At 51.7% G+C, this 71,365-nt stretch overlaps 1 protein-coding gene across 1 annotated transcript; it reads right to left on the reverse strand.

Annotated features, from left to right (window-relative positions):
* Nucleotides 1–31,797: 31,797 nt before the first annotated feature.
* LOC134413921 (olfactory receptor 14J1-like) lies at nucleotides 31,798–46,572 on the reverse strand (the record flags this gene model as incomplete). Its single annotated transcript, XM_063147942.1, has 2 exons — nucleotides 31,798–32,031; nucleotides 46,111–46,572. Coding segments are annotated over 2 exons (696 nt in total), but the record flags the coding sequence as incomplete, so codon positions are not given.
* Between the last annotated feature and the right edge of the window lie 24,793 nt (nucleotides 46,573–71,365).

Below are 71,365 nucleotides of genomic sequence, written 5' to 3' on the forward strand. Positions count from 1 at the left end.
TTAGATGTGTCAGATGGTGTTGTGGGAGCCTGTGTTGGTGTGTAGGGTGTAGGTGCAGTGTCAGTGGACTCAGACTGATCAGTGGAGTTGTTAAGAAGTCTTTCTAATCTATCTATTGGGCTTAGAGCCATAACTGTTTTCTGAATAGTGATTGCTGTTGATTTCAATGTTTCTGGAAGCCCACGAATTAAAGGGGTCATAATTTCAGGCTTCACAGGCAATTGCATTGGTGATTCAAAACCAGGAATTAATTTTTTCTCATTAATCATTTGCAAACATGCAGCTTTTTGTACACTTTCTAGGATTTGGTCAGGGGTAGTGGCAATTGCTAAGGGATCACCCCTTTCCAGGGGATTTATTCCCCCGGCCCAATAGGCTGCATGTTGTGTTAGAGACCAGGAGTCACGCTTATCTCCTGTTGTTAGGAAAACACCGTGTCCCCAGTAACCACTGGCTTCTTGTTCAGTTAACTTAATCTGGTCTTCGCCAGTGAGGGACACACGGAACAAATATTCTGTTTCTGATTCGTGGGGGAGGCGACCGAATTCCTTTTTCAATTTGGCTAATTCGGTAGCGGTGAATGGTGTTTGGTTGTTATGTGAGGATCCATGTCTTCATCATTAATGTAATTATATTCAGTTTTAATAAAATGTCTCAAACGAGGACAACAATTTTCCCCACAATTTTTAGCTTTTTCAGATTCTTTTTGTTTTGCTGCCTCGAGTTCTTTATAAGGATAAATCTTTTTAATGCAAGGTGTTACTTTTTCTTCCTCCTCTGTAGAGGAGTTGTTTTTGTGAATGGCTTTGGTGTGTTCTTCCCTAAGAGCAGCTTGCAGCTTGTAAATTTCATTTCTGTCCTCATTTAACTGTTTTTGCAAAATTTCAACCAAATTTTGAAGGGAATCCATAATTACCATTTCTTCAGTTCTCCGTTTACAGCGGTTTTCTATGGCTGCAGTAAGACATGCTCCAAGAACTGAGCAAAGAATGTTTTTATTTTTACCCATTTTGAATTTTGATTCATGTTGCAGAGAACATATTCTATCAATGACATTTTCCAAATTAAACCAATTGTTCTCTGCCCAAGTTTCTCTGCCAGATGACGGTTTGCCATGGTATTTAGCAAGCAATGTCTAAAAGTCAGCTTTTGCTTTAGGATTGAGATTTTCACTCATTTTGTGCGAAGGGACTAGGACTATACCAGGGAGCTGATTTGCGAACTGAAGTTATACAATCATACAGACTTTTCTGTCTCCCTAGATAGCTGAAGAAACCAAATCTGTCTGGAAGGCACTGTTTTAATTGCTTCAGATTGTCCCTTCCTTTCCAGACAGTCCAGACACACACACTCACACACACACAAATGTTTTCTCTGTGAGGGGACCAGAAACCTAGAACAGGGAAAAAGCCACTCAGCCTTCGCTGCGCCGCCCCTCGCTCCCTGTGTAGGTGAAGGGACAATATCTGTCTAAAAGGCACTGCTTAATTACTTCAAGTCTGTCCCTTCCCTTTTAGACAGTCCAGGTACACAAAAATACAGCAGTAAAAAACAGTAACAGGTTCAAATTCAGCTCAAAAAACAACAGTAACAGGTTCAGATTCAATTCAAAAACAACAGTAACAGGTTCAGATTCAATTCAAATACAACAACAACAGCAACAACAGTATCAATATCAGTATCAATATCAGTAACAGCATCAATATCAGGATCAGGAGAAGTATCAGTGTCAGTGTCTGTGCCAGTAAAATCAGTATCAGAAATAACAGTAACGATTTCCCCTGCTTTTGCACCGAAAAATCTTTTGTGTCAATTCCAGAGCCTGTGTGCTCAATCGAGTGTGAGATTTGGCTTTGGCGTATGTAGTCTGCAAGAGGTTACAAACTATACAAAACCTACAAAATCTCATTGGCTGCTGGAATCCTGTCCATGATGCCAATTATGTGAAGGTCTGCCCAAAATAACCGGGTGACGAATGATTTTTGGGTGCAAAAATAACCAACAAAAGGCACAGGGGTTTTGCAGTAACAAATCAACAAGGTGCAATTTTATTGATTATAACCACAGCTAAATATGCGTTTGGTTAAGGGATCCGGGGAAGAGAAGGGTAAGACAAGGAAAAAAGGGAGGAAAGAAGGTCAGGGAATGGGGTATAGCTACCAAAACGTGATGTCTTCGGGGTCCCGCCACCGAAACTCGCTGCTACACATCTTGGGGAGTACTCAAAGGGCAGTCGGACCGAACCCCAATATATATACTGTTCTTGGTTGGGGGAAGGGTGGCTGAAATTAGGTTTCCATGGAGGGGAGAAGTCCATTGTTTTCATGGCCGAATGCTCACAGGTACGTTAGGTTTTTCCCCCTCCCTGAGTTGGGAGGGAGTACAGTCCCAGTCTCTGGAAGGAGGTTGCCAGGGGGGTGCCATGGGGGTGCCAAAGGGGTGCCAGAGGGGTTCTTGGTTCCTTGATGAGGGGATTCGCATCTCTGTTGGTCTGTCACGGTGGTTGAAGACAGGCAAGAGGGGTCTTCTCATGGAGCGGGGGGGAGCCACCCCAGAGCTCAGTCCAGCCAGTTCAGGAGTTTGGAAGAAAGTCCAGTTCAATTGTCCCCTTCGAGTACAGCATGGCGTGTTCTACAAACATCACTTGTGAACACACTAGATAAGCAGGAGACTTTCTTTCCCAACTGGCTCAGCAGTTTTAACCCTTCGGTAGTCTTTTCTCATGACAATTGTGAGGCAAAAAATGAAGGATTTTCGGATAGACTTCTACAGGGGTGAATATTAAATATATGTTAAGAGAAGTTTTGTAGATGTATAGTTATCTTTCCCCTCCCCCTTGAATTGTTATCACAGGATGGCCTCAGTAGTGGGGGCATTTGGGAGGGTCGGTTTGTTACTATGGCAGCACCTGACCTCCAATCAAGGTGTAAGACAGTGATCTCCACCACTAGACAGAGAAAAAGGAGTCGATTGACAAGACTTTGGGAGGGGCTAGAAGTGTAAAAGACAGAGCATCCATTTTGTAGATGAGCACATGGTGACTGAATTCTTTGCTTCCGGCACTGTATTCTTTTCTTTATTCAGTCTTCTGTTGTATTTGAAAAGATATTAAATCAAGAACCTTCTGTTGTATTTTGATAAGGACTTAATAAACCATTGAAAATATTGAAAGTGAAAATCATGTCTCACATGGGGTTGGGGAATCTGAGGCATGGCTGTCCACAATGGACTCCAGTTCCAATGTATAACTCTTCTGACATGGCCAGACCTCCTTAGGAGCAGCACTACATCAATATCAGGAATGGAATGCTGCAATCACCTCTTCTCAAAAGAGAAAAGTAATAAAATACAGTCTTTAAAATAGGATTACATATTTCTTAGAAGCTCATTGAAACATTTCTCTGTAACTGTAAAAGGAAATCTTCCTGATGAACTGCTCCAAACCAGAGGGAAATCAAGGCAGAGCCATGGTTTGGCAGGACTTGCCTGATCCTAATGAGTTCTGAGGTGCATTTGAAGCTGAGCCCTTGAACCTCAGGGCCTGAGAGGAGATTGCACAAACCTTTCCAGGAGTCAAAGTCAGAGGAAAGACCCAAAGTGTCTCAAAGCATGAATGGGTCCCACTGAGGTCCCTCTCCAACACAGGCTCCTCATGGACTCCTTGCAGGAGAGAATTGGAGGCCAGGATGGCACAAAAACCTCTCAGAGATGGAGAGTGGAGAAAGAAAATCCAAAGTACCTTAAAACCTTGAGTACCTCAAAGCATTAATGAGCCCCACTGAATGTCAGTACAAAGCTCTCAAGGGACTCAAAGAAATAGATAATTTGGGCCATGATTGCACAAACCTCTCACTGAGTCTGTATCCAAAGGGCAACACCAAGTACCTTAAAATAACTGAAGTACCTTGAAGCATTAATGAGCCCCACTGAGTGTTGTTACTGACAAAGCCTCTCCAGGGACTTTAGTAGATAATTGGAGGCCATGAGTGCACAAACCTCTCAGAGACTCCAAGGCAAAAGCCAAACCCAAAGTCCTTTGAAAAACCTGCAGTACCTGCAGGGAGCATTCAGGAGCCCCCAGGGCCATTCCTGGCCAAGGCTCCTCAGGGACTCCTTCCAGCAGATCCTTGAGGCCACTGGGATGTGGGCTAGGGGGGATGCTGAGGGCAGGACAAGGGGGTGACAGCGCCCAGCCTGGCTGGGGCTGTGCCAGGAGGCCCCAGTGCTTCAGGACAAGGTGTCTCTTCCCAGCCCTTGATGGCACGGACCCTGCTGTGCCCCAGGGCACCGAGGCTTGGCTTCTCTTTGTCCCCATCTGTCATCACTGCCTCCAGTTCTCTGCTCTGCCTGGGGCCTGGGGACACTTTCTCAGTCATGTCCCTCACTGGGACCCATTAAAAGTCTAAGAAACTTTGGAGTTGGATTCTGACTTGGAGTTCTGGAGAGGTTTCTTCAGCTCCCTCTAAGGGACTGATGTTCAGGGCCTCAGCACAAAGCCCCAGAGGCTCATTAAAGCCCTTGTGCTGTGTCTGTGCTGCTGAGCTGGGCTGGGCTCCTGGTAACCAAGCAAAGCTTCAAAAGCACATTTCTCTTAATGAGCAGCTCTTCTGCCAGCCCAGCAGGACTGGGGCACTGCCTGCAACCACCCCAAGCACAGCACAGAGGCACAGAGAGCTTCAATCAGTCAGGGCTGGGAAGGTGCTGAGAAGTGCCTGGGGCAGAATCACTGCCAGCCCTTGGCACAGGAACCTCTGGCTGCAGGACAATGCAGCTGCAGCTCCTGGAATGATCTCCTCAAGCTGGAACATCGCAATGACTACAGACCCTGTGAGTACATTCTCTGATTGTCTCTTGTGCAGAGCAGCCAGGGGTGCCTAGGGCTGTTGTGCAGAGTAGGGTCCTGCAGCCTAGGGTGCTGTGCTGGGGCAGGGACTCTGCTGCTGCCAGGGAACGCTCTCAGCCAGCCCTGGCAACTGCTGCCAGCACTGGGGGACAAGATCTGGGTGGGAGGAGACAGCTGGTAAGGCTTGGAAGTGTTCGGCTTGTGTGGTGAGGATGCTGCATTGTTCAGGGCTGCTCTTAGCATGGCATTTAACTGCAGCACATTTCCAAGTACATTATACAGGGAGCATAGCAAGGCAGGGGCTGCATAAAAGCGAAAATCCTACTTTTTTAATATACTGCTCTGGGTTGCCTGGATGGAGCCTATAGATTTTCATCTCTCAGTTCAGAATGGAATAATAAAAACATTTTGTCTCAGATCTGAATAAAGCAGTCAGTTACAGAAATCTGCACAGGGCCCCTTTGAGGCAGCATCAGTGTCGCTTTTCCAGCCTCCTCAGGGTTGCTCTGACATTCCTATCAGAGCCTGCAGAGTCAGAGCATCCCCTGGGAAGTGCCAGATCTGGGAGGGGTCTTCAGGGCAGAGCTGAGCCCCCAGGGCTGGGCTGGCCTCTGGCAGCACTGGCAGGGCCCAGCCCTGGGCACAGGGAAGCAGCTGCTGGCAGGGACAGCTCCAGACAGCAGAGCCCTGGGCCGGCAGGGGGGGGAAACTGCCCCCAAGATGTGCTGGGATATTTAAAGTCCTCTCCAAACCCAACTATTCCATGATTACTTTTCTTACAGATCCCCATGCCAAGACAGCTCAAATGTCTAACAGCAGCTCCATCAGGCACTTCCTCCTGCTGGCATTGGCAGACACGCGGCAGCTGCAGCTCCTGCACTTCTGCCTCTTCCTGGGCATCTCCCTGGTTGCCCTCCTGGGCAACGGCCTCATCATCAGCGCCGTAGCCTGCAGCCACCACCTGCACACGCCCATGTTCTTCTTCCTGCTCAACCTGGCCCTCAGTGACCTGGGCTCCATCTGCACCACTGTCCCCAAAGCCATGCACAATTCCCTTTGGGACACCAGGGACATCTCCTACAAAGGATGTGCTGCACAGCTCTTTTTCTTTCTCTTCTTTATTGGGGCAGAGTTTTTTCTTCTGACCATCATGTGCTACGACCGCTACGTGTCCATCTGCAAACCCCTGCACTACGGGACCCTCCTGGGCAGCAGAGCTTGTGCCCACATGGCAGCAGCTGCCTGGGCCAGTGCCTTTCTCTATTCGCTGCTGCACACAGCCAATACATTTTCCCTGTCCCTGTGCCATGGCAATGTCCTGGGCCAGTTCTTCTGTGAAATCCCACAGATCCTCAAGCTCTCCTGCTCAAATTCCTCACTGAGGGAACTGGGGCTCATTGCTGTTAGTGCCTGCTTGCTATTTGGTTGTTTTGTTTTCATTGTTTTCTCCTATGTGCAGATCTTCAGGGTCGTGCTGAGGATCCCCTCTGAGCAGGGACGGCACAAAGCCTTTTCCACCTGCCTACCTCACCTGGCTGTGGTCTCCCTGTTCATCAGCAGTGCCATATTTGCTCACCTGAAGCCTCCCTCCCTCTCCTCCCCATCTCTGGATCTGGCTGTGTCAGTTCCGTACTCAGTGGTGCCTCCAGCCCTGAACCCCCTCATCTACAGCCTGAGGAACCAGGAGGTCAAGGCTGCTGTGAGGAGACTGATGACTGGATGCTTTCAGGAACATTGAACTGCTGGTCAATTTCTGCAAATCACTTGTAATAAAACTAGTTTTTGATACTTCTTGTTGGTTTCATTTTGGAGATTTCTTTCCTTTGTTTTAGTTTTTTCCATTCTGTCCACAAAGAAACATCATTGCTTGTGCCATTTCTCATTTTGTTTCTCGCCACGTTCCCTGTGGCCACAGACTGTGTCAATGGGGGACTGCACTCTTGGTGTATTTAAAGGAAGTAAAGGATGTCCCAGCAAAGTTTTCTGCAGAGATGCCCTTTGTTGCCTTCTCTGGAGCTGCAGCAGCAATGTCTGTGCGCAGAGCTGGGTGCAGATCAGTGCTGGCACATCAGCCCTGCTCCTGCTGGCCACACCATTCCTGAGCCAGGCCAGGAGCCATTGGCCTTCTTGGCCACCTGGTCACACTGATGGCTCATGTCCAGCCTGCTGTTCATCAGTCCCTGCAGGTCCCTTTCTGCCTGGCTGCTGTTCAGCCACTCCATCCCCAGCCTATAGCACTGGGGCCAAATTGCAGGGCCTGGTACTTGGATATTTTTAACCTGAAATTGCTGGATTCAGCCCCTCAATCCAGCCTGTCCAGGTCTCTCTGCAAAGCCCTTCTATGCTCCCACAGATCAACACTCACATCCAGCTTGGTGTCATCTGCAAAGATGTCCTAGGTTCTAGGGGGCCCCTCAGTGTCACAATGGCCTCTTGGTTACACAAGGCCCTGCACTGTCACACTGTTCTCCTTGGGTCCATGAGACCATGCAGAGCAACAATGGTCTCCTTGGTTCCATGGGGCCCCAAAATGTGACAATGGACTCCTTGGTTCCATGGGGCTTCACATGTTCTTGTTGGTGCTGCAGTTTCACAGTGGCCCCTTGGTTCCATGAGGCCCCAGAGTGTCACAATGGCCCCTTGGTGACACAGGATCCTGCACTTTCACAATGTCCCCTTAGTTCCATGAGGCCCCGCAGTGTCAGAATGGCCCCTTGGTTCCACTGGGCCCTGGAGTCTCCCAATGGTCTCCTTGGCGTTCTAGTGTCAAAATGGTGAAACCCCTTGGTTACATAGGGCCCTGCAGTGTCACAATGGCCTCTGTGTTTCCACAAGGACCCAGAGTGTCATGGTGCACTGCCTGGTTCCATTTGGCCCCAGTGGACCCCTGGTTCTGTGGGGCTGCATGGTGTCACCATGGTCCTCTAAGTTCCATGAGGCCTTGCAGTGTCACAATGGCCCCAGAGTGTCCCAATTATCACAGAATGACAGAATCAAATAGTCTGGAAAAGACCTTTGGGATCATCAAGTCCAACCAATGCCCTAATACTGCCTTGTCACACAGACCATGGCGCTAAGTGCCACTGGAGAGGGACTGGGACTCTGCCACCTCCCCCTGGCCAGCCATTCCAATTCTCACTCACCCTTTCTGTGAAGAACTTCTTCCTATTGTCCAGCCTGAACCTCCCCTGGTGCAGCTTAAGGCTGTGTCTTCTTGTCCTGCCCTCCAGCAGATCCACACTCACACCCAGCTTGGTGCCATCTGCAAGTTGTGAATGGTGGACTCGATCCCCTCACCCAGATCACCAGTGAAGACATTAAACAGGACTGGGCCCAACACAGATCCCTGGGGGACACCACCATTGCCTGGACACCAGCTGGGTGCAGCACCATCCCCACCACTCTCTGGGCCCAGCCTCCAGCCAGCTCTTAAATCTCCCAGTGAGGAGAGAACCTGCCCAAGCCACGGGCTGCAGCTTTTCCAGGGAATGCTGTCAGAGACAGTGTCAAAGGCTTTGCTGAATGCCAGGCACACAACATCCACAGCCTTTCCTGCATCCACAGGTGGGTCACCTGGTCATTGTCAAAGGCTTTGCTGAATTCCAGGCACACAACATCCACAGCCTTTCCTGCATCCACAGGTGGGTCACCTGGTCATAAAAGGAGATCAGATCATTCAGGCAGGACCTTCCACTCCTAAATCCATGCTAGTTGGCTCTGACCCCTTGGCCATCCTGTGGGTGCCCTGGGATGGCACTCAGGGTGATCTGTTCCATAACCTCACTGGGCACCCAGGTCAGGCTGACAGGCCTGGAGGTCCCCAGATCCTCCTTCCAGCCCTTCTTGGGGATGGGCTCACACTGGCACCTCCAGTCCTCTGGGACCTCCCTGCTGAGCCAGCACTGATGGTAAATGATGGAGCGCAGCCTGGGGAGCTCATCCACAGCTCCCTCATTGCCCTGGGATGGATCCTGTCTGATCCCATACACTTGTGAGCATCTGAGTGGCTCAGCAGGTCACCCACTGCTTCCTCCTGGATTCCAGGGGCTGTTCTGCTGCCTGTGCCCATCTACCAGCTCAGGAGAACATTTGTCCTGAGGGCAACCTGTCTTAATATTGAAAATTGAGACAAACAAGGTGTTAAGTAGTGTAGCCTTTTCCTTATCTTTTGTTACTATATTCTCCACTGCATCCAATAAAGAGTAGAGGTTCACCTTATCCCATGTTTTGCTATTAGTTTATTTATAGAAACATTTCCTATTATTTTTCACAGAAGTGGTCAGGTTAAACTCTAATTGAGCTTTCACATCTCAGCTTTTCATTCTGCATGACCTAACAACACCCTTAAACACTTCCTAAGTTGCCTGAGTTTCTATCCAATGTTGATGCTTCCTGCTTAACATTGCTTTCTTGAAATGTGTCCATCCTTCCTGGGCCCCATTTGTTTTTAAGGGCTGTTTCCCTTAAAACAATCAGTACCTGATTTGGTATTCCCCAAATCTGCTTCCTAAACTAGCCAAAGTCTGCCCTTCCTAATTCCAGTGTAGAAGATTTGTTACTGCCCCTCCTTCTTTCACAGAATATTGAAAACTTGATTATTTCATGGTCACTCTGCCCCAGGCAGACTCTGAGCCCCACATCTGCCACCAGCCCTTCTCTGTTTGTGAACAGCAGCAGACAGAGCTTTCCTTGGCAGTGGGAGTGTTACCAAAAATTCAGTAAAACAGAAAACTCCTTAACCCCAGTGTAGCATTAAGAAGCTGCATTCTTTATTCAGCAGGATGCACGGGGGAGAGCTCCTCCCAAGGCTGTGCATGTTGAGTACAGGAGAGTTTCTGTTTATTTTCTGTATTTTGCATACATATTCATTGATTGTCCTGGACTAAAAACACATGTGACAATCGTTTCCCGAATATCATTAACATATTTCCCCTCCACTTCACCCATGTCCTGGGGGCTCTCTGGTGGCCCCTGGTGGTCGTGGACCCCAATGTTCCCGTGGGCCTGGCTGAGCTGGCAGGACACTGAGGCTGCTGAACTTCCAGTTCCCCTTCTGACACAATGAGCGTCGTGTAGTTTCCATAGGCCTGGGGTTGTGGAGAACAAGCTCCAGGTGTGAGCTCACCTGGTGAAGACAATTTATCATCTGGTACCATGTGGTCACAGAGTGGGTTGTGACATCACAGAGTGGATTATGTGAGGTCATTGAGAGCTATGACATCATACACTGCCTCTGTGACATAACAGAGCCAGCTGTGATGTCACAGGGCAGAGGTCTGACATCACAGTGCAGACTACGGCATCACAGACTCTGGTGTGACATCAGAGACCAGCTGTGTGACATTGGAGAATGGTCTGTGACATCCCAGAGCAGGCTGTGACATCCCAGAGGGGCTGTGTGACACCCCGGGGGGGCTGTGTGACATCCCAGCAGGGCTGTGTCAGGTCACTGGGTTGGTCACTCTGCCCCAGCTCCCCCTCACAGTTTCTCCCAACAACTCCAATGCTGTCCATGCCCAGCAGGGTTCCTGTCCCCCAGGTTCCCCTCGGCCCACCTAGAGCCACAGCCTCCACCAAAGGGTGTTCCACAGGATCCACCCCAGAGCCTGACAGGGGACAAGGGGCCAGGGCTGTGTGACCAGGACATCAAGGACTGGGATTATCCAGGTCACTGTGGCCTGATCTGGGTTCCCCAGGGCAGGAAAGATGTCTGGCAGCTGGAGCAGGGTCTGGGAAGGGCCTCCAAGGTGGGGCTGGAGCCCTTGGGCTGTGAGCAGAGGCTGAGGGAGCTGGGCTTGTCCAGCCTGGAGCAGGGAAGGCTGAGGGGCTCCTCATGCCAGCCTGGCAGTGCCAGGGAGGAGGGGATGGAGAACACAGAGCCAGGCTCTTCACCAGGGGGCTGGGGGGAGACAAAAGCCAATGGGTGGAAGGGGAAAGAGGGGAGATCAGCCAGGGCATGAGAAGATGAAATGAGTCAGGCTGCTTTCAGCATTTCCTCAACACCAAGAGCAGCCTGACCTCCCTTCTCCATCCACCACTGTTAGATTTGCAAATCAGGAATTGTTTGTGCTGTTCTGTCCTCAGTCCAGGACAAGAGTCCTGATACAAGAACTCAGTTGTGTTTATATCTATCACAGAACTACACTAGTCAAAAATAATTTTAGTATGCAAATCAGTTGTGAACAGTGGACTCATCAGACATGCTGGGACATTGCACATAGCTCAGGGGAGAATTTGTAATTGTGTGATTGCTATTTTAATGGTGTAATTTTTATTAAGTTATATCCTGTTCAACTGTGGTCTGTTGGCTAGGTCCAGTGTGGGCTGGAGGGAGCTCAGATTTGCACAAGGCTGCTCTGAGTGCCAGCCTTGGATGGGGAAAATGGTGGGGTGGGGGTAGGGACAGATTCCGATTGATTGTCAGCCATGAAAGGTCTTGATTTTCATACCCAGTCAAACTGCATGAGGAGGTACTTGGATTCAGTGTCAACTGGAAATTACATATATCAATTTATGAACAGGAAAAAAAAATTAAACAGGACCTAAAAAATGTTTCCTCACTGTCTTTTAAAATAGAACATATTCAGTTGAATGCACTTCTGAAATCTCTCTTATTAACCACACAAGATTTGGAAACTGAAATCAAATTATCCCCAGAGATTTGGCTTGTTAAGGTGTTCTGACTGTTAATGAGCCCTGGGACACTGAATTCCTGCACTGAAGAGCTGAAGGCTGAACAAGCCTCTGGAGCAGGAAAATTCAGCAGCAGCCTCCAAGTTGCCGAGGATGTCAGCAGCCCCCACTGGACCATCCCTGCCCAGAGACCGTGGGGGAATGGGCAGACAAGGAGAGCGTCCCTGGGGCTGGGGCAGCACAACTCAGAGGCACCAGGGGCTCCAGCTGGGAAATGGAGTGTGGAATGTGGCTGGGAAAGCCCTGCCTGGGCTGGGCCAAGCAGGGCACACAAGCCCTGACTTCCATCCAGTAGAAAACTCTGTCAAGGAGATATTTAAAAGGAATTACAATTGTTTCTGTATTCTGAATTGGACTTCCTGGAGAAATACCAACAAGAGATCCTCAGGAGCTCAAAACAACAAAACAGTCTTTACTGGTAACTTTAGAAAATCAGAGAATTTTTGGCAAAAGATTTAATATGACATTCAATCAACACAGAACACTTCTTAAAGCACTGACTTGGCCCATTCAACTTCACAAACTCTAAGCTATTTGAATTTTACATTACTCAAATTTGCAAAAGGACCAAAATAGAAGAAAAGGATAGAAGGAGAGAGAGGCAAAAAGGATACAGAGGAGCATACACAGAGGTACCAACTCCTGGATTCCAGTAGCATTCAGATGGAAATTCCAAGAGGAGGTAGGGTCAAGATATGTGCTTGCCTTGTGGTCAGCCTTCAATACCCCTTGATCTTCCTGGGCCCTTCCCCCAGGTGGGACTGTGGGTCATTTGGTCCCTCAGGAGCTGGGCTGGGGCTGCAGAGGTGGCTGTGGAGCATTGCCTGTGCTGTGCCAGGGACTGGCAGACACTGCTGGGCTGGGATAGAGCCTCTGGGGGAATTGGGGTCACAGGGCAGGGCAGGGCTGGGGTTCCAGGGCAGGGGAGGGCTGGACCTGCCCCTTCCTCCCCTATTGGAATAAGATCCAATATTACCAGGTAGATTGTGCCTTGGCTCCTCTGACCCCTGCTCCTGGGCCAAAGGCGGCAAGTGTGGTGTTTCACCTCAGAGACACTTTTGACTGGCTGGATGGTGCAGCTGAGCGCCGAAACAAGTCCAGGCTTGTAGAAACTCAGTTTGCCTCAGGTAGGAAGGCTTCAGGCTAAGGTGAGGAGGAAAAGAAGACAGATTCTGCTGGAGGGTTAATATCAAGATTTTATTCCATGGTCACAGATGTCTGAATCTTAGGTAACAGCTCCAACAGAATCCCGACCGCATGGCCTGAGTGACTTTTTAAGCTCCGGGGGGAGGGGGAGGGAAGGGACAGATGAGCCACCAACCAGGGGGGAGGGGCAGGGTCTCAGGCAACGATGACACCCAGACAGACTAATGACCTCTGGGCACAGGGGCATCTTTTGAACCTCACCAACCAGACGATGGCCTTGCTGGAATGTTAAGACTGATTGACAGCCCCGCAGGGGGCAAGGGGGAAGGGGAAAGGGAAGAGAGATATTGCCACACCTGGGAAGGGGCTGGGAAGTTTAAAACAGGAAATTGCAACACACTGCAACACTCCCCACACATGAAATGTCTTGAGACAAGAAATTCCTCCACTCTGTCACAATAGGGAATACTGGAGGTGAAATCCCAATTCTGGCCATGGGCACCGAGATAAGAAGGACAGTTCTTTTCCTTAGGAATGAAAGCCCCACTTCTCAGTAAATTTCTGGTTTGATTGTTTGGATTCTGTTTGGTTTTGTTGTTGCTTTGTTTCCTTGTTGTGCCTGAAGTGTCCAGTCAGGAGCAGAGTGACTCTTGCCAAGGAACTTTGTGCTGCTGTCCCTTAATATTCAGTCTGGTTTTTGCTGCTCCCTTGCTGGGGATTTCTTCAGCGCTCTCAAGGCCTCATTCATAACAGGGTGAAGGAGCCCTGGCCCAAGCTCTGGCCCTGGGGGACATGGGGACGCTGCCGGGGGGTCCCTGTACCCCTGTGCCACCCCCAGGGCCCCGGCCCCCCGTCCCCGTGTCAGGCTCTAGGGTCAATCTCGTGGAACATCCTCTGGGGGAGGCTGTGGGGCCGGGGGCGGGGGGGACCCGGGGGGACAGGGGACCCCGCTGTGCACGAGCGGGGTTGGACTGTGAGGGGGGGAGCTGTGAGGGGGGCCGGGGCAGAGTGACCACCCCAGGGAACTCACACAGCCCCTGTGATGTCACACAGCCCCTGTGATGTCACAGTGCCCCTGTGATGTCACACTGCCCCTGTGATGTCACAATGCCCCCGTGATGTCACACAGATCCCTATGATGTCACACTGCTCCTGTGATGTCACACTGCCCCTGTGATGTGCCAGAGCCCCTGTGATGTCACACTGCCCCTGTGATGTCACAATGCCCCCGTGATGTCACACAGATCCCTATGATGTCACACAGCCCCTGTGATATCACACTGCCCCTGTGATGTCCCAGAGCCAACTCTGAGACGCCACGCTATGATGTGATACAGCTGCTCTGTGATGTCACAGAAGTCTCTGTGATGTCAGAAAGTCACTCTATGATTTCACAATCTCTACTGTGATGTCACAGCCTGTTCTATGATGTTACACAGCCACCCAGTGTTGTCACAGCCCACTCCCTGATGTCACAGAGCCATCTTCTATGATGGCAGGATCTGCTCTATGGCCTCACATCCTACCCTATGATGTCACAGCCAGCTCTGTGATGTAACAACCCACCTCAGTGATGTCACAAAACCCTCTCTGTGATGTCACACTGACACTCTGTTAGGTCACAGCACATACTTTGACCTCACTGCCAGTTCTATGATGTCATGCAGCCATGCCATGATCTCACAGCCTGTTCTGTGATGTCACAAAGTCCCCTCTATGACGCTGTAGCTGCTCAGTGACCTCACACAACAAACTCTGTGATGTCACAGCCCAATCTGTGACCTCACAGCCCACTCTGTGCTGTCACACAGCCCCTTGCTGACATCCCAGCTGCTCTGTGCCTCTATGACACAGCCACAGAGGTGCTGCTGTGACACAGCCCCCTCGGGGCCAACCCACAGCCCCTGCCAGTGCTGAGCCCCTGTGAGCTCTGTCTGTGCCCTGCTGGTGTCCCTGAGGGGCCTTGGCAGTGCCCCAGCCCTGCTGGGCTGTGCACAGGAGCTGCTCCTGGCCAGAGCTGTCTCTCTGCAGCGCTGCCCTTGCCAGGAGCTGCCTCTGGGCCAGGAGCCTGGCCCAGTTCAGCAGCACAGACACAGCACAGGGACTTTAATTAGCCTCTGGGGCTTTGCTGCTCTTTGCATCAGACTCAGTCCCTTGGAGTGTGCTCAAAAAACCTTCTCAGGGACTCAAAAAGAGGGTGAAACATTGAAGTTTCTCATACTTTAAATAGATCCATCTGAGGGACAGGACTGAGAAAGTGTCCCCAGGTTCCAGGTAGAGCACAACACTGGTGGCAGTGATGACAGCTGGGGACAAGCAAGGGAAAGGTGTCTCTGCTGCTGAGCAAACCTTCGCCTCTGTCCCTGCAGGCTGTCGGCATCCCCGGCTGCCCCACGTGGCTGGGCCCTTCCTTTGCTGACAGCTCTGCCTCCTGCCTGCCTCTGCCTGCCCACACAGAGCCTTGGGCTGCTCCAGGCTCCTGCTGGGGACGTGCTGCACCACAGCCCTGCCCTGACAGGGAAATTCCCTTCTCCTGGTGTTCAGTCTGGACCTCTCAAGCTGCACTTGGTGCTATTAGGTCTTCTTCAGGCTTATTCCTACTATGAAGAAAAGCTCCAGCCTCTCTGAAACCACCCATCCATCCCTCCCAGGCTATTCCCTTTCAGTCCTCAGTCTCTACACCACTGACCACAGAGGCCGCAGACTCTCCCTGCTGGTTTTGTGATGAGGCCTCCAAACCCCATTCTGGGAGATTTTTGAGTCCTCTCCAAGGTCTGTGAAAAAGGGAAAAATAGCATTCGAAGTTATTTTCTCCTAAATCCTACAGTGACAGAAAACAGGTCAGTATCTTTAAACTGAATGGGGACAAATTAACATTTGTTAGAAGGAGGAAATATTTTAAACTTAAGAAAGTGGCAGGAAACTGCAACCGTTTTTCCAGAGAAGTGGATTCCCCATCCCTGGAATTGTCCAATAGCAGGAGCTTTGTGCAGCATTGCCAATTGAAACCCTCTCATCTCCAGTGACAGAATTCCTGCATTGTGGGTTCTCTTATGTGCTGGGGGCCCTCACAACGCTTCTGGCCAGAATGTCTGCTGAGGGCAGCCAGGCTGCTGCTGGGGCAGTGACCTCACAGCCATCACCATGGCAGCCCTGTCCCCTGGGCCTGGCTCTGCCCTTTCCTCTGCCCCTGCCTTGGCTCTGCTGCCATGAAGAGTTTTGTCATCAATATCTTGTCCCCAAGGTGCTGGGGCCAATGGCTTCCCAGTCAGGCTCCTGGGGCAGAAGTGGCTTTTCAGAGCCCAGCCAGGAATGAGCCCTGAGGCAGCAGCTCTGCAGTGGTGGCCACCAGGCCGGGCTGCCAAGGGAGGCTTCTGGCCATGGCCTGCAAGCAGCTGCTGCTGCCAAGGTGCCTTTGGTGCCTCAGGCTCTCCCTGGCACAGCTCCCAGCACGGCACTCTGCCCTTGTGCCCGAGCCCTTCTCTGTGCTGGGGCTGGCCTGCAGTGGGACCTGCCCTGCTGATGGCACAGGAAAGGCAGTTCCTGCTGGAGCAGGAGGCTTTGCCTGCCATGGGCTCCAACAACTCCAGCAAGGCCCTGTTGACTTCAACATTTCTTCCTAGGAAAGAATATTCTAATTGTTAGAGCTCCAATGCTGTGGAGGAAATAACTCTGATCAAGATCTTTCTGTCTAAACATGATCAGAATTTCTAGAAATCTGTCTGGTATACCATCATTAATCCTGTGGGAAAAGTTCAATTCCCCCTGTCTAATCTTTTGCACCTTTGTCAATGTCTGGGGCTGGGATTGGATCCAGCCACTCCCAGTCTCCTCTCTGAGATGGAATTTTAGAAGTCATGGGGTTCTGGAGGGTTTTATGGGTTCTATGGTGGCTGCTGTGTGCCATTTCTCCACCCCATGACTCAGCAGGAATTTCTCCAAGGAAGAAACAAAGCTTTTGCGTGAATCTCCCACTCGGCCCATGACAGGAACCCTGTGAGTGTCTGGGACATCCTGGGTCTTTGGCAGCCTGGGGACTCCTGGGATGTCACCCTGGAGCCCCCGTGAGTGCCTGTGACAGATCGGTGCCTTTGCAGCCCAAGGTCCCCTGGGATGTCACCATGGAATGGCTGTGACTGCCTCTGAGCACAGGGCTCTTTACCATCCCCAGAAAGCTCTGGGAGGTCTCCATGGAGCCCCTGTCTCTGTGTGTGACATTCCAGCTCTGGAAAAGGCTGGAGACTCTTGGAATGTCCCCATGTGTTGCTATAGGACACAAAAGAACACAAGCGCACACCGCTGTTCTCATGGTGAAAAAAAAATGAAGTTTAGTTTCTGACTCCAACATTTATAGTTTCCCAAGAGTAACAGTGGATTGGAGGGTGACAGTGCCACCTCTCCAATGACACTGGACAAACTAAGAATCCATCAACTTTCTCCTCCTCCATAAAGGAATGCAAAACAATGAGTTATTTACAGCAAGTGTGTGAGAAAGTTTGCTACCAGAATGTCAATATCTTAGAAAATCTTAAAAAATCAGGGCACCTCCAATGGAACCCCTCTGAGTACCTGTGGCAACTCAGTTCTTAGCAGGCACCCATCACCAGAACCCATTGCTCTGGACAGTTTCCATGACAACCCTCCCCAGCCCCCTGTTGCTCTGGACAGTTTCTATGGCAACCCTCCCCAGGCCCTGTTGCTATGGTCAGTTTCCATGGCAACCATCACCAGCCCCCTGTTCCCATGGTCAGTTTCCATGGCAACCATCACCAGCCCCCTGTTCCTATGGTCCATCCCTTGGCAGCTCCATGGAGACCCCATGCCAGGGGTGGTTGCCATGGACACCAGCTCAGGCCTGCAGCCATAGCCCGTTGCCATGGCAACGATTGGCAGCCCCATCCCCAGGCTCATGGGATCCCAGAACCACAGAATTGGCTGAGCTGGGATGGACCCATCAGGATCCTCCAGTCCAACTGCTGGCCCTGCACAGGACACCCCAACAATGCCAGCCTGGGCCTGGCAGCGCTGTCCAAACGCTGCTGCAGCTCAGAGAGCCCTGGAGCTGGGACCCTTCCCTGGGGAGCCTGGGCAGGGCCCCAGCAGCCTCTGGGCAAAAACCTTTTCCTGACATCCAACCTGAGCCTGCCCCGACTCAGCTGCAGCCGTTCCCTCCACTCCTGTCCCTGGGCACCAGAGGGAAGAGGTTCCCACAGCCCCAGCCAGGGACCCGCTCCCAAGGCTGTTGCCATGGCCACCAGGGCTGGCACCAGCTGGGATGCTCGGTTTCCATGGGCGGGGGTTCAGGAATGGGATTCCCCGATTTCCTGCCCCTGCTAAAACCGCGCTGCCCTCGCTGCCCTCCCGCCTCCCATGGAAAGCACAAAAGGCAAAGATCCCAGCATGGAATAAGAACAATTTATTGGGAACAGCAACCAGATAAGGAACAAACTGGAACAGCAACAACACTGGTAACAGAAAGGATCAGAAAAACTATTTACAGGGAAAACTACAACACCACTGACTGTCTCTTTCCAGCCACATATTCACTCCTGCCTGGAAAGGACGCCCTTCTCCTCAGGGGAGGGAGAGAGACAGTCCCTTTCCTGCCCCGAGCATTAACCTGATGTGGGAGTGAATATAATGACACAACATGGCCAGACCTTCATGTTCTTGGACCCATATCATGTCATTGGCAGGGACAGGAAAAGGGACAGCTGTCTTCCCAGCATTGATGACAGGGAACATGGATCACCAGGGCTCTTCCCAAAGGGGATCTTCCAATGGGGGATGAAGCTGGAGCAGTGCAAGAAGCTTTTCCTGCAGTGGGGGCATTTGCAGGGCTTCCCTTACTGGTGCCTCTGTTGGTGTTTGGTCAAATGAGAGCTCTGGGTGAAGCTCTTCCCGCACTTGGGACACTCGTAGGGCCTCTCCCTGGTTTGGATGCACCAGTGGGTAACAAGGCTGATGTTTTCTCTAACGCCCTTCTCACACTCAGGGCAGCGGAAGGGCCTCTCCTCTGTGTGAATCCGCTGGTGCCTGACGAGAGTGGAAGTGGTGTGAAACATTTTTGGACACTCGAGGTACTCGTAGGGCCGTTCCCCGGTGTGGATGTGTTGGTAGGTGACGAGTTCAGAGCTGCACCTGAAGCCCTTCCCACACTCCAAGAACTTGTAGGGCTTCTCCCCATCATGAAGCTGCTCCTGGGCCACCAGCTCTGAGCCCTGGCTGAAGCTCTGTCCACCTTCCTGGTGAGGGTGGGTCTTTCCTCCTCAGAGCAACACAGGCTGGGTTTGGTGCCCCTCGTCCTGTGGAACCTCTGGGACTTTTCCTCTCCATTGGATTCCTGCACAGTAGAGCCGCTAAAATGGCCTCTTCCATGAGGTTCTGCTGTGGGGATTTGTCCTCCCTGGTCTCCATCCTCTGCTTCTTGCCTGCAGGAGGAAGGACAAGGACAGGATGGGATTTGCCTCTGTGCCACAGGGAAGGAGAAGGAGATGTCCCCAGTGCTTCCCCGGCAGGATGGCATTGGCAGCGGCATTGTCCTGCAGCCGGGGGCCGTGCTGGGCTGGGAGATGGAGCAGGAGAGAGGGGTAAAGGGGCACTAACTTCCTCCTCACCTGCCTGGGTGTCCAGGGGCATTGTCTCAGTTTAAATAGACAGGTGTCTGCTAAGGAAGGCAAGAGCCTCCCTTGAAATGGAAAAAAGTAAACAACCTCCTTCCGAACTGTTATAATTTTGAAATTATGGGGCTCTAAGGCAACAGATATGGGACTAGGAATAACAGTTATGTAGCCGGAAAATTAAAATATAAATGCAATACTACAGAGAAAAAACACCGACAGATTCAGAATACGACCTGACACCCTGTGGGTCACAGTGGCAGTGGCAGTCCCAATAAACGGTGGCTACAGTCCGCCTGCAGTGACAGGTGTGGCTCTGTTGAAGCAGGGATCCTGTAGGAAGGTGGCGTTTTCCTCTGAAGATCCAGTGGTGGTGGTGTTTGGCCTGGTCTTCCTATGGGAATCCTGTGGAAAAGGCTGACTCTGGTCTTCCAGCCCTCTGATTATATCCAGGTAGGAATGCTTGGCTCCTCCCTCTGGGCGGAGCTTCTCACAATGGGATGATGGAATTTTATCAGTCATGCAGTGGCACTCAATGGCCCATTAACAGAAGATATCTCCTGGGAGGGAGGATGGGTTTTGAAAGAGATAAAGAAAACTGCCCAATTAACAGAAGGTAACTGCCCCATCAGATAGGAATAGAATACACGCCCCATGTTCAACTTAAGATAGCTGGGAAATGCTTTGCAGCACTCTGTGTCTGTGTCTCTGTGTTCGTGTGTATTTTACACTCAAAGTCCCCCAAATCTCCAAGAAGTTTTCCCAGGGGTGTTGTCTTCTCCCTGTGTCCATCTGCACCTCCCTATGTCACTCTGTCACTGTCACCTCCACACATCTCTGAGCCCACTGGCGCCTCCCAGGTTTGCACTGAATCCCTCCCTCCTGCCCTCCAGCACCAGCAATGACCATGGCAGGGAGCTCAGAGCAGGAGCACCCAGGCCAGGGCTAATGCCAGGATCAGGAGCACCTGGCCGAGGCAGGAGGAATCCCCCATTCCAGGGGGTGCAAGGGGAGCAACCGTGTCCCCTGCAAGCCCCAGGGCTACAGACCAGGGAGGAGATGCCTCAACTGCCTCAGCTGAATTGCTTCCCTCAACCCTTGGCCTGGGAAGTCTCTGGCTGGAGCACAATCTCTAGAGGAGAGTTCCCACAAGGAAGATAAAGAAAGGAATTGTTTCTTCCCTTTCTCTCATCCCTGCCCCATGTGCTGATTTTCTTGTCATCTCTTATCAAAACCAACAAAAGCGCATCTGCAATGAGGTGTTTCCCAGGGTCAGTTCCTAACTGGGGCCAAAGGAAGGTTTCCTGCCACAGAAAAAGTAAGCAATTTGGGATTTGTTCAGACAGTTGAAAACATGACAATTTCTAAGCACTGGAAATCCAGAGACTATAAAAACAGAGTTTGCAGTTTTAATGGTCTCTCCCTCCTCCCACTGATTTGTCACATCCCAACTCCAAAGGAGCAGATTATGGAAAGAAGACTCCAACAGCGGGTGTTGGAGGCCTAATCCCAGAGACAGGAAGAAAGAGTTAAATTGGGAAAAGATCTCCAATTGTTTTCCTATCATAATGACGACAAATAGCTCTGTAGTCCATGCGCAATATCTAGATGAAGAGGCTCGTCCCTGGTTTTTAATGCCAAATTGCAGTACTTTGGAACATCTTTCCGGATGAGAACAAACCACAGGCCAATAACTGACCCACTTTTTTTTTAATGATTTCCCAAATCAGAAATCATTCAAATTCTACCAAGATGTCTTTCTCTGCAGGTGTCCCGGATTACAAGGCAAGATGCATTCTATTTGCCATCTGTCTGGCAGTTTTCCTTATCTCTTCCACAACCACTCCTCCCTCCTGGGGGGACATCTGCTGATAACAGGCTATTGAATGTCACTGCATGACTGATAAGAACTACAGCATCCCATTGGGAGATGCTCCGCCGAAAGGGAAGAGCCAAGCATTCTAGCCAGCTAGAATCTGGAGATTCTGGAATAGCAGCACAACTTCTCCACTGGATTTCCCAGAGGAACAGCGGCTGCCTCTTCTTCCACTGGATCCTCAGAGAAAGAATACACCCTTTTCTACAGGACCCCCTGCTCCAACAGAACCTGACACTCCAGGAGGACTGCAGCCACATTTCCAATTGGATTGCTACCAACACCCTGACCAACAGGGTGTCAGGTTGTGTTCTGACTCTCTAAGTGCTGTTTTAGTTTACTGCATTGTTTATTTTATCCTTTTATTTTCTTCTCTATGAAAGAACTGTTATTTCCTGCTCCCATATTTTTTGCCTGAGAGCTCCCCTTAATTTAAAATTTCTAGCAATTCGGTGGTGGTGGGGATTTTACATTCTCCATTTCAGGGGAGGCTCCTGCCTTCCTTAGCCGGCACCTATCTTTCCAAACCAAGACAGTAGGACAGAAGGCACTTTGATTCCTTTTGTCCCAAGTTTCTCCTGAGTTCATGACTTCAGATGATCAGGAACAGCCACGACAGCACAAAAGCAGCTGCAATGAGCAGGATCCAATCTCCAGGTCAACATTAAATGCACTCGATCCACACCTTGCACAGCCAAGCAGCAATTCCTGCCTGTGCCCCCAGCTCTGGCTCAGCCTGAGGGGCATTGCTCTGGCGTGTGCAGGGCTGGCTCCTGCAGGACACAGCACTGGGAGCCGCTCTGTGTCCCGCAGCTTCAGCATCTCAGGCGCCGCTCCACAGCTGTGGGGCTGTGCCACCACTGTTCCATGGCTGTAGTTCCTGTGCCACCACTGTTCCATGGCTGGAGTTCCTGTGCCACCACTGTTCCATGGCTGGAGTTCCTGTGCCACCACTGTTCCATGGCGGCAGTTCCTGTGCCACCACTGTTCTTCCTTTTCTATGCTCACTCCACTGCTGCTCAGAAGCTGTGCTGTGCTGTTTCAGCATGGTTCCTCTGCTCTTTCATGGCTGCTCCACTGCTGCTCCAACACTGCTCATCTCCCACTGTTCCACTGCTCCTTCTCTGCTCCTCCCCTGCACCCCTGGTGTTCCACAGATGCTGCTTCTGTTCTAGTGCTGCTGCCACAGCTGCAGAGTCACAGAGTGGGGAACATTTGGGCAGCACCGCTGTGGTGTCACAGAGACCGGGAAAATGGGACTGGCACAGCTGTGGTTTCTTAGAGAGGGGAACACTGGGGCTGCCACTGCTGTGGTGCCATAGTGAGGGGATCTTTATGGCTGACACCACAGTGGTATCATACACATGGGAACGCTGGGGCTTCCAGTGCTGTCTTGTCATTGTGAGGAGAATATTGGTGCTGCCTCTGCTGTGGAGTCATAGAGAGGAGAATGTTGGGGCTGCTAAAGCTGAGGTGTCACAGACAGGGGATGCTGGAGCTCTCACCACTGTGATATCACAGACAGGGCAATGTTGGGGCTGCCAAAGCTGTGGTGTCACAGGCAGGGGATGCTGGGGCTCCGAGCACTGCTGTGGTATCATAGAGAGGGGAGTGTTTGGGCTGCCATCCTTGTGGGCTCAAAGACAGGGGAACCTTGGGGCTGCTACCCCTGTTTTGTCATATCCCTGTTTTACATAGAGAGGGTAATCTTGGGGCTGCCACCGCTGTGGTGTCATACAGAAGTCAATGTTGGGACTGCCAACTCAGTGGTATCACAGAGAAGGGAATGTTGGGGGAGTCACTGCTGTGGTGTCACAGACAGGGGAGCATTTGGGGCTGCCACCCCTGCAGTGTCATAGAGAGGAGAATGTTGGGGCTGCCACTCTGGTGCTGTCATAGAGAGGAGAATGCATTGGGTGCCACCTCTGTGGTGTCACTGTCAGGGAAACACTGGAGTTGCAATTGCTTTGCTGTCATAGACAGGGGGACATTGGTATTGCCACTGCTGTCATGTCACAAACAGGGGAAGTTTGAGGTTGCCACCACCGGGGTGTCACTGACAGGGAAACACTGGGGCTGCAAATGTTGAGGAGTCACAGAGAGGGGAATGTTGGAACTGCCGCTGTGGCGCTGCCATAGAGAGTAGAACTTTGGACGGCCATCCCTGCAGTGTCATAGAGAGGGGAACTTTGGTGCTTCCACTGCTGCGGTGCCAGTGAGAAGGGGACATTGGGACTGCCACAGCGGTGGTGTGGAGAGAGAGGGATGTGGGGCTTCCACAGCTGCAGTGTCACAGAGAGGAGGAAGTTGTGGCTTCAACTGCTGTGGTGTCACAGAGAGGGGAACGTTGGGGTTGCTACTACTGTGTTTTCATAGACAGGGCAATGTTGGGTGTGCCACCGATGTGGTGTCAGAGAGATTGGAACATTGGTGCTGCCAGCACTGTTTTCTCATAGAGAGGGGAATATTTGATCTGTCACTGTGTTGGTGTCATACAGAGGGGAACGCTGGGGGTGCCACCTCTGTGGTGTCACAGAGAGGGGGAAGAGGGGTGGCACAGCTGTGTTGTCACAGAGACAGGAACACAAGGGCTGCAACCACTGTGGTGTCATAGAGAGGAGAATATTGTGGCTCTCACTATTGTGGTGTCACAGAGAAGGAGTTTAGGGCAGCCACTGCTGTGGTGTCACAGAGAGTGGAATTTTAGAGCTACCACAGCTATGGTGTCACAGAGAGGAGAACATAGGAATTGCCACCCTTGTGGTGGGACAGAGAGGGGACCGTTGGAATTGTCACTGCTGTGGTGTCACATAGAGGGGGACATGGTCCTGCCCGAGCCGTGGTGTCACAGAGTGGGGAACACTGTGGCTGCCACCCCTGTGGTGTCACAGACAGGGCAATGCTCAGTCTTGAACCGCTGTGGTATCACAGAGAGGGGAACGTTGATGTTTCCACCACTGTTGTGTCACAGACACGGGAACACTGCCAAACCTGCCCTGGTGCTCTGCCCACTCCAGTGCTGCTCCTCTGTGACACTGCAGGGCCTCCTAGGGACATTGTCACACTGCAGTGTCTCCTGGGGACATTGTCACACTGCAAACCCTCATGGGACTGTAGCGGCCGTGTGACTCTCCAGGGTCTTGTAGAATCCAGTAACTCCTTTGGGACCATGGGCCTCCATGGAACCAAGAGGAGACTGTGAAACTCTGGGGCTTCATGGAACCATCCATTGTGATACCTCAGGGCCTCATGGTTCCCAGGAATCCTCGTGACACTACAGGACGAAATGGAACCAAAGGGACACGATGACACTGTGGGTTCTCATGGAATCCAGACGCCCTTTTGACTCAGTGAGACCAGCTGGAAACAAGGATCCTTTGGGATACCTCAGGGCCTTGTGGTATCCAGTGATCCTTGAGACATCATGGGGCCTCATGGAACCACAGGGACCCAGGAACACTGATGACAGAAGGCCTGACAATGTCACAATGGCCCCTTGGTTCCATGCAGCCCTGCAGTGTCACAAAGGCCTCTTGTTTCATGGTACCCCACAGTGTCACAATAGTCTCCTTGGTTCTGTGGTGCCCCACAGTGTCACAATGCTTTGCTTATTCCATGAGGCCTCGTAGTGTCACAATGGTCTCCAGGATTCCAAGAGTCCCCTCAGTGTCACAATGGCTCCCTGGTTCCATGAGGCTGTAAAGTGACTTAATGATCTTTCCATGGTTCCATGGTTGCATGAGGCCTTGCAATGTCACAGTGGACATTTGGTTCCATGGGGTCTCACAGTGTCACAATGGCCCCTTGTTTCCATGACACCCCAAAGTGCCATAATGGTCTCCACAGTTCCATGAGGCCCCTTGGTGTCACAATGGACCCTTGGTTTGATGGGGCCCCTCAGTGGCACAATGATCCCTACATTCCATGGAGTCACACAGTGTCAGTACTGTCCCCTTGGTTCCATGGGGCCCAGCAATGTTACCGTGGTCTCCATGGTTCCATGAGGCCCCACAGTGTTCACAATGGTCCCTTGGTCTCACAGGGCCCCACAGTGTCACACTGGTCCCTTGGTCTCACAGGGCCCCAGAGTGTCACAATGGTCCCTTGGTTCCATAGCCCTGTGCTGCTGCATTCCCCCTCCCCTTCTCAGGCCGCCCTGCCAGCTGAGAAATGCTCCTTGGGCCTCAGCCTTGGCCAACAGCCCCTGGGCTCAGCTCCTCTACAGCTCATCACAAACACTGTCTGCCCAAGGCACTGCTGCTACCCAACCAGCTCCTGGGTCCTTTAGCAGCAGCCCTGGGATCTGTTTCTGTTCCCTCGGTGGCGTAAGATCCCTGTTCTCACACTGCCAAAGAAAGCTGTTGGTGCCAAGTGTGGCCAGGATGAACCATTGCTGGAACTGAAGCCCCTCTCTTGGGGCCCTGCCAACTGTGCTCCAAAAGGAGCCCTTGGAGCTCTCCTGGGCCAGCCATTCCCTCTGAGTGGGGCCTCTCCCAGCTGGGAACTCTCGGAGCCTGGGCCAATCCCCCCACTCCTTCAGGCTCCACCCTTTGCCCTTTGCTGGTGAGATGCCAAAGAATCAGCATTGAGCATTGCCTGCCCTCAGGGGAATTGCTCACAGGCGCCTTGCACTGACTCTTGGTGTCTGTGTGCACACAGGAGTGCCTGTGCTGGGCAAATGTGGCAGAAATGCTGCTCTCTGAGGGGTCTGAGTGCCTTGGATGGCTGAGCCAGTCAGGCCTGTAGGTAAGGGTGAGTCACAAACTGTAAGCTAAGTTAAATGCTGCTAAGAGTTTTTCTTTTGCTAAGTAGTGAAGTTTAACATCAGTTATAAGCTAAGCTGAATATTGTTAAGTGTTTTTCCACTGTAAAATCATTAAGCCCTAGGTTATAAGTAAGGTTAAGTACTGTCAAGTGCTGTTATTTTGCTAAATACTGAAGTCTGAGGTATCAATCAAGGCCTGTTAAATTTGAGTTCTGTTTAGATTTTAGGCTGCATTCATTTTATCCTTGCCCTCACTGTCCTTTAGGCACACATTCAGGTGCACAAATTTCGACAGTACTTAGTTCGAATTTCTGGTTTGATTGCCTGGATTTTGATTGGTTTTGTTGTTGCTTTGTTTCCTTGGTGTGCCTGAAGTGTCCAGTCAGGACCAGAGTGACTCTTGCCACGGAACTCTTTGCTGCTGTCCCTTAATATTCAGTCTGGTTTTTGCTGCTCCCTTGCTGGGGATTTTTTCAGTGCTCACAAGGCCTCGTTGGTAGCAGGGTGAAGGAGCCCTGGCCCAGGCTCTGGCCCTGGGGGACACAGGGACACTGCCGGGGGCTCCCTGTCCCCCTGTGTCACCCCCAAGGCCCCGGCCCCCTGTCCCCGTGTCAGGCTCTGAGGTCGATCTCGTGGAACATCCTCTGGGGGAGGCTGCGGGGCCGGGGGGGGGGGGACCCGGGGGGACAGGGGACCCCGCTGTGCACGAGCAGCTTTGGACTGCTCTGGGGGGAGCTGTGAGGGGGGCCGGGGCAGAGTGACCACCCCAGGGACCTCACACTGCCCCTGTGATCTCACACTGCCCCTGTGATGTCACACAGTCCCTGTGATGTTGCAGACCTCCCCTGTGATGTCCACAGCCCACTGTGGAATGTCACAAAGCCATCCTGTGTCACAGAGCCAACACTGGCATATCCCTCTTTGATGTCATACAGCTGTGCTGTGATGTCACAGAAAGCTCTGTGATATCACAAAGGAACAAAATGATGTCACTGTCCTGGGATGTCACAGCCTGTTCTGTGATGTCACTCAGACACCCAGTGATGTGACAACCCACTCTCTGATGTCGCAGAGCCACCCTCCATGATAGTAGAGTCTGAAGTATGGCCTAATACCCTACTCTGTGATGTCATAACCGCTCAGTAATATCAGAGAACCCTCTCTGTGATGTCATACTGCCACTCTGTAATGTCTGTGGAGCCCCGCCTGGCCTGGGCATTGCTGCTGCCGTCCTCTGGCAGCCGTGCCCTGGGGCGGCAGCGTGCGGCAAGGGCCGGGCTGAGCCCTGCCGGGCCAGCAGCCCGTGTGGCCACAGCGCCGGCAGCGTCGCTGGCAGGGAGCTGTGCCGCTGGGGCCGTGACAGGCTCTGTGTTCACAGGCATGGCCGGGCGGCGCCTGAGGGGGCAGCAGCAAGAGCTGCAGCTGATCTGCACTGGTGAGTGTGTGAGGGCAGCGGGCTGACAGCGGGGGCTGCAAAGGGGAGCTGCAAGCCCTGCCCCGGCTGCAGGTGGCTCTGCTCCTTGTGCGGACATGGGGCGGCGTGGGCAGAGCACACAGAGATTTCAGGGCCACCTTGGGGTCCGTGGCCAGCAGCTTCGGCCCGGTGCCCTTGGTCCCTGCTCCCTCCTGGCCATGGCTAGAGCCAGCTGGGATGGCCCTGGCAGGTGGCTCTCCTCGGCTCCCCGCAGATCCGGGATCTGACCGTGGCTCTGTCCCTCTCTCTTGCAGCCCTTGAACTTCTGACCAAGGACATCAGCAGTGCCGTGTCGGACATGGCACTAGAAACACTGTATGGCCTCCAGGCACTGCAGAGTGAGCGATATTCCCTCTTCCAGAGGCTGCAAGATCAGCTCCGCAGGACATGGAGGACACGGCCTCGTCTGTCGGGGCTTGGCTGGCTGCGCTGCTGCAGCTCTGCAGAGAGCTGATGCCAGAGGCTCTGTCTGCTGGGGCCACCTGAGCCAGCGGGAATTTTCCATTTCTTCAAGATTGTTCTTTTCTTCTTTTTGTTTTTTTTTCTTTAGTATATGAATATAGAGTGTGTAATAATACACAGACTCCCAGGAGCTTTCTTTTGCTACCCAGGGTCTGCAGGGCATAGAGGAAAAGGGGGAGAAAGGTACCTTGGCTCAGCCAGCTGCCCAGGCGTGCAGTGGTGAAGGGAAAATGGCCAGAAGCCCCTTGTCCTGTGGTGGTTCTGCTGAAGCCTTTGTGCTGGTGACAGAGCGGGTGGGCAGGGGCCGGGGCTGCGGGGATCCCTGCCAGAGTGGTGCCTGGGAATGGCCACAAGCCCTGTGCCAGGCAGGAACCACCCTCTGTATCCTCCTGCCCGTGTGCTGCTGGCTGCCTTGCTGAGGGCTCCCAGGTGCCTCTGGATGGGGCTGCTCTGGAGCTGCTGTGGGGCTGCGGCGCTGCTGCCGGGCAGCTTGGCCGGGCTGGGGCAGCCCCTGAGGGGCTGGGGCACTGGCAAGCCCTGAGCAATGGGCTGTCAGAGGCCATAAGCAGCCCCCCAGCAGCCGCCTTGATCCTGCCAGAGCTGACTTGCAAGAGGGATCCTGGGCACTCTGGAACTAACAGCATCAGTGTTGTGGGAAACCCAAATGCAGGGAAATCTCAGACCTTTGGTCTTGTCAGCAAAGCTTAGAATTAAACACAGGATTTGATCGGAGACCTTGGAAAGGGCTTCCAAACTTAGGTGCTAGAAGCAAGAATGAAGATTTCTAGTTTATTATAGCAGAGACACGGGGAGGAAGGTTGAAGTGGAGGAAAGTTTAGAGTTTAGGGCTGAAGATCTAGAAAAAGTACAAGTAGTTACAATGGTAAACAAGAAGCTTAGGATGCAGTGCTGTAGGTTTGTGTATCATAACATGATTGGCTAAGGAAGCTTACACTGTAGCATGAGTCCCTAAGATGAAATATTGAAGGACTGGCTGCAAAACATAAATATCCTTGTTTGCAGTGTCTTCTTGGCCAAGAAATCCTTCAAAGCTCTTGTAACTACAAGTCTTGTGGCCTTGTGAGCCATGCAGTGCAGATGTGAGCCCAACTCACCCTTCCTCTCTATGTAGAAGAGAAGAAAAAGCAATGGCATCATCTAAAACACTCAGAGGTCTGCTCTCTAGCTCGTTCCAAACACCCTCAAATCCCCCAAAGGGGGATTTAGCTACAAAGAGATGACAAGGACTACTCTTAGTGCTGGCTCTTTGACTCCAGAGCAGCTGCTTTAGAATCTTTCCCATAACCCTGTGTAGTCATGTGCCAGAAATGGATCACTTGAAGAAACTTTCCCAACTGACTTGCATGGAGGTTTGTCTGAAGGGTATTTGAGGAGAAAGGCTCCCAGCAGAGGTCTGGGCTTTGGCCTAGCTGTGTCCCCTGCTGACTGTGAAGTGTGCCATCAGCTGCAGGGCTTTCTGGGCTAAAAATATCATCAAGACACTTGGACTTGCTCTTTTATGCCTCTAAAAGCTAGACCAAATTTCGGGGCACATTTGGAGACCTCATCTATGAGTGGGTGCACGACCTCGGATTTTCCCAATTTCTGGGAATGATTCCCCAGGTCCTTGGTGTAAAATCAGGCTCCCCAGCAAGTGCAGATCTGCAATATGATAAACAATTTAGGCAATTGGTGATGCATCTTTCTAACTCGCTCTCCTTTCTCTCCTTTTGTCAAATACAAAGCTGTATTTTGTGTCAGGTACATGCCGGCAACGTGTGCATTTGTGATTTTGATATGTGTGGAAACCAACCATGGGACACATATAAAGATGAATTCTAATATAACTGAGGAAAGTAAAGCATGCAAGAAGGCCTTTGAACCTATCCTTTGTTCCTAATTAGCTTTTATAAGTCTTAAGTTGATTTAGAAGCATTGGAATTAAAGCTTTGAGGATGTTGCTTTTTGACAGGAACTTTCTGCTTGTAGCTAAGCCTTAAAGAGTTTTGCAATAATAAACTTTTGAAGTATAATTTCAGAATATTGCTTGTAGTAAGGATCTTTGAAACTACAGCTTTAGAATATATAAAAAGGAAATATGCCTATCTTACACCTTGACAAAACAGTGAAAAGCAGCTTGAGAAATGAATATGAATATCAACGCAAGGACTAACAATTTTGACCAAGGGAAGCTGGACATCACTGTTGTGAGATTTATAGCCCTTGCAATCAAAAGGTAAAGCCATGTCTGGAATCTGGACCCCACCAGCTGGGAGACTTCTTTCTTCGTTCAGAAGTTGGACCCCCCCACCACCTGGGATATTCCTTTTCTGGGATACATCCTGAGAAAAAATAATCACAATGCTGTATAGAATTGTGATGTAAAAATTGGAAGGAGAAACTACTGATGAGTAAAAATTTGGACTAGAAACTGCTGAGAAAGCTTAGGAGTGCCTCTATAAATACTGGTAAGCCTCAACTATCCGTGTGCAGTTGGAGGGAAAACTTCCCCCACTGTACTCAGCGCTGTATTGCTCATACTTTACCAAAATAATTAATAAATTGATTGCTGCTTGAATAATGACCTAGTCATGCTTCTCATTTCTAACATTATAGTACTGTTTACTGTATAGTACTCTGCCCAGGGGCAGAGCCCGTGCCGAGCCTTCCCTGCCGGCGCTCCCTGCAGTGCTGCAGGATGAGAGCCGAGCGGCCGAGCACCTGCGCTGGGCCCTGCCGCACCTGCAGAGCCCACAGAGGCCCCTACGAGAGGCGGCCGTCAGGTCCATGGGTGAGCCGGCAGCCCCACGCCCCTCGCTGCCCCTGGCCCGGCTGCTGCCCCGGCTACAGCGGGAGCCGCGCCCGGGCCGCTGCAGCCCCGCCCGCCCTGGGCATTGCTGCCGCCGCCCTCCCGCAGCCGTGCCCTCTGGATGGGGCGGCAGCGTGCGGCAGGGCCCGGCAGCAGCCCTGCCCGCCAGGAGGGCGTGCGGCTGCAGGGCTGGCAGAGCCCGTGTCGGGCAGCTGTGCCGCCTGGCGCCGCCACATGCTCTGTCTTGGCAGGGGTGGCCGGAGTGCTCGTGATGGGGCAGCAGGAGGAGCTCCGGGTCCCCACTGAGGGTGAGTCAGGGCAGCCGCATGGCAGCGAGCACCGCCGGGGGCAGCTGCACATCCCGGCTCCGCAGCTACAATCCATGCCCGGGCTGCGCAGGGCTCTGCTGCCTGTGCGGACCAGGGGTGGCAGGGGCACAGCCCGGAGAACTTTTGGGGACACGGGGGGGATCCGTGGCCAGCACCTTCTGGCCGAAGCCCTTGTCTCCTGCTCCCTCCTGGCCATGGCAAGAGCCGGCTGGGATGGCCCTGGCAGGAGGCTTTCCTTGGATTCCCTCAATCTGGCCTCTGACCGTGGCTCTGTTCCTCTCTCTTCCAGCTCTTCAAGCCATCAGGGAAGACGAGAGCCCATCCTGCATGAACACATGGATTCAGATGAAATTCGAAGGAAGATCTGCAGAACTTCATTTGTCTCCTGCATCACATATACCTATACCGGCCTCCTTCGATGATTTCCATTTCCCATCGAAGATGGGAGAATCTACAGAGCAGAAGTGACCAGCTGCAGCTCCAGGCACAGCTCTGGCTGCTCAGAGCTGAGCCTGTGTGAAGCTCCAGCAGCTCCTGCCATCTCTCTCCCTGTTGGTAGCTCCTTCCCTGCAGCCCTCAGGCCCTGCCCATGCCCTATTTTACCTCCCAGCTAGCCCCTTCCCTTTACTTTCCCTTAATAAACTGTTTGGGTTTTTCACTTGACCCGCGTCTCCATGGAGCTGAAGTGACACAAAACCTGAGCCCGGGGACACGCAGGGCCCTGCTGCCCTTCTCCTGCCTGCTGTGTTCCGGGCACAGACAGAGAGGAACAAGGGCAGCTCAGGCTTCAAAGGTGCCTGTCCCGCTGCTCCAGTTGTGCAGCAGAGTGGAGTTAAAGGGCGTGCTGAGCACGCTGAAGGGGACAAGGACCCTGAGTTGTAGAAGAGCCAGCTTGAGTGTGCTCTGAACCCAGCCGTGAGGGATTCCAGTGCCGGCATCCACGGAGGGCAAAGGAGCTTGCAATGGCGGAAGTTTCCACAAAGAGCTTCCTGAAAGGACAGCAATGCTCCATCCCTACACAGGGACAGGAAGAGGGCAGTGAGACCAGAGGCAGGGGCCCCTTCCCATCCCTCTGGGGCATGGCTGCAAAACAGCCACAGCTGTGTCTTCCCGTGCCTGTGTTTGGGCTGTGCTGAGCCCAGAGCCGGCCAGCTTGTGCTCTGCTGTGCCAAGAGTGTTCTGGGCAGGCAGGCAGGCAGAAGTGCTGCGTGCACAGTGGGGAAGGGGCTCACAAGAGCTTCCTGCGGGAACAGGGCTCCGCTCCCTGCCTGGGAACAGCCTGGTTTTGCTGCTGGGAGCGCGGGCAGGAGCTCGGGCACTTGAAGGGGCAGCGGGCAGTTCTTGTTTTTAGGGGGCCCATGGCTGCATGCCACAATGGACACAAGGAAACAGGCTCGGGAGAAGGAAGATGAGCTCGAGCTGGAGTGCCTGTGCTACAAGGTGCAGAAGTAATAGAGCCTTGCCAGGGTTTCTTAAGTGTGCGTTGGTGTTCCCCGGGAAATGGACACATTTGGGGAAATGCCTTTGGAAGAGAGGGGCTTGCTTCTCAAGCAAAGTGCTTCCCCAGGAGCCCCCAGTGAGGTAGGTGCAGCTGTCTCCCTTTGGCTCCCTGCGCTCCTTTCCATCCTTGAGGCCCCTTGCACTTGGCAGAGGGGTATGGCAAGGGAGAAGGCTGTGAAGAACAGCTTTGGCATCTGCCTGGGCCTGCAGAGCCCAAGGCAAGCACCAGCAGCAGGGTGTGTCCCCCGCTTTGAGCACAGGACAGAGGGGGATCATCTCTGTCCAGCCGAGAGCCCGAAATGCCTCTCAGAGAGCTGTGAATTCAAAGGCCTTTATGCACACATTCATGCCATCTTCCCTATCTGCTGTGTTTTAACTCTTGGCAAGATGCGTTTGCCCCTTGCTTGCTGGAAGCTGCTCTGCTCCAGGGCAGCAGCGAGCTGGGCTGTGCGGGCACCGTGGAGAGTCCTTCCCCGAGCACTTGGCAGGCTGTGGTGTGTCCAGGGCTGTGTTAGACACTCGGGCCCATGGATTCCTTCCAAGCGGGGGCACCTTGGGTGGGGAGGGGGTGGCCCCGGGGCACGTGGCAGCATGTCCCTTTGTGACACAGTGCAGCAGGTTCCCTCCTCACGGCCAGAACTTGGCATTTGGTGACTCGGAGCTTTTCCGAGGCATCTCCCATCCCTGCGGCTGGTGCCCTCGTGGCCAGGCTGTAGGACTTTGTGACCTCCATCGTTCACCAGGAGTCTCCTGTCATTGTGGCAGGAGCCCTCGAGTGCAGGACTTGCTGTCCTGTAGCCTTCCTGAGGCTCCTCTGTTGCAGATGCCTTCAAGGCAAGACTGGAGCCCCTGGTTACTTGGGCCTTTGCCAAGGCATTTGAAAGGTTAGACAGCAGGATAGTGGGCAGACTGCTCAGTCTGTTCAAGGTGCTTGGGGGCAAGAAAAGCAAAGGCCCTGCAGCTGCCCCAGCGCAGAAGCCTGCAGAGCCAGAGCAGTTGCAGATGCTGCAGGATGGTGAGTGGTGGAGCTGGGCTGCTGGGCTGGTGCCTGCAGCTGGCCTGGCCCTGCCCCATCCCATCCCATCCCATCCCATCCCATCCCATCCCATCCCATCCCATCCCATCCCATCCCATCCCATCCCATCCCTGTGGACATGCCCATGGACGGGATGGGACAGGAACCGGGGCTGCTCCCCCGAATGGCCGTGCTCCATCTCCTGGGCTCCCGTGGAGCTCTCCCTGCCTGGGCAGCGCAGGGCTGGGCTGTGTTCTCCAGCCTCTCCCGCAGCCCCTTAGCTCTGGATGCGCTTGCTCTTTAACAGATGCAGCCAGGGACCCAACTCACTCACCAGTGCAGATCAGCTGCAGCTCTTGCTGCTGCCCCCTCAGGCACCGCCCGGCCATGCCTGTGAACACAGAGCCTGTCACGGCGCCAGCGGCACAGCTCCCTGCCAGCAGCGCTGCCGGCGCTGTGGCCACACGGGCTGCTGGCCCGGCAGGGTTCAGCCCGGCCCTTGCCGCACGCTGCCGCCCCAGGGCACGGCTGCCAGAGGGCGGCAGCAGCAATGCCTGGACCAGGCGGGGCTCCACAGACATTACAGAGTGGCAGTATGACATCACAGAGAGGGTTCTGTGATATTACTGAGGGGTTATGACATCACAGAGGTTGCTGTGACATCACAGAGTAGGGTATTAGGCCATACTTCAGACTCTACTATCATGGAGGGTGGCTCTGCGACATCAGAGAGTGGGTTGTGACATCACTGAGTGTCTGAGTGACATCACAGAACAGGCTGTGACATCCCAGGACAGTGACATCATTTTGTTCCTTTGTGATATCACAGAGCTTTCTGTGACATCATAGCACAGCTGTATGACATCAAAGAGGGATATGCCAGTGTTGGCTCTGTGACACAGGATGGCTTTGTGACATTACACACTGGGCTGTGGACATCACAGGAGGCTGTGTGACATCAGAGGGGCAGTGTGACATCACAGGGAAGCTCTGTGACATCACAGGGTACAATGTGATATCATAGGAGCTGTGTGACATCACAGGGTCATTGTGACATCACAGGGGCAGTGTGACATCACAGGGACTGTGTGAGGTCACTGGGGAGGTCACTCTGCCCCGGCCCCCCTCACAGTTCCCCCCAGAGCAGTCCAACCCTGCTTGTCCACAGTGGGGTCCCCTCTCCCCCCGGGTCCCCCCGCCCCCGGCACCGCAGCCTCCCCCAGAGGATGTTCCACGAGATCGACCCCAGAGCCTGACACAGGGATGGGGGCTGGGGTCCTAGGGGTGGCACAGGGGGACAGGGAGCCCCCGGCAGCGTCCCCATGTCCCCCAGCGCCAGAGCCTGGGCCAGGGCTCCTTCACCCTGCTACCAACGAGGCCTTGAGAGCACTGAAAAAATCCCCGGCAAGGGAGCAGCAAAAACCAGACTGAATATTAAGGGACAGCAGCACAGATTTCTGTGGCAAGAGTCACTCTGCTGGTGACTGGACACTTCAGGCACACCAAGGAAACAAAGCAACAACAAAACCAATCAAAATCCAGGCAATCAAACCACAAATTAACTAAGAACTGTCGAAATTTTTGCACCTGAATGTGTGCCTAAAGGACAGTGAGGGCAAGGATAAAATGAATGCAGCCTAAAAGCTAAACAGAACTCAAATTTAACAGGCCTTGATTGATACCTCAGACTTCAGTATTTAGCAAAATAACAGCACTTGACAGTACTTAACCTTACTTATAACCTAGGACTTAATGATTTTACAGTGGAAAAACACTTAACAATATTCAGCTTAGCTTATAACTGATGTTAAACTTCACTACTTAGCAAAAGAAAAACTCTTAGCAGCATTTAACTTAGCTTACAGTTTGTGACTCACCCTTACCTACAGGCCTGACTGGCTCAGCCATCCAAGGCACTCAGACCCCTCAGAGAGCAGCATTTCTGCCACATTTCCCCAGCACAGGCACTCTTGTGTGCACACAGACACAAAGAGTCAGTGCAAGGCACCTGTGAGCAATTCCCCTGAGGGCAGGCAATGCTCACTTTGGATCCTTTGGCATCTCCCCAGCAAAGGGCAAAAGGTTGAGCCTGAAGGAGTGGGGGGATCGGCCCAGGCTCCGAGAGTTCCCAGCTGGGAGAGGCCCCACTCAGAGGGAGTCGCTGGCCCAGGAGAGCTCCAAGGGCTCCTTTTGGAGCACAGTTGGCAGGGCCCCAAGAGAGGGGCTTCAGTTCCAGCAATGGTTCATCCTGGCCACACTTGGCACCAACAGCTTTCTTTGGCAGTGTGAGAACAGGGATCTTACGCCACCGAGGGAACAGAAACAGGTCCCAGGGCTGCTGCTAAAGGACCCAGGAGCTGGTTGGGCAGCAGCAGTGCCTTGGGCAGACAGTGTTTGTGATGAGCTGCAGAGGAGCTGAGCCCAGGGGCTGTTGGCCAAGGCTGAGGCCCAAGGAGCATTTCTGAGCTGGCAGGGCAGCCTGAGAAGGGGAGGGGGAATGCAGAAGTACAGGGCCATGGAACCGAGGGACCAGTGTGACACTGTGGGGCCCTGTGAGACCAAGGGACCATTGTGACACTCTGGGACCTCATGGAACCATGGAGACCACGGTGACATTGCTGGGCCCCATGGAACCAAGGGGACAGTACTGACACTGTGTGACTCCATGGAATGTAGGGATCATTGTGCCACTGAGGGGCCCCATCAAACCAAGGGTCCATTGTGACACCAAGGGGCCTCATGGAACTGTGGAGACCATTATGGCACTTTGGGGTGTCATGGAAACAAGGGGCCATTGTGACACTATGAGACCCCATGGAACCAAATGTCCTCTGTGACATTGCAAGGCCTCATGCAACCATGGAACCATGGAAAGATCATTAAGTCACTTCACAGCCTCATGGAACCAGGGAGCCATTGTGACACTGAGGGGACTCTTGGAATCCTGGAGACCATTTTGACACTACAAGGTCTCATGGAATAAGCAAAGCTTTGGGACACTGTGGGGCACCACAGAACCAAGGAGACTATTGTGACACTGTGGGGTACCATGAAACAAGAAGCCTTTGTGACACTGCAGGGCTGCGTGGAACCAAGGGGCCATTGTGACATTGTCAGGCCTTCTGTCATCAGTGTTCCTGGGTCCCTGTGGTTCCACGAGTCCCCATGATGTCTCAAGGATCACTGGATACCACAAGGCCCTGAAGTATCCCAAAGGATCCTTGTTTCCAGCTGGTCTCACTGAGTCAAAAGGGCGTCTGGATTCCATGAGAACCCACAGTGTCACAGTGTCCCTTTGGTTCCATTTCATCCTGTTGTGTCACAAGGATTCCTGGGAACCATGAGGCCCTGAGGTATCACAATGGATGGTTCCATGAAGCCCCAGAGTTTCACAGTCTCCTCTTGGTTCCATGGAGGCCCATGGCCCCAAAGGAGTTACTGGATTCTACAAGACCCTGGAGAGTCACACGGCCGCTACAGTCCCATGAGGGTTTGCAGTGTGACAATGTCCCCAGGAGACACTGCAGTGTGACAATGTCCCTAGGAGGCCCTGCAGTGTCACAGAGGAGCAGCACTGGAGTGGGCAGAGCACCAGGGGAGGTTTGGCAGTGTTCCCGTGTCTGTGACACAACAGTGGTGGCAACATCAACATTCCCCTCTCTGTGATACCACAGCGGTTCAAGACTGAGCATTGCCCTGTCTGTGACACCACAGGGGTGGCAGCCACAGTGTTCCCCACTCTGTGACACCACGGCTCGGGCAGGACCATGTCCCCCTCTATGTGACACCACAGCAGTGACAATTCCAACGGTCCCCTCTCTGTCCCACCACAAGGGTGGCAATTCCTATGTTCTCCTCTCTGTGACACCATAGCTGTGGTAGCTCTAAAATTCCACTCTCTGTGACACCACAGCAGTGGCTGCCCTAAATTTCTTCTCTGTGACACCACAATAGTGAGAGCCACAATATTCTCCTCTCTGTGACACCACAGTGGTTGCAGCCCCTGTGTTCCTGTCTCTGTGACAACACAGCTGTGCCACCCCTCTTCCCCCTCTCTGTGACACCACAGAGGTGGCACCCCCAGCGTTCCCCTCTGTATGGCACCAACACAGTGACAGATCAAATATTCCCCTCTCTATGAGAAAACAGTGCTGGCAGCACCAATGTTCCAATCTCTATGACACCACATCGGTGGCACACCCAACATTGCCCTGTCTATGAAAACACAGTAGTAGCAGCCCCAACGTTCCCCTCTCTGTAACACCACAGCAGTTGAAGCCACAACTTTCTCCTCTTTGTGACACTGCAGCTGTGGAAGCCCCACGTCCCTCTCTCTGATACCACAGCAGTGGCTGCCCCAACCTTCCCCTGTCTGTGATACCACAGTGGTGGCAGCCCCAAAGTTCTCCCAGTGACACCACCGCTGTGGCAGTCCCAATGTCCCCTTCTCTGTGGCACCGCAGCAGTGGAAGCCCCAAAGTTCCCCTCTCTATGACACTGCAGGGATGGCCGTCCAAAGTTCTACTCTCTATGGCAGCGCCACAGTGGCAGTTCCAACATTCCCCTCTCTGTGACTCCTCAACATTTGCAGCCCCAGTGTTTCCCTGTCAGTGACACCCCAGTGGTGGCAACCTCAAACTTCCCCTGTTTGTGACATGACAGCAGTGGCAATACCAATGTCCCCCAGTCTATGACAGCAAAGAAATTGCAACCCCAGTGTTTCCCTGACAGTGACACCACAGAGGTGGCACCCACAGTGTTCTCCTCTCTATGACAACACCACAGTGGCAACCCCAACATTCTCCTCTCTATGACACTGCAGGGGTGGCAGCCCCAAATGCTCCCCTGTCTGTGACACCACAGCGGTGACTCCCCCAACATTCCCCTCTCTGTGATACCACTGAGTTGGCAGTCCCAACATTGACTTCTGTATGACACCACAGCGGTGGCAGCCCCAAGATTACCCTCTCTATGTAAAACAGGGATATGACAAAACAGGGGTAGCAGCCCCAAGGTTCCCCTGTCTTTGAGCCCACAAGGATGGCAGCCCAAACACTCCCCTCTCTATGATACCACAGCAGTGCTCGGAGCCCCAGCATCCCCTGCCTGTGACACCACAGCTTTGGCAGCCCCAACATTGCCCTGTCTGTGATATCACAGTGGTGGGAGCTCCAGCATCCCCTGTCTGTGACACATCAGCTTTGGCAGCCCAAACATTCTCCTCTCTATGACTCCACAGCAGAGGCAGCACCAATATTCTCCTCTCAATGACAAGACAGCACTGGAAGCCCCAGCGTTCCCATGTGTATGATACCACTGTGGTGTCAGCCATAAAGATCCCCTCACTATGGCACCACAGCAGTGGCAGCCCCAGTGTTCCCCTCTCTAAGAAACCACAGCTGTGCCAGTCCCATTTTCCCGGTCTCTGTGACACCACAGCGGTGCTGCCCAAATGTTCCCCACTCTGTGACTCTGCAGCTGTGGCAGCAGCACTAGAACAGAAGCAGCATCTGTGGAACACCAGGGGTACAGGGGAGGAGCAGAGAAGGAGCAGTGGAACAGTGGGAGATGAGCAGTGTTGGAGCAGCAGTGGAGCAGCCGTGAAAGAGCAGAGGAACCGTGCTGAAACAGCACAGCACAGCTTCTGAGCAGCAGTGGAGTGAGCATAGAAAAGGAAGAACAGTGGTGGCACAGGAACTACAGCCATGGAACAGTGGTGGCACAGGAACTCCAGCCATGGAACAGTGGTGGCACAGGAACTCCAGCCATGCAACAGTGGTGGCACAGGAACTGCAGCTATGGAACAGTGGTGGCACAGGAACTGTAGCCATGGAACAGTGGTGTCACAGGAGCTACAGCCATGGAACAGTGGTGGCACAGGAACTACAGCCATGGAACAGTGGTGGCACAGGAGCTACAGCCATGGAACAGTGGTGGCACAGGAACTCCAGCCATGGAACAGTGGTGGCACAGGAACTACAGCCATGGAACAGTGGTGGCACAGGAACTACAGCCATGGAACAGTGGTGGCACAGCCCCACAGCTGTGGAGCGGCGCCTGAGATGCTAAAGCTGCGGGACACAGAGCGGCTCCCAGCACTGTGTCCTGCAGGAGCCGGCCCCGCACACACCAGAGCGATGCCCCTCAGGCTGAGCCAGATCTGTGGCACAGGCAGGAATTGCTGCTGGGCTGTGGAAGGTGTGGATCGAGTGCATTTAATGGTGACCTGGGGATTTGATCCTGCTCATTGCAGCTGCTTTTGGGCTGCTGTGGCTGTTCCTGATCATCTGAAGTCATGAACTCAGGAGAAACTTGGGACAAAAGGAATCAAAGGGCCTTCTGTCCTGCTGTCTTGGTTTGGAAAGACAGGAGCCTGCTAAGGAAGGCAGGAGCCTCCCCTGAAATGGAGAATGTAAAATCCCCACCACCACCGAATTGCTAGAAATTTTAAATTGAGGGGAGCTCTCAGGCAAAAAATATGGGAGCAGGAAATAACAGTTCTTTCATAGAGAAGAAAATAAAAGGATAAAATAAACAATGCAGTAAACTAAAACCGCACTTAGAGAGTCAGAACACAACCTGACACCGTGTTGGTCAGGGTGTTGGTAGCAATCCAATTGGAAATGTGGCTGCAGTCCTCCTGGAGTGTCAGGTTCTGTTGGAGCAGGGGGTCCTGTAGAAAAGGGTGTATTCTTTCTCTGAGGATCCAGTGGAAGAAGAGGCAGCCGCTGTTCCTCTGGGAAATCCAGTGGAGAAGTTGTGCTGCTATTCCAGAATCTCCAGATTCTAGCTGGCTAGAATGCTTGGCTCTTCCCTTTCGGCGGAGCATCTCCCAATGGGATGCTGTAGTTCTTATCAGTCATGCAGTGACATTCAATAGCCTGTTATCAGCAGATGTCCCCCCAGGAGGGAGGAGTGGTTGTGGAAGAGATAAGGAAAACTGCCATACAGATGGCAAATAGAATGCATCTTGCCTTGCAATCTGGGACACTTGCAGAGAAAGACATCTTGGTAGAATTTGAATGATTTCTGATTTGGGAAATCATTAAAAAAAAAGTGGGTCAGTTATTGGCCTGTGGTTTGTTCTCATCCAGAAAGATGTTCCAAAGTACTGCAATTTGGCATTAAAAACCAGGAACGTGCCTCTTCATCTAGATATTGCGCATGGACTACAGAGCTATTTGTCGTCATTATGATAGGAAAACAATTGGAGATCTTTTCCCAATTTAACTCTTTCTTCCTGTCTCTGGGATTAAGCCTCCAACACCCGCTGTTGGAGTCTTCTTTCCATAATCTGCTCCTTTGGAGTTGGGATGTGACAAATCAGTGGGAGGAGGGAGAGACCATTAAAACTGCAAACTCTGTTTTTATAGTCTCTAGATTTCCAGTGCTTAGAAATTGTCATGTTTTCAACTGTCTGAACAAATCCCAAATTGCTTACTTTTTCTGTGGCAGGAAACCTTCCTTTGGCCCCATTTAGGAACTGACCCTGGGAAACACCTCATTGCAGATGCGCTTTTGTTGGTTTTGATAAGAGATGACAAGAAAATCAGCACATGGGGCAGGGATGAGAGAAAGGGAAGAAACAATTCCTTTCTTTATCTTCCTTGTGGGAACTCTCCTCTAGAGATTGTGCTCCAGCCAGAGACTTCCCGGGCCAAGGGCTGAGGGAAGCAATTCAGCTGAGGCAGTTGAGGCATCTCCTCCCTGGTCTGTAGCCCTGGGGCTTGCAGGGGACACGGGTGCTCCCCTTGCACCCCCTGGAATGGGGGATTCCTCCTGCCTCGGCCAGGTGCTCCTGATCCTGGCATTAGCCCTGGCCTGGGTGCTCCTGCTCTGAGCTCCCTGCCATGGTCATTGCTGGTGCTGGAGGGCAGGAGGGAGGGATTCCGTGCAAACCTGGAAGGCACCAGTGGGCTCAGAAATGTGTGGAGGTGACAGTGACAGAGTGACATAGGGAGGTGCAGATGGACACAGGGAGAAGACAACACCCCTGGGAAAACTTCTTGGAAATTTGGGGGACTTTGAGTGTAAAATACACACGAACACAGAGACACAGACACAGAATTCTGCAAAGCATTTCCCAGCTATCTTAAGTTGAACATGGGGCATGTATTCCATTCCTATCTGATGGGGCAGTTACCTTCTGTTAATTCGGCAGTTTTCTTTATCTCTTCCAAAACCCATCCTCCCTCCCAGGAGATATCTTCTGTTAATGGGCCATTGAGTGCCACTGCATGACTGATAAAATTCCATCATCCCATTGTGAGAAGCTCTGCCCAGAGGGAGGAGCCAAGCATTCCTATCTGGATAAAATCAGAGGGCTGGAAGACAAGAGTCAGCCTTTTCCACAGGATTCCCATAGGAAGACCGGGCCAAACACCACCACCACTGGATCTTCAGAGGAAAACGCCACCTTCCTACAGGATCCCTGCTTCAACAGAGCCACACCTGTCACTGCAGGCAGACTGTAGCCACCGTTTATTGGGACTGTCACTGCCACTGTGACCCACAGGGTGTCAGGTCGTATTCTGAATCTGTCGGTGTTTTTTCTCTGTAGTATTGCATTTATATTTTAATTTTCCGGCTACATAACTGTTATTCCTAGTCCCATATCTGTTGCCTTAGAGCCCCATAATTTCAAAATTATAACAGTTCGGAAGGAGGTTGTTTACTTTTTTCCATTTCAAGGGAGGCTCTTGCCTTTCTTAGCAGACACCTGTCTATTTAAACTGAGACAATGCCCCAGGACACCCAGGCAGGTGAGGAAGAAGTCAGTGCCCCTTTCCCCCTCTCTCCTGCTCCATCTCCCGGCCCAGCACGGCCCCCGGCTGCAGGACAACCCTGCTGCCAATGCCATCCTGCCGGGGAAGCACTGGGGACATCTCCTTCTCCTTCCCTGTGGCACGGAGGCAAATCCCATCCTGTCCTTGTCCTTCCTCCTGCAGGCAAGAAGCAGAGGATGGAGACCAGGGAGGAAAAATCCCCACAGCAGAACCTCATGGAAGAGTCCACTTTGAGCAGCTCTATTGCGCAGGAATCCAATGGAGAGGAAAAGTCCCAGAGGTCCGACAGGACGAGGGGCACCAAACCCAGCCTGGGTTGCTCTGAGGAGGAAAGACCCACCCTCGCCAGGAAGGTGGACAGAGTTTCAGCCAGGGCTCGGAGCTGGTGGCCCAGGAGCAGCTTCATGATGGGGAGAAGCCCTACAAGTTCTTGGAGTGTGGGAAGGGCTTCAGGTGCAGCTCTGAGCTCATCACCTACCAACACATCCACACCGGGGAACGGCCCTACGAGTGCCTCGAGTGTCCAAAAATGTTTCACACCACTTCCACTCTCGTCAGGCACCAGCGGATTCACACAGAGGAGAGGCCCTTCCGCTGCCCTGAGTGTGAGAAGGGCTTTAGAGAAAACATCAGCCTTGTTACCCATTGGTGCATCCAAACCAGGGAGAGGCCCTACGAGTGTCCCAAGTGCGGGAAGAGCTTCACCCAGAGCTCTCATTTGACCAAACACCAACAGAGGCATCGGTAAGGGAAGCCCTGCAAATGCCCCCACTGCAGGAAAAGCTTCTTGCACTGCTCCAGCTTCATCCCCCATTGGAAGATCCCCTTTGGGAAGAGCCCTGGTGATCCATGTTCCCTGTCATCAATGCTGGGAAGACAGCTGTCCCTTTTCCTGTCCCTGCCAATGACATGATATGGGTCCAAGAACATGAGGGTCTGGCCATGGTTGTGTCATTATATTCACTCCCACATCAGGTTATTGCTAGGGGCAGGAAAGGGACTGTCTCCCTCCCTCCCCTGAGGAGAAGGGTGTCCTTTCCAGGCAGGAGTGAATATGTGGCTGGAAAGAGACAGTAGGTGGTGTTGTAATTTTCCCTGTAAATAGTTTTTCTGATCCTTTCTGTTATCAGTGTTGTTGCTGTTCCAGTTTGTTCCTTATCTGGTTGCTGTTCCCAATAAATTGTTCTTCTTCCATGCTGGGATCTTTGCCTTTTGTGCTTTCCATGGGAGGCGGGAGGGCAGCGAGGGCAGCGCGATTTTAGCAGGAGCAGAAAATTGGGGAATCTCATTCCTGCACCCCAGCCCCTGGAAACCGAGCATCCCAGCTGGTGCCAGCCCTGGTGGCCATGGCAACAGCCTTGGGAGCGGGTCCCTGGCTGGGGCTGTGGGAACCTCTTCCCTCTGGTGCCCAGGGACAGGAGTGGGGGGAACGGCTGCAGCTGAGTCGGGGCAGGCTCCGGTTGGATGTCAGGAAAAGGTTTTTGCCCAGAGGCTGCTGGGGCCCTGCCCAGGCTCCCCAGGGAAGGGTCCCAGCTCCAGGGCTCTCTGAGCTTCAGCAGCGTTTGGACAGCGCTGCCAGGCCCAGGCTGGCATTGTTGGGGTGTTCTGTGCAGGGCCAGCAGTTGGACTGGAGGATCCTGATGGGTCCATCCCAGCTCAGCCAATTCTGTGATTCTGGGATCCCATGAGCCTGGGGATGGGGCTGCCAATGGTTGCCATGGCAATGGGCTGTGGCTGCAGATCTGAGCTGGTGTCCATGGCAACCACCCCTGGCATGGGGTCTCCATGGAGCTGCCAAGGGACTGAGCATAGCAACAGGGGCCTGGTGATGGTTGCCTGCTTAGGATCAGATTTGTCACAGGCCCTCAGAGGGGCTCCATGGGGACCTTCCAAGAGTCTCCAGGCTGTTCCAGAGCTGGAATGTCACAGGCAGAGACAGGGGCTCCATGGAGACCTCCCAGGGCTTTCTGGGGATGCTAAAGAGCCCTCTCGTCAGAGGCAGTCTCAGCCATTCCATGGTGACATCCCAGGGGACCTTGGGCTGCAAAGGCACCGAACTCTCACAGGCACTCCCGGGGGCTCCACGGTGACATCCCAGGAGTCCCCAGGCTGCCAAAGACCCAGGATGTCTCAGACATTAACAGGGTTCCTGTCATGGGCAGATATATTTATATAAATATGTATTATCTATTATGGTAATAATTGGACACAATTGCCTTAATCAGAAATATTTATGCCAGGATGGCATTGGTTGGACTTGATGATCCCAAAGGTCTTTTCCAGTCTATTTGATTATGTCATTCTTTGATAATTGGGACACTCTGGGGCCATTGTGACACTGCAAGGCCTCATGGAACTTAGAGGACCGTGGTGACACCATGCAGCCCCACAGAACCAGGGGTTCACTGTGGTGCTCTGGGGCCAAATGGAACCAGGCAGTGCACCGTGACACTCTGGGTCCTTGTGGAACCACAGAGGCCATTGTGACACTGCAGGGCTTTGTGTAACCAAGGGGTTTCACCATTTTGACACTAGAACACCAAGGAGACCATTGGGAGACTCCAGGGCCCAGTGGAACCAAGGGACCATTCTGACACTGCGGGGCCTCATGGAACTAAGGGGACATTGTGACAGTGCAGGATCCTGTGTCACCAAGGGGCCACTGTGACACGAGGGGGCCTCAGGGGATCTGGAAGAACGTTGTGACACTGTGTGGCCTCGTGGAAACAAGGAGTCCATTGTGACACTGAGGGGACTTGTGGAACTACAGAGACCATGGTGACAGTGTGGGACCTCATGTACCCATGGGGCCATTGTGACACTCTGGGGCCTCATGGAACCAAGGGGCCACTGTGAAACTGCAGCACCAACAAGAACATGTGAAGCCCCATGGAACCAAGGAGTCCATTGTCACATTTTGGGGCCCCACGGAACCAAGGAGACCATTGTTGCTCTGCATGGTCTCATGGACCCAAGGAGAACAGTGTGACAGTGCAGGGCGTGGTGTAACCAAGAGGCCATTGTGACACTGAGGGGCCCCCTGGAACCTAGGACATCTTTGCAGATGACACCAAGCTGGATGTGAGTGTTGATCTGTGGGAGCATAGAAGGGCTTTGCAGAGAGACCTGGACAGGCTGGATTGAGGGGCTGAATCCAGCAATTTCAGGTTTAAAAATCCAAGTACCAGGCCCTGCAATTTGACCCCAGTGCTATAGGCTGGGGATGGAGTGGCTGAACAGCAGCCAGGCAGAAAGGGACCTGCAGGGACTGATGAACAGCAGGCTGGACATGAGCCATCAGTGTGACCAGGTGGCCAAGAAGGCCAATGGCTCCTGGCCTGGCTCAGGAATGGTGTGGCCAGCAGGAGCAGGGCTGATGTGCCAGCACTGATCTGCCCCCAGCTCTGCACACAGACATTGCTGCTGCAGCTCCAGAGAAGGCAACAAAAGGGCATCTCTGCAGAAAACTTTGCTGGGACATCCTTTACTTCCTTTAAATACACCAAGAGTGCAGTCCCCCATTGACACAGTCTGTGGCCACAGAGAAGGTGGAGAGAAACAAAATGAGAAATAGCACAAGCAATGATGTTTCTTTGTGGACAGAATGGAAAAACTAAAACAAAGAAATCTCCAAAATGAAACCAACAAGAAGTATCAAAAACTAGTTTTATTACAAGTGATTTGCAGAAATTGACCAGCAGTTTAATGTTCCTGAAAGCACCCAGTCATCAGTCTCCTCACAGCAGCATTGAGCTCCTGGTTCCTCAAGCTGTAGATGAGGGGGTTCAGGGCTGGAGGCACCACTGAGTACAGAACTGACACAGCCAGATCCAGGGATGAGGAGGAGAGGGAGGGAGGCTTCAGGTGAGCAAACATGACAGTGCTGATGAACAGGGAGACAACAGCCAGGTGAGGGAGGCAGGTGGAAAAGGCTTTGTGCCGTCCCTGCTCAGAGGGGATCCTGAGCACGGCCCTGAATATCTGCACATAGGAGAAAACAATGAACACAAAACAACCAAATAGCAAGCAGGCACTAACTGCAATTAGCCCCAGTTCCCTGAGTGAGGAATTTGAGCAGGAGAGCTTGAGGATCTGTGGGATTTCACAGAAGAACTGGCCCAGGACATTGCCATGGCACAGGGGCAAGGAAAATGTATTGGCTGTGTGCAGCAGGGAATAGAGAAAGGCACTGGCCCAGGCAGCTGCTGCCATGTGGGCACAAGCTCTGCTGCCCAGGAGGGTCCCGTAGTGCAGGGGTTTGCAGATGGACACGTAGCGGTCATAGCACATGATGATCAGAAGAGAAAGCTCTGTTCCAAGGAAGAAGTAAATCAGAAATAGCTGTGCAGCACATCCTTTGTAGGAGATGTCCCTGGTGTCCCAGAGGGAATTGTGCATGGCTTTGGGGACAGTGGTGCAGATGGAGCCCAGGTCGCTGAGGGCCAGGTTGAGCAGGAAGAAGAACATGGGCGTGTGCAGGTGGTGGCCACAGGCTACGGCGCTGATGATGAGGCCGTTGCCCAGGAGGGCAACCAGGGAGATGCCCAGGAAGAGGCAGAAGTGCAGGAGCTGCAGCTGCCGCGTGTCTGCCAATGCCAGCAGGAGGAAGTGGCTGTTGGAGCTGCTGTTGGACATTTGAGCTGTCTTGGCATGGGGATCAGTAAGAAAAGTAATCATGGAATAGTTGGGATTGGAGAGGACTTTAAATATCCCAGCACATCTTGGGGGCTCTTTCCCCCCACTGCCTGCCCAGGGCTCTGCTGCCTGGAGCAGTCCCTGCCAGCAGCTGCTTCCCTGTGCCCAGGGCTGGGCCCTGCCAGTGCTGCCAGAGCCCAGCCCAGCCCTGGGGGCTCAGCTCTGCCCTGAAGACCCCTCCCAGCTCAGGCACTGCCCAGGGGATGCTCTGGCTCTGCAGGCTCTGATAGGAATGTCAGAGCAACCCTGAGGAGGCTGGAAAAGAGACACTGATGCTGCCTCAAAGGGGCCCTGTGCAGATATCTGTCACTGCCTGCTTTATTCAGACCTGAGACAAAATGTTTTTATTGTTCCATTCTGAACTGAGAGATGAAAATCCATAGGCTCCATCCAGGCAATCCAGAGCAGTATATTAAAAAAGTAGGATTTTCACTTTTATGCAGCCCCTGCCTTGCTATGCTCCCTGTATAATATACTTGGAAATGTGCTGCAGTTAAATGCCATGCTAAGAGCAGCCCTGAACAATGCAGCATCCTCCCCACACAAGCAGAACACTTCCAAGCCTTACCAGCTGTCACCTCCCACCCAGATCTTATCCCCCAGTACTGGGAGCAGCTGCCTGGGCTGGCTGAGAGCTGTCCCTGGCAGGCAGCAGAGTCCCTGCCACAGCACAGCACCCTGGGCTGCAGGACCCTGCTCTGCAGGACAGCCCTGGGCACCCCTGGCTGCTCTGCACAAGAGACAATCAGAGAATGTACTCACAGAGTCTGTAGGCATTGGGATGTTCCAGCTTGAGGAGATCATTCCAGGAGCTGCAGCTGCATTGTCCTGCAGCCAGAGGTTCCTGTGCCAAGGGCTGGCAGTGATTCTGCCCCAGGCACTTCTCAGCCCCTTCCCAGCCCTGACTGATTGAAGCTCTCTGTGCCTCTGTGCTGTGCTTGGGGTGGCTGCAGGCAGTGCCCCAGTCCTGCTGGGCTGGCAGAAGAGCTGCTCATCAAGAGAAATGTGCTTTTGAATCTCTTCTTGGTTACCAGGAGCTGCCTCTGTGCCAGGAGCCCAACCCAGCTCAGCAGCACAGACACAGCACAAGGACTTTAATGAGCCTCTGGGGCTTTGTGCTGAGGCCCTGAACATCAGTGCCTGAGAGGGAGCTGAAGAAACCTCTCCAGAACTCCAAGTCAGAATCCAATTCCAAGGTTTCTTGGACTTTTAATGGGTCCCACTGAGGAACACAACAGAGAAAGTGTCCCCAGGCCCCAGGCAGATCAGAGAACTGCAGGCAGTGATGACAGGTGGGGACAAAGAGAAGCCAAGTCTTGGTGCCCTGGGGCACAGCAGGGTCTGTGCCACCAAGGGCTGGGAGGAGACACCTTTTGCTGAGGCCCTGGGGCCTCCTGGCACAGTCCCAGCCAGGCTGGGCACTGTCAGCCCCTTGTCCTGCCATCAGCATCCCCCCCTAGCCCACATCCCAGTGGCCTCAAGGATCTGCTGGAAGGAGTCTCTGGAGAGCCTTGCTCAGGAATGGCCCTGGGGGCTCCTGAATGCTCCCCGGAACTGCAGGTTTTTCAAAGGACTTTGGGTTTGGCTTTTGCCTTGGAGTCTCTGAGAGGTTTCTGCAATCATGGCCTCCAATTATCTGCTGTAATTAGTCCCTGGAGAGGCTTTGTCAGTAACAACACTCAGTGGGGCTCATTAAATGCTTCAAGGTACTTCAGTTATTTTAAGGTACTTGGTGTTTCCCTTTGGATACAGACTCTGTGAGAGGTTTGTGCAATCATTGCCCCAATTATCTATTTTAATGAGTCCCTTGAGAGCTTTGTACTGACATTCAGTGGGGCTCATTAATGCTTTGAGGTACTCAAGGTATTAAGGTACTTTGGATTTTTCTTTCTCCACTCTCCATCTCTGAGAGGTTTTTGTGCCATCCTGGCCTCCAATTCTCTCCTGCAAGGAGTCCATGAGGAGCCTGTGTTGGAGAGGGACCTCAGTGGGACCCATTCATGCTTTGAGACACTTTGGGGCTTTCCTCTGACTTTGACTCCTGGAAAGATTTGTGCAATCTCCTCTCAGGCCCTGAGGTTCAAGGGCTCAGCTTCAAATGCACTCAGAGCTCATTAGGATCAGGCAAGTCCTGCCAAACCATGGCTCTGCTTTGATTTCCCTCTGGTCTGGAGCAGTTCATCAGGAAGATTTCCTTTTACAGTTACGGAGAAATATTTCAATGAGCTTCTAAGAAATATGTAATCCTATTTTAAAGACTGTATTTTATTACTTTTCTCTTTTGAGAAGAGGTGATTGCAGCATTCTGTTCCTGATATTGCTGTAGTGCTTCTCCTAAGGGGGTCTGGCCATGTCAGAAGAGTTATACATTGGAACTGGAGTCCAGTGTGGACAGCCATGCCTCAGATTCCCCAACCCCATGTGAGACATGATTTTCACTTTCAATATTTTCAATGGTTTATTAAGTCCTTATCAAAATACAACAGAAGGGTCTTGATTTTCATGTCTTTTCAAATACAACAGAAGACTGAATAAAGAAAAGAATACAGTGCCAGAAGCAAAGAATTCAGTCACCATGTGCTCATCTACAAAATGGATGCTCTGTCTTTTATATCTCTAGCCCCTCCCAAAGTCTTGTCAATTGACTCCTTTTTCTCTGTCTAGTGGCGGAGATCACTGTCTTACACCTTGATTGGAGGTCAGGTGCTGCCATAGTAACAAGCTGACCCTCCCAAATTCCCCAACTACTGAGGCTGTCCTGTGATAACAATGAAAGGGGGAGGGGAAGGATAATTATACATCTACAAAACTTCTCTTAACATATATTTAATATTCACCCCTTAATTGTGAGAGTCAGCCATACAATCACTCATCTATAAAACTCCCCCCTTTTCTTTTTCTCTAAGTCATTTTGCTTGAACAATTAAGTAAAAAATTTTCTCTCTCTCTTGAATGAGTCACACCAGCATCTGTTGATGTGGGCAAGGACAGTGGGAACAGGTGAAAAAAAATCTCAGATTTTCCTCAGACACACTTATTTGGAATGGACAAAAGGACATCACAGAGGTCCAGTATGGCTTTGACTCCCATCTACCGTGCCTATGTGGCTGCTACCCATAGTCAGTTGTCGGTTTCTCGGCTGTTTAGGTGACCTGGAAAGGCCCAGGGTGGCCTTGGACAGCCCACGCTTCAAAGGACGAGAAGAGACTTCAGATCTTTTCTCGGTCTTGGTGTTTATTAATTGTTTGTCTAAAAGATTTTCTCTTGGCCCGACAGAAGTCTGCTCAGCAGCCAGCCTTGGGCACACTGCGAGCCCCCGGGGCGGTCACCTATCTTTATACTCAAAGTTACATATACAATATTTATAATTTCTCCCCAATACCTTTTACCTTTATTAACCAGTGCAGTTTTAGTAATAACCAATCCCAAAGTGCCAACATCACCACAGAAGATGGAGGCCAAGAAGAAGAAGAAGAAGAAGGACAGGACACACCCCAATTCCTCCATCTTACTTCCTTAGACCCCCCTGTACAGAAATCCTAAACCCTGTGTTTCACTCTAATTAACTTATCCCTTCACCATTCACCCAGTGAAATCCTCCCATCCTCATACAGGTGTCGTCTCCTGTGTAGGATCAAAGTCCAGCCACCAGACACTTCTGGCAACATTCCAGGACTCCCGAGCCCCCCAAGGGTGGTCTCGGTCACTCTGCATCTCAGTCCTGAGGTGCTGAGATCCCACAGTCAGTGTATCTTAGGGGTGAGTACAGTGGCCAACTCGGTCTTGCCCATGAGTCCCTGTTGAATTAAAAGACAATTGAGGAATTATAGAGGTCCAGTATGTCCTTTTGTCCCTACCTTACCATGCCTACGGGGTTGCTACCCGCAGCAGGGCTATGGAGCCTTCTTGGCAGCAAACAATGAGGCCAACCCAGCTTTGCCCTCCTTCCTTTGTCTTCTTTTATTAAAGAAGTTGTCCCATTACTTTTTACAGTCCCTTGTGTACTTCTCCTCAAAAAATGCTGGTAATTCTCACCCATGAAAACAGGAAAACAGGTGTCTGGTGGAAGCTGGACTCCACTTTTTGGGCATCTTGGTGTTTTTCTGGTTGTCTTTCAGTCTCAGCTTGAGAGTCAATCTTGTTTCACCTGGCCTGGATGTTACAGTCCACTCTTTGGGCTCTTCTACTGGGCCTTTGACTCTGTTGCCATGAGTCCGTCTCTGCTCTGTAGTTCACATGGCCGATTTGGTGGTGAGCAGTTCCTGAAAGGGACCTTCCCACTGGGGAGTTAGAGGCTGATCTCTCCATGACTTAATGATCACCCAATCCCCAGGATTAATATTACAGATTCTGAAATCTAGGGTGGTAGTTTGAGGAATTGCCCCTTTATGTCTTAGCCCTTCTAAAGTTTGTGCTATGGACATAACTTATTTCTTGGCATTGGTTTCCCCTTCCTCATAGTTGGTGACGGTTTCTCGGCGGTTTAGGTGACCTGGAAAGGCCTGGGGTGGCCTTGGACAGCCCGCGCTTCAAAGGACGAGAAGAGACTTCAGATCTTTTCTCGGTCTCAGTGTTTATTAATTGTTTGTCTAAAAGATTTTCTCTTGGCCCGACAGAGGTCTGCTCAGCAGCCAGCCATGAGCACACTGCAAGCCCCCGGGGCAGTCACCTATCTTTATACTCGAAGTTACGTATACAATATTTATCATTTCTCCCCAATACTTTTTACCCTTATTAACCAGTGCAGTTTTAGTAATAACCAATCCCAAAGTGCCAACATCACCACAGAAGATGGAGGCCAAGAAGAAGAAGAAGAAGAAGAAGAAGGACAGGACACACCCCAATTCCTCCATCTTACTTCTTTAGACCCCCCTGTACAGAAATCCTAAACCCTGTGTTTCACTCTAATTAACTTATCCCTTCACCATTCACCCAGTGAAATCCACCCATCCTCATACAGGTGTCGTCTCCTGTGTAGGATCAAAGTCCAGCCACCAGACACTTCTGGCAACATTCCAGGACTCCCGAGCCCCCCAAGGGTGGTCTCAGTCACTCTGCACCTCAGTCCTGAGGCGCTGAGATCCCACAAGGTGGCAACCTTCTGGGGTGAGGTCCGGAAGGGTAACCCAAACATCATTTCATAGGGTGACACCCCCAGACCTGACGAGGCTGGGTTCTAATTCTTATTAAGGCCAAAGGGAGACATTTTGTCCATGACATTTGGGTTTCAATCATTAGCTTAACTAGAGCTCTTTTAAAAGTTTCATTCATTCTGTCAACCTGACCGGAACTCTGTGGACGCCATGGAGCGTGTAATTCCAATTTTACTCCCAGGGTCTGAACAACTTTCTGCAATATCTTCGATGTCATATGAGTTTCGTGGTCTGAATCAATCCTGTTTGCCATTCCATATCGGGGACTGATTGATTCTAGAAGGGTTTAACTCACAACATTGGCATTGGCTTTCACAGTGGGTACCACCTCTACCCAATGAGTCACGTGTTCTACTATCACTGGCAAAAACTTCCACCATTGTACCTGGGGAAGCTCAGTAAAGTCTGCTTGGATGTTTTGAAAGGGCCTTAAGGCTAGTTCTCAACCTCCCCTGGGTGTTCTCCTAATAATTTTGTTACTTACTTGTTGACATATCACACACCCTCCAGTTACTTGCTTAGCTATTCTGAAAATTCCTTTGCATCCCCAATCCCTTAGAAATTGATCACTTAGCACTTGTGTACCCCAGTGTGTTGTTCCATGTATGCCTTCTAGTATTTTCCTGGCAAAGGCCTTATTCAACATTTGCCTCGCATCTGCTAATCTCCACTTCCCTTTGTTATTTTTCTTGGCTCCCATTTTGAGGCGTTCTTCCTTTTATGTCCCACTGAATATCAGGACTTTTTGCATTTCTCTCATGGGTGTTAGTTCTATTATTAGTTTTTCTGTCTCTGATTCAGTTGCATTTTTAGCTTCTAAATTGGCTAAGTTGATCCCTTGCTCCCCTTTTTGATGTCCTTTAACATAAACCACCACTACTTCCTCTGGTAATTGTAAGGTTTCTAACTCTTGTAAAATAATTTTTTTGTTAAATAGTCCCTTTCCCTTTGAATTGAATAGTCCCCTCTCTCCCCAAATTTTTCCAAAGGTATGCACTATGCCAAAAGTGTATTTTGAATCTGTATATGTTGTTCTCCATTTCCATGCTAATATTTCCAGAGCTCACTTTAGGGCATATGGCTCACACCTTGGGCTGATCAGTTGGAAAGTAAATTTCTCTTTTTTATGGCCACCAACCCTTCATGCACTATAGCGTACCCCAATACCCTGTGCCCCTTTATTACCCGGGAAGATCCATCGATGTACAATTGTTTTCCACCTTGGAGTGGTTGATCTGTTAGGTCCTCTCTTACTCTAGTTTGATAGTTTATAACCTCTAGGCAATTATGTATTAGTTTCTCATCTGGTTCTCCATACAAAAACTGGGCAGGGTTGATTTGGTTACTCAATATTAGCTCTAAACCATTTTGTATTAAGATGGCTTCATAATTTAGCACTCAGGAATCAGTGAGCCATTTCTCAGCCTTTTGGCTCAGGATACTCCTTACTGAGTTTGGGATATATATCTTCAATTTTCCCCAAGAAGTTAATTTTTGCTTTCTGCTAGGAGCAGGGCAGTCACTGCCACAGCCTGAATGCAGGTTGGCCACCTCCAGCTGACAAGGTCTCGTAATTTTGATAAATTAGCCACTGGTTTCCTGGATCCTCCCCAGTCCTGGGCTAACACTCCATGTGCTACCCATTTTTCTATATCGACAAACAATAGAAGTGTTTGTCTAAGGCAAGAAGACTCAGTGCCAATGCACTGACTAATTTTTGCTTCAAAGCTTCAAACTTTTGTTCATCTTCTTCCCATCTAATCTCTTCTTCAACGAACTTTTCATACAAGAACTGGATGGTCTGCATGTATTCTTCAATCCATAGCCTACAATATCCCAACAGGCCTAAAAACCTTCTGACTTCTCTCTTAGTTTTTGGCCATGGGTGTGACACTATCCTTGTAATTCTCTCAGGGTTCAGCCACCAGCTCCCTTGACAAATCACATGTCCTAGGAACTTTACTTCCCACTCTACAAATTGGAGTTTACCTTTTGATACCCAAAGTCCTTGGTTCCCCAGAAAATTTACAACACTATGGTGGATTCCCAAACTTCTTTTTCTTCCCATCCTGAGAAAAGCAAATAATTTACATATTGGATGAGCTTTATCTCAGGTTTAATGGAAAAGAGTTGTATTATTTCTCCTAGGGCTTGACCAAAGAGGTTTGGGGATTCAGAAAACCCTTGGGATAACCCAATCCACTGAAGCTGTTGCTTCCTCCCAGAATCAGGGTCTTCCCATTCAAACGTTAATGTATCCCTACTTCTACTTTCCTCTGCCAGTGGGCACAGCCAAAAAGCATCTTTTAGGTCTGTCATGCTAAACCACTGGTGTGCTGTAGGGATAATAGTAGTGTATAGGGGTGAGGCACTACTGGGCATCCATTCAGAGTTCTTTTGTTCACTTCTCTCAAATCTTGGACAAGCCTGTAAGTCCCATCTGACTTCTTTACTGGTAATAGGGGTGTATTATGGGGGGACATACAAGGTTCTAAGGTCCTGTCCTCAAGTAGGTCCTGGATCACCGACCGTAGTCCTCATTTCCCTTCCAGGGAGAGTGGATATTGTCGTACCTGGACTGGATGGCTCTCATCAATTCATTTTATTACTATAGGTTTCATGTTCAATTTGCCTTGATTTTTCAGTTTTGCCCACATCATCTCATGAATTTTGCCCTCATCCTCTTCCCTTAATGGGAGAAGATTAACTACCATTTTTCCTTCCTCTGAGAGTACTCCAATGCTTAACTGCTAATGCACCTGTAAATCCTGCCCTAATGGATTGCACCCTGCCTCTGGAACTAATAGAACATCCCTGATTCCTACTTTATTTGCCCCTTCAAACTTTACTTCCTTTAAAACTGAGACCTTGAACTCCTCTCCTTTTGCACCTACTACTTGCCCCCTTTGGGATTCTACAAACACAAGTTCTTTCAGCTTCCGTGTCTACTAAGAATTCAAATTCTTTCTCCTGGAATCTATTTCTAAAGTTAGCAAGGGCTCCTGATGGTAGTCTGTCATGAGAAGGTAGAGCCCTTGACATCCCTAGTCTTCCACTTCTCCTTTTTGCCCAGTCTCATAGACCCTTTTCTTTCTGGGGGCAATTCCTTCTAATATGTCCATTCTCTTTACAGTAAAAGCAGACTGGTCCTAAGTTCCCCTGTTTCCCAAACTCACCTTTTTGTGCCCAGTCCCAAGGAGCTGCATCTCCCCTCCTTCTATCTTCCCACACTAGAATCCCCCTCCCTTACCTGGGTTGTTCTTCATGTGCTGGTTTCCTTCCCTAATGGCAGTTGCCATTACCTTGGTCTTACCTTCATCCCTCTTTACATACTCCTTCTGTGCTTCCCTTAGAAGATCCTCTAACCTCCTTTCTTGCCAACCATCAAGCTTTTCTAACTTTCTCCATATATCTGGCCAGGCATGAGTGACAAAATTTATCTTTAGTAAGATCTGTCTGGCCACCGTGCCAGGGTCAACCCCTGAATATTGCCTCATATTCCTTCTCAGTCTCTCTAGCCACTCTGTCATGGTTTCTTTCTTTCTTTGTTGCTCATTGAAAGCTTTATGAGCATTTTAATTACGGGGAGCTGCCTCTTTGATACCTCTTATAATCAATGTTCTATATTCCTCCATGTCTCGCCTGTCCCCAGCGCTGTTGTGGTCCCAGGTGGGGCACATTATGGGCAGTTTCAGATCCCCAGGAGGTCCTTGCACATGCCCCCTTTCCCATATCCATATCCCAGCTGCCCGGATCATGTGCCTTACTTCTGGTGTGAATGGTCATTATTGATTGCATCTCTTCCCATGTATAAATATTGGGCCCCAGAAACCCGTCTAACTGTTCCACTAACCCAGTGAGGTCCTCTAGTAATCCTTTCAATTATTTCTTGAACATTCTTACTTCAGAAGAACTTAGAGTCACAACTGCAAATCTAATTCCTCCCTGCATCCCACACAGGGGTACTTCCCTCAGGGCATATATTCCCGCTGCTTGGTTCCCATCCCCTGATCTGCTTTCCTCTCATTGTGCCACCCTGTTTCTGGTGTTTTGACTAGGCCCATCAGGGGGTAGGGGAGGTGTATCTGCAGCTATTGGAGGTGGAGGGGGTAAGTGTTCTAATGGGTCCCATTCTTTATTTTCTGATACCTTATGTGAAAGTCTATCCGAAAATCTTTCATTTTTGCCTCACAATTGTCATGAAGAGAAAAGAGCACTGAAAGGTTAAAAACTGTTGAGCCAGTTGGAAAAGAAAATCTTATGCTTATTCAGTGTGTTCACAGGTGTTGTTTGCAGAACATGCCATGCTGAACTCGAAAGGGGCATGCTGCCCTTTCTGAACAATAGATCTGGACTTTCTCCCTCCCTCCTGACCTGGCTGGTCTGAGCTCTGGGGTGGTTCCCCCTCAAAGAGAAGACCCTTCTTGCCTGCCTTCAACCACCGTGACAGACAAACAGAGATGCGAATCCCCTCATCAAGGAACCAAGACAAGACAAGAAACCCCCTTGGCACCCCCTTCCAGAGAGTGGGACTGAACACCCCCCCAGCTCAGGGGGGAGGTGTGCACGAAGGGGGGAATAGTGCCCAGAATAAACGCACCTGCGAGCATTCGGCCATGAAAACAATGGAATAAACCCCCCTCCTTCTGTTCCTATTCTTTTCCCCTCCTTGGAAACCTTATTTTGGCCACCCTTCCCGGTGCAATCTGACCGTGCTTTGAGATCTCCCCGCGACGTGCACCAGTGAGCTTCGACAGCTGGACCCCCGAAGGACGACGACTCGTTTCAGTAGCTATACCCTACCTGTCCTCCTTTCCTCCCTCTTCCCTGGTCTTACCCTTCTCTTCCCCAGATTCCCTCACCAACGCATATCAGCTGTGGTTATTTCAATAAAATTGCATTTTGTTGATTTGTTACTGCAAACCTCCTGTGCCTTGCTGGTTATTTTTTTTGCACAAAAAATCATCCGTCACCCATTCACTCGGACGGACCACGAAACCTTAAATATGCTCACTTTTGAGGGTGAGGTCTCCCCCTCCCACAGCAGGAAGCGTAGTCACTCTCTTCCTGATTGAATGGTTTCTTAGCTCTTACATGGATGTTTAATGCCTGACACATCCACCCTTCATCTGACCTGTATCTCGGCCAGTATACATGATTGCTCCTAATTTCCCTTTTGGTCCATTCTACCATGCAATAGTGAATCACTTTGAGCTGATCCTTGTCTCTGGTATTTGGGTCATATTTCCATTGGGCTAGTTTCCTTCCCAGTGGGCCATCTGGGAGTATACCTATTGGTACCTCTTCAATTTCTACTCCTCCCCTTGGGGATTCTCTATTTGCCCATAGTCCCATCCTGACTGGTGATCACAGGCCCTGCCCTGACAGAGCCCACCTTTCCAAACACAGGCCCTCTGGACAGCGCCTGCCTCTCTCAGAAGGGAAAAGGAAAGCGGGGTGGGAAAAAAAGAAACAAGGAAAGGAGGAAAGAGAAGGAAAGGGAAGAGAGAGAAAAAAAGCAAAAATCTGTACTTCTATTTTGACAAGTAAAAATAAAAAAACTTATGATCCAGGGGCTTCTGCATCAGCGGATTGGTCCCTGCCCTTCCTCTCCTCCTTGGTTCAATGCTCCGGTCCCACGGTCACACTCTGCTCCCTGTCCCGCCTGGCTCAGCTCGGTTATGGCCTGCCCCTGGCCCAATTCCCCTCAGCAGCTGCAGTCCCACCCCTGGCCCGACCTGGCTTAACTTTGGTGGCTCTGCCTGCCTTGATTTGACTCAGCAGCTTCCATCCAACTTCTGACCCAACTTGGTTCAGCTTTCAGTGGTTTCTCCACCCCAATTCAACTCAGAGGCTCTGCCCGTCCCAGTTCAGCTCGGCAGCTGCGGTCCTGCCCCTGGCCTGACTTGGCTCAGCCTCAGCGGTTCCAACTGCCCAGATTTGGCTCGGCTCAGCAGCCGGCCCAGCCTGACCTCCTCGGTTTGATAGCTCTGCCCTGACGCGACTTGGCTGGGTGGCCAGACTGCCCCGACCCCCTTGGCTCGGCAGCACACAAACTGCTGCACCAGCTCCTGGGTGATCCCCTGCAGCAAACCCCTTGGTGATCACCCTGCTTCCAGCCCGGCTTTGGCTGGCCCTGGAAATTACAGCACTGGCTGCACCCCAGAGGCTGCCCCCCGCTCTGAGCACCGTGCGAGCCACAGTGTCACGTGGAGCTTATAGGTGGCCATTGAATCTTAGTGTGTATTGTATAGGTGGCCTTTGAATCCTAGTAAAATATATGTATTGCATAAGTGGCCTTGCCCCGATCCTAGTTGCTCTAAATGGGCGGCAGCTGTGGCTGATGAAGATAACTGGGATAAAAGGGTGGGTTGGCCGGTCAGGGAGAGCCTTAGAGGAGCCCTGATGAAGAAGCAGAAACAACACTGCTGTGAAGAGCTGTTGTGAGGAAACCACCCATAAGGTATCGGACTCTAGAAGTATGGTAACAACAGAGCTCACTGGCTCCCTTGGTGTGTGCCGGCTGGGAATCCCGCTGTGGGTCTCCGTCCTGGCACAAACACGGTTTCCCCAATGGGTGAACCCCATTCACAAGTCCCCACAAACCCTTCAGTCTTACGTGTCCTCTCGGCCATGGGGTCCTTGTCTATGGGATCCCCCCTTTCCTCCCCGCCATGTGTGCCACTGTTCCTTTTTCCTTTCTACCGTCCAATATCCTGATGCTTCAAGGGACCAGGATGGATCCAGTATATTACTAATATGAAGCTCACTTTCATACACCGGAATTACAGAGTCACAATCTGGCCAGAATCAGTTATGTGGATGGTACCCACCGCTCTTCCCCTCTTTTCATTATCCAGTCTCCTGATGTCTTTGGGCTTACAGCCTGCAACCACTGGTGGAACTGGGAGAGTCCGACAGACTACGCCCAATCTGTAGCGGGGGGCGCCCCTTTTGAAAACTCCTAAGGCCACCAGGTGTATTTCCTGGACAAGTCCCCATTTGTGAGAAATGATGCTCACTTCCAAAATTTAAAAGGATTATTAAAACCTTCTCAAAAAATACAACAGAAGACTGAATACAGAAAATATTACGGCACTGGGAGCAAAGGATTTTTTCCCACTATGTGCTTGTCCACACAATGGATGTTTCACCTTTTAACCCTTTAGCCCCTCTCAAATCTTGTTAATCAACTCTTTCTTTGTTGTCCAGTGGTGGAGGTCATGTCCTTACATCTTGATTGACAGTCAGGTGTTGCCATAGTAACAAGCCAACCCTCCTAAATACCCCAACTACCAGGTAACCTTGTGATAACAACACAAGGAGGTGTAAAACATAACTGTAAATCTATAAAACTTGTCTTAACATATCCATAATATCTGCCTTTTAATTGTGAGACTCAACCATCGCATTACTCATCTATCACACAATTATATCAAAACTGCTTCCTGTTCCACCCTGACTGTCCCTGCAGAGGAACGGGGCATTTTTCATGCACTTCCACAAGGTCAGGCTACTCATTTCATGGTGAGTCTGAGATGCAGATGGCCATATTAAGAAGGAGAAAAGCAAAAGGAAATGGATTGAAAAATTTTAGAAAAAATTACCCTTCTTACAGGCAAGGTTCACCAAGTCATTCCCTGCATTACTCCTTTTCAGATCCTTTCAGTCTTCTACTCTGGGAGATGCAGCTTGTTCTGCTGCTTATCATGAACCTATTGTTTTCATGCTCTTGATTTATACCAGCACAAGAGATGTACAATCATCTAAACTGAAAACAGAAAGAAACTGCCTCTGACAACCAATTTTCATGTTCTAGATCACTTTCCAGGTGTCTGTGGAGATGTGTGAATGATTATCACACAACTCTCCATTTCCGGCTGCAGCTTCTGGAGATTCTTTCTCTGAATTCAGTCAGGGTTGCATTCCCCAACAAGTCTTGGTACCACATCCTGTTTTCCAAGGTTGGAATAGTCACAATGAAAACCTCACCAACAGCACAACTCCCCAGTCCACCAGGAAAAGAAAGGACAAGTTGTCCAGTTCTCTAAACCTTTGTCTTGCTTTGCTGCAAGAATCCTGCTGCATGGACAGTGCTGAAAGCCAAGAGAAGCTGCAGATGGGGACACAGCTTGTGACAGGAGCTTAACCTTGTTTGCTAGGAAAGGTTCTTGAAAAGAGCAGACAGGACTGTGGAGAAGATTCCTGGAAAACTGAAACAGCTTTCCAGAAGTGAAATTAAAATGGAAAGAAACCATCTGAAATGTTTTCCTCTCTTTATTTCCATGTTCCCCTTTTCCATCTTGCAATACTTTCCCATCCAGTTAATTCCAAATGGATCTCACCTCTAAGATCGATGACTTGGTGAGTTTTAGACACTCTAAAATACCATGAGCTACACACAGTTTGCCTTCCTGTTTTTGTTGGAAAGCAATGCTGGAGCCATCAGTGCAGTGCTTGGGTCGGGCACGAATCCTGCAGGCAGGGAATGTGCCCCAGCAGTGTGTGACCCTCAGCAGGGACAATGCTCAGCAATCCTGCAGGCAGGAATGTGCCCCGGCAGTGTGTGACCCTCAGCAGGGACAATGCTCAGCAATCCTGCAGGCAGGGAATGTGCCCTGGCAGTGTGTGACCCTCAGCAGGGACAATGCTCAGCAGCGTTGCTGTGCTCGGTCTCCATGGAACCATGCCAGGAGCAGCTGCTGAGCTCAGAAGCCATCGCAGCCCCCGCCCTGCTCCAGAGCCCCCTGGCAGGGTGGGGTCCTGCCCTGGCTCTGTGTGCCAGGAGCCGGCAGCGCTGGGTGCAGGGAGCCCAGGGAGGGCACAGAAACGCTGGGTGAGAAATGCTGGGGCACAGCGAGATGGGCGAGTGCAGCCAGCCAGGGCAGAGGAGCAGCACGCCTGGGGGCACAGCCTGCAGGACAGATGGCCAGGGGGAGAAAACAACAAACTGCTCAGGAGGGTGGAGAACAAACTTTTAGTTGCAAACTTCAGAGAATGAGGTACTTGGGAAATCTTAAACAGCATTGAATTACAGTAAATCACTTGACAAAGCACTGACTTCGCAAACTCTAACCTGTCCAACTTCAAGTTATCCAGATTTCGAGAAGAGGAAGTCAGGAGAAGAGAGAGAGGGAGAGAGAGATCCACAGTCAGTCTTGGGTCTCAGCTGCTGTGAGCTCCAGGGCCATGGGACGTGTCAGTGTCACACCCGTGTCACAGCCTGACCTGCTCTGGTCCCTCTAACAATTGGGGTTTTTGGGGTGCCAGGGGCTTGGCAGCCACTTTGGGGCTGCACCAGAGGCTGCAGTGGCTGGGATGGGGCAGTGACCGCCCCACCTATGCAGAACTCTCCCTGCCCCAAACACACTGGAGATGTCTGGGGCCGTTCATCATTTCTCTGCTCTCCAGCACCGAGGCAACGGACTCTGGCTACAGCTAAGAGCTTGGCCCAAGGCAACCACCCCTGGCAATGGGGCTCCATGGAGCTGCTCTCAGGAACCTCCAAGAGCTGGGGAGTGCCCCAAAACTGCCTCAGAAACATGAGATGCCTCAAATTCTCTTCAGGAATGTGGATTCTTAAAAAATTCACTCAGTAATGGGCTCCCCCTCCCTTCATCATCCCCAAACTTTGGCTGTCTCATTCCAGACCCCAGCCCATCTCCCCAGTCCCAACCTCAACTCATCCCACCCCTCCTGGACATCAAGACCCCCTTCCCAAGCCATATTTCCCCCATTTCCCACCTCCCAAACCCCATCCCACCCATCCTGCCCCACCTAATGCCCATCTCAACTCTCCTGATTTGAAGCCCGCTTTGCTCAATCCCCTTCCAACCCCATTCCACACCAAAGAGTTGTGGAATCGAGGAATTTTGGGGTGGGATTGAGTAGTTTTCAGTGGCATTAAGGTGACAGATTGAACCCTCTTGTCTCTTTCAGAGCCAAGAAAGGGAAACAAGTACACCAAATACCCCCAAAACCCCCAAATTCTCCCAATTATCTCCCTGAATCCCAGATTCCCCCAAAACAAAAGTAAAAAGTGAGGCTATAGATGCCTTTGATGAATTTATTGATTTTTACCCCAATTTTGTCTGTTTTAAAGGGATGAAGATGAATCCAAAGAAAATTAGGGCCAAAACAAAAGAATAACCAGCCCAGTGTCTTCCCAACATGGATCACAGGGAAAGTGGATAGCCAGGGCTCTGACCAACATGGGTCCTCCCATGGGGGATGAAGCTGGAGCAATGCACAAAGCTCTTCCTGCAGTTGGGGCACTCACAGGGCTGCCCTTACCGGTGACTCCATTGGTGTCGGCTAAAGAACGAGTGGTCTGAGAAGCTCTTCCCACACTGGGGACACTCGTAGAGCCTCTCCCCAGTGTGGATGTGCTGGTGCCTAACAAGGTTGGAGTTGCGCTTGAAACCCTTCCTGCACTCAGGGCAGAGGAAGGGCCTCTCCTCAGTGTGAATCTGCTGGTGGCAGAGGAGATTGGAGCTGGTGTGAAACCTCTTCTGACACTGGGGACACTCGTAGGGCCTCTCCCCAGGATACGTTGGTGGGTGAGGAGGGCGGAGATGCAGCTGAAGCCCTTCCCACACTCCCCACACTTGTAGGGCCATTCCCTGGTGTGGATCATCTGGTGGCTGATCAGGTGGGAGCTCCACCTGAAGCTCTTCCCACACTCCAAGAACTTGTAGGGCTTTTCCCCATCATGAAGTTGCTCATGAGCCACCAGCTCTGAGCTCTGGCTGAAGCTCTGTCCACCTTCCTGGCTCAATGCGGTTCTTTCTTTCTCAGAGCAGCCTGGGCTGGGTTTGCAGCCCCTCCTCTTGTGGGATCTCTGGAACTTTTCTTCCCCATTTTAATTCTGCACTGTGGCACCACTCAAAACAGCCTCTTCCACAAGGTTCTGGTGCAGGGATTTGTCCTCCCTGGTCTCCATCCTCAGCTCCTTCTCTGTGGTAGGAAGGACAAGGAGAGGATGGGATTTGCCTCCATGCCACAGGGAAGGGGAAGGAGATCCCCCCAATGCACTCCCAGCAGGACAGCGTTGGCAGCAGGGTTGTCCTGCAGCTGGGGGCTGTGCTGGGCTGGGAGATGGAGCAGGAGAGAGGGGGAAAGGGGCACTGACTTCCTCCTCACCTGCCTGGGTGTCCTGGGGCATCTTCCTCTTCCTCAAAGCCCTCTCCTCCATCAGGTGAAGGTTTGGGAATGGGAAATCCTGGTTTGGGAAAAAACAAGGTGTGAATCCTTGGATTGGGAATTCCTCCCGACCAAATCCATCTCCAGAAGTCATCTGGTGTCCATAAAAACTTCCAAAAATCAAGAGTGAATTAAAAAAAGCCACCAGGAGCATCCCATTTCCAGTCTCATCCCTCTGGGGTTCTGGTGGTCCCCTGTCTCAGAGCTGCTGGGGATCCCATGGATCCTGGGGATCCCTCTCGCCAGGGTCCTGCTTAGGGATGCTGGGGGATTTCAGGGTCCCCCACTCCAGCCTCCCCCCAGTCCAGTCACTTGGGGGTCTCCCCTCTTCCCACCACCCTGTCCTGGATTAGGGCAAATTTGGGAGAAAACCTCCAAAGGGGTTTTCTCTAAAAAGCATATTCAAGCAGCCACTCCTCCAACCAGATCAGGAAAAGATTTCCTTGGAGAAAAGGGGAAAAACGTGTTTATTTTACAGGCAAAGCATTCACCAGCACAAAAAATGAACAACATTAAACAATAAAACCTCTTGCCGCTACAAAAGAGATGACAATTTCAGAAAGTCCCTCTGTGGGCTGTAGCTCAGCTCACTCAGTCTCTAATCAGTCTGGTGTCAGTCCCTCCACTGCTGGAAATGCTGCGGCCCAGGCTCAGCCAGGTGGGCCACAGGTGGGAGCTGCCAGCGGTGTTCTGGGTGTTCAGTCCAGAGCAGGTTTAAACAGCTCCAAAGAAAAAGAAAAACCACACTCCAGGGAACTTCTCTGCCTCAGAGAGTTAAAACTATAAAAACAAAGGAGAGCTCTGTCCTGCTGTCTGTCCATCTGCAGACAACTGATACCTTAGGTTTTAAGTTTTTCTGTTCTGTTTTGGTGTGCAGCTTTTAGCTTTATATTAAGTGTTACTGGGATCTTTTGACAAGGTGGTGAAGACAAAACAATCCTCTTCTAGCTGGAGATTCAAGGACAATCTCTTCAAACTTCAGACCCAAAGCATAAACCACATGAAAAGAGGAGGGCGGGCAAGCAAGCAAGGAGGATGAAACTTCATAATTGGAAGCTATAAATTGGGCAGTGAACTCCTATATGCAAATAGACTAAAATTCATAAAAATGTGAGATCTCATGACCAAGCCCTCTTTTGCTCTCATCTTGGAGCCATCCAGGCAGAGCCACAGCTGTGGCTCCGGTACTGCCAGGGTGTGGCCTTTGAAGGCATTTCAGTAAAAATCCACTTTATTCCTATCAGCTCCATCTGGCCACTGTTCCAGCTCCTTAAGGCATCACAACAGTCCAGGAGCCGGAATGCGGAGGAGTGAGTGCAGTGTATGAAAACAAACTACTGCTTCTCCCTCCTCCCCTGCGCACTCAGAACCAGCCTTAAATGTGCAGAACTCATTTCTGGGCTAAACAGACCGATGGGGTACGAGCATCATGAAGTCACCCCAGGACACGCCCCTGTGAGGGTCAGGGGGGTCCCGTCCCCGCCTCATCTCCGGGCTGCCGGGGGTCCCCCAGCGCCGGTATCGCCCCTTCCCCTCTCCCCGCCCTGGGGGTCCCCCGTTCCACAGCCCCGGCTCTCACGGGGATCCCCAAAACCAATGTCCCGCCCCGTCGGCACCGGGCCATCCCCACGTGGACCCCCCGGACCCTCCCGAGGGGCGATCGCGGCTGCTCTCCCCCCGAAAAAGCTCCTCTTGGGGAGCCCGGGCATACCCGGGGCTCGAGTCCGGGATCTGCCAGCTCCGAACACTCTCCAGAAAATCCTCCTGGAGACCCCTGGCTGGAGCCGGGGCGAGCTCGGCCTCCGCCCTCCCCTGCGGCTCGGGGCTGGGGGCGATGCTCCCGGGGCAGGGGGTGCTGCAGGCTCGGCGTGCGGGTGCTGCGAGCGCCGCGATTCTCCCGCTCCCGCTCCTCCTCTCCCTCCTCTTCCTCCTGCATTTCCTCCGCTGCCAGCCCGGACCCCCTTTCCCACCGCTCTGCCCCGCGGCCCCGCAGCACCGGCTGCTGGCTGGGGGAGCCCCCGATCGGCCCCAGGGCTGGGCAGGGGCTCGGGGACCCCCCCGGGGCGGATCCGTCCCCCCGGCCCGAGCCCCAAATTCCGCTCCGGGGCCGCGGGGCTCTGCGGGCCCGCCTGGCAACCGGTGAGTCATCGGAGAGAAAAGCTCTGGTTGGCTGGAAATTGGTTAGCGCGTCCTCTGATTGGCTGGAATTCTGAAAAGCGCTGCGCCCTGCGGCTGTCCCCGGGAGCTGCAGAGTCCGGGCTGGAGCCTTTTATATTTCTTTCTCTCTGAGAACATTTCTGATTTCTTTCTCTCCCTCACTCCTTTCCATTTCTTGTTCAGTACAATCCAAGTTCGAGCAGATCCGCAGGTTGCGTTCCCATGGTCTCATTTGCACCTTTACTCAGGTGTGAGAAGGTCGGAGAGTCCCCCAGCCCCGAGCACCCTCAGCGGTGAGAGGGACACAGAGCCCCTGGTCCCCAGCCCTGCACAGGCATTCCCTGAGGCCAGAGGGATGGAGGGCCTCCAGGCATCCCCCAGGGTGAGGGGACAGAGACCCCTGAGCATCCCCTGGGCTGAGAGGGACAGAGACTGCCCCGAGCAGCCCCTGGCACAGGGTGAGAGGGAGGGAGACCCTCCAGGCATTCCCTGGGGTGAGAATGATGGAGACCCCCTGGGGAATGGCCTGAGGTGACAGGGACAGGAAAAACCCCCTCCAGCCCCTCCCAAGCATTCCCAGGGAATGAGGTACAGAGACCCCTCGAGCATCCACTGGGCGCTGTGTTATAAATGAGAAGCTTGACTTGTCCAATATTCAAGCAGCAATCAATTTATTAATTAAAATGGTAAAGTACGAGCAATACAGCGCTGGGTACAGTGAGGGAAGTTTTCCCTCCATCTGCACACCGATAGTTGAGGCTTACAGGTATTTATAGGGATACTCATCAGCTTTCCCAGCAGTTTCTATTTCCAATTTTTACATCACAATTCTATACCTATTGTGATTTAGTTTTCCTCAGGATGTATCCCAGAAAGGAGTATCCCCAGATGGTGGGGGTCCAGCTTGCGAAAGAAGGAAGAAATCTCCCAGATGGTGTGGTCCAGAATCCAGATGTGGGTCCACCTTTTAATTGCAAGGACTATAAATCTCATAACAGTGATGTCCAGCTTCCCTTGGTCGAAACTATAAATCCTTGAGTTGATGTTCATCTTCCTTTCTCAAGCTGCTTTTCACTGTTTTGTTAAGGAGAGAGATAAGCATGCTTCCTTTATATATATTCTAAAGCTATAGTTCCAAAGATCCTTACTACAAGCAATATTCTAAAATTATACTTCAAAAGGTTATTGCAAAACTCTTTAAGGCTTAACTACAAGCAGAAAGTTCCTGTCAAAAAGCAACATCCTTAACGCTTCAATTCAAATGCTCCTGAATCAACTTAAGACTTATCAAGGTTAATTAAGAAAAAAGGATAGGTTCAAAGGCCTTCTTCCATGCTTTACGTTCCTCAGTAATTATTAGAATTCGTCTTTATACCTGTCCCATGGTTGGTTTCCACACATATTACAATCACAAATACCATGTTGCCAGTATGTACCTGACACGAAACACAGCTTTGTATTTCACAGGGGGGCACAGGGACGGCTCCTGTGAGAAGCTGCTGGAAGCTTCCACCGTGTCTGGCACAGCCAGTTCCTGGTGGCTTCAAAGATGGACCTGCTGCTGGCAAAGACTGGGCCAGTTACAAATGGTGGCAATGCCTCTGTGATAACAGATTTAAAAAGAAATCAAAATGGAGATTGTGGGGCAGTTTTAACTCCAGTCAGAGGAGAGCAGAGGGAGAACATGTGAGAAGAACAACTCTGCAGACATCCAGGTCGGTGCAGAAGGAGGCGCAGGAGATGCTCCAGGCCCTGGAGACCCAGGCACCCTGCAGGAGAGCCATGGAGAGAGGGGCCCTGCTCCCAGGCTGGAGCAGCCTGTCCCTGGAGGAATGCACCCCCTGGAAGTGCTGCACCCATGCTGCAGCAGTTTGGGAAGGACTGTTGTCCCTGGCATGGACTCACACTGCAGCAGTTTGCAGAGGGCTGCTGTCCCTGAAATGGACTCACATGGGAGAAGCTCCTGCAGAACTGTCTCCCTTGGGAGGGACCCACGGTGCAGCAGGGGAACCACTCCGCTCCCTGAGCAGGGGCAGAAGCCATGGGTGATGAACTGACCATAACCCCCATTCCTTGTCTCCCTGCACTGCTGGGGTAGGAGGTAGAGCTGGAAGGAGGGAGGTGAGGAGCTTATTTTATTTCCCCTTTTCCTGCTCTGACTTTGTTAGTAATAAATGAATTTCACATCTCTAAGCTAAGCCACAGTATTTGATGAGTGATCTCGCCCAGTCCTTATCTCAACCCACAAACCCTTTATTAAATTGTCTTTGTCCAGCTGCAGAGGAGAGTGAGTGAGCAGCCCACATGGATGCCTGGCATTTGGCCTGGGTCAACCCACGACACCTTGGTACCACAGGGTCACAATGGACCCTTGGTTCTACGGGGTCTCATCAGTTCCATCTGGCCCTGCAGGGCCACTTCATTCAAAAAGGCCCCAAAGTTTCACAGTGGTCTCCAGGATTCCATGGGACCCTGCAATGTCAAAATGGACCTTTGGATCCACGGGGCCCACAGTGTCACAATGGGCTCTTTTGGTCCTACAGTTTCACAGTGGTCCATTGGTTCCATGTGTCCTGCACTGTTCCATGAATCCTTAGTTCCATGTATCCTGTAGGGTCACAATGGTCTCCTTGGTTTCGTGGTGCCAGAGCTGCCATAATTTCCATGGTATCACAACTGCCCTTGGATCCCAAGAGGCCCCAGAATGTGACAATGGCCCCTTGCTTCCATGTCATCCTGTAGTGTCACAATGGTGCCCATGATTCCATCAGGCCCTGCAGTGTCACCATGGACAGTTGGTTCAGTGACACTCCACAATGTCACCACGGACCCTTGGTTCCACAGAGCCCCACTGTGTCACTGTGGTCCCTTTGCTTCCAAGGCTCAGAAGTGCCAGAACAACCCTTTGGTTCCATCAGGCCTTGAAGTTCCAAAATGGTTTCTATGGTTTCATGAGCACCTTCCGCTGTGTCACAAGAGACTCTTGGTTCCCTGAAGTTCTCCAGTGTCACAATGGGCCCTTGGTTCCATGAGGTTTGGTAGAGTCCCAATTGACTCCTGAGTTCCATGCAGCCCTGCTGTGTCACAATGCCCATGGTTCCATGAGTGTCCATGGTGTCACCACAGTCCCCTTGGATCCCCAGTATCACCATGGTCTCCTTGGTACCATCCAGGCCTTGTAACAAGAGACAGTGAGGCATTTTGTGCCTTAGATGAAAGGCTGCAGAACCCATGGTGGTGAGGCTGTGTCACTGATAAGAAACAAAACCCACCTGAATCTAAACGCGAAATATCATCTCAAGTACCTTCAATCCCAGCCTCAACAGAGGTAGAAAATACAAACAGAGATCTCCTAGTAAATCAAAAACAGGGACCATATTTGGAATGCAGGCAAAATGCATTCAAGTGCATTCAAATGCACTCGATATGATGGGGAGGTGATGATCCCCTATTCCAAGAGTGAACTTAAGAAGGGCTGACTATTGAAGGAACTACAGAGAACCACAATATAAGAAAAGCTGGTGGCAAAGGTAATTCTGGGACAGGGAGACCAGAAAGCAAGAGCAGATGAGCCAGTGCAGTCGCCACCAAGAAGATCACGTTCACGTGCTGTGGGCAGCAACCCCATCAGGCCGTGCCACAATCCCCTGGTACAAGGGGGGTCACGATGGTTCGTTTCACTGATCTCAGGGTGCAAAGACACACAGCAGGGGACTTTCAGTATTAACCAAAACAAATGCACCTTTTATTGAGCGCCTGCAGCAGATGCAACAGAAGGATTAGAAAGGAGATAAAGGACAGAGGGACAGAGAAAAGGGGGGGGAGAATAGCTGCCAACGAAGAGATTAAATACTCGTGTTCTGGCCAATAGATCCGTCTGGTCACGTCGGGGAGAGTCTCAAAGTCTTTGGTTAACTCAGGGCTCTTTTATAATCTACCGCCGGGAGGGGAGCAGGACGGCACATGGAGGGAACAGTGGAGAATAAATCCATTGGGAACAGGTACAGACAGTCCAGTTCTGAACAGCACAAACTGGTGCCAGCAGTGAGTGGGGCCCGTTGTTTCAGGACTGGTTCCTATGGGAAACATCCCGCTTCCCATGGCAGACATCCCACTCCAGTCAGGCCAGCACCCCTGGGTTAGAATTTTAGGGGTCTCAGTCTCAGTCCTTGGGGAGGGCTTCAATCTCCATCCTTGACGACGGCTGTGAGGCAGATGAGGGATCTTTGGACCGTCTCTTACAGACTGACATCCCTAAACATAAAAATAATTAGGCATTTCCCCTTAAAAATAAAATTTACGGAATTAGGAAAATTATAATTATTTTTATTATTTATGATAGTAATATTCTATATTTGTATTAAAAAATTTTAATATTTGTATTTAAAAATCCATACCTTTTTAGCAAGCAAAAAATTTATTGGTCATTAGTTCTAAGTAACACAATTCCCAACATTAATTCATTGACCGGTGTGGCTATTGATTTCTACTTCTTTAGGCTAATCAGTCCTATGTTAAATCCTTTTGTTATCTTTTTTATCATTTTCAAAGACAGGATAAAAGGGGCCACTTTGCGGTCCGTGGAGACATTTCTGCGGCACATTTTGGGCAGTTTTGGGTCTGGAGAGGGAATTCAGAGAGAACTTGAGGGTCTGGAGGACACGGGGGAGCCGGGTGGGCACTTGGTGGGGCACTCAGGGCTTCCAGTTCGGGGTCCGGGGCAGCACTTGGGGGTCCAGGGGGGCGCTTGGAGGCCAGGGAGGGGAATTTGGGGCCCTTCGGGGTCCGGGCGGGCCCTTGGAGGACTCTGACGGAGCTCTCTGGGGCGCGAGCGGTGATGGGAGTTGTAGGCGCGGGTCTAATGCAGTTTAACAGGGCCGCGGGGCATCATGGAAGTTGGAGGCGCAGCTGCAATAGACGTCGGTGGAGGTACGGGGCATGACGGGAGATGAAGTCCCAGCTAAGACAGCACTGGGCAAGTGCCGCAGAGCATGATGCGAGCCGCAGTCCCGGAAGTGGCTCCAACGCTTTGTTTGGAGGTTCGGGAAGGCTCTTGGCGGACACTTCTGCATCCGAGCCGCGACTTGAGGTCCTCGGGGGAATGTAAACGGTTTGAGAGAACTTGAGGGGAGCTCGGGGAGCTCTAATCGGGCTCTTTAGGGTGCGGCCCACGGCAGGAGTTTTAGGCGCCTGACTGTTCTGAGGGGCTTTGGGGCCGCGGGGCATGAGAGGAGATGAATTCCCAGAAGTGGCTGTACCGGGCATCTGTGGGGTTGGGAGCACTCAGGGGGTCCGGGGACGCTTTTGGGGGGTCCCGAATGGGCACTGAGGGGGCAGTGAGGGATCCTGGAGGGTCTGGGGGACGCTTAAGGGACAAAGGGGTGGCGGATCCCAGGGTTAGAGCGCGGGGTATGACTGGGGTTGTAGTCCCGGCTCCAATGGGGCTCAATCGGGCCGCGAGGCATGACGGGAGTTGTGGCTAGCGTAGGCACCGTCCCCGAGTCTCCGAAATCTGCCGCTGATTGGCTTCGGGCGGCGATGGGCGGGAGTCTTGGCAAATAGGATGCGGCAGAGGCGGGAACAGTCCATTCAACATCTCCAGTCCCTCCCAGTACAGTCCAGTTCATCCCCAGTACAGCCCACGTCATCTACAGCCCAAGTACAACCCAGTTCAACCCCAGTGCCCCTCACATCCCTCCCAGTACAGCCCAGTCCCTCCCAATACACCTGAGTTTATACCCAGTCCCTCCAAGTTCCCTCCAGTGTCATCCACAGGATGCCCCAGTGTCCCCAGTCCTCCCCGCAACGGCCCCAGTGTCTTCCACAGCATTCCCAGTGCT

Source organism: Melospiza melodia, unplaced genomic scaffold (assembly GCF_035770615.1).
Source record: "Melospiza melodia melodia isolate bMelMel2 unplaced genomic scaffold, bMelMel2.pri scaffold_61, whole genome shotgun sequence".
Classification (NCBI taxonomy): Eukaryota; Metazoa; Chordata; class Aves; order Passeriformes; family Passerellidae; genus Melospiza; species Melospiza melodia.